This window comes from Aegilops tauschii, chromosome 6 (assembly GCF_002575655.3).
Source record: "Aegilops tauschii subsp. strangulata cultivar AL8/78 chromosome 6, Aet v6.0, whole genome shotgun sequence".
Taxonomy (NCBI): Eukaryota; Viridiplantae; Streptophyta; class Magnoliopsida; order Poales; family Poaceae; genus Aegilops; species Aegilops tauschii.
Genome location: NC_053040.3, coordinates 492,188,828 through 492,260,916, shown reverse-complemented (window position 1 = coordinate 492,260,916; position 72,089 = coordinate 492,188,828). Strand labels below are relative to the sequence as shown.

At 45.5% G+C, this 72,089-nt stretch overlaps 4 protein-coding genes and 2 long non-coding RNA genes across 6 annotated transcripts; 3 read left to right on the top strand and 3 right to left on the bottom strand.

Moving 5' to 3' along the window:
* The first annotated feature begins 5,447 nt into the window (after window positions 1-5,447).
* On the top strand, window positions 5,448-5,945 carry LOC141026254 (uncharacterized). Its single transcript, XM_073502266.1, has one exon. The coding sequence runs from the start codon at window positions 5,448-5,450 to the stop codon at window positions 5,943-5,945; it is 498 nt and encodes a 165-aa protein (XP_073358367.1).
* Window positions 5,946-27,869: 21,924 nt separating this feature from the next.
* Window positions 27,870-29,602, bottom strand: LOC120966016 (uncharacterized). Its single transcript, XR_005758971.2, has 2 exons — window positions 28,333-29,602; window positions 27,870-28,170 (listed from the first exon to the last, which is right to left on the bottom strand). It is a non-coding gene; the product is annotated as an uncharacterized lncRNA (long non-coding RNA).
* Window positions 29,603-33,529: 3,927 nt separating this feature from the next.
* LOC109737809 (uncharacterized) lies at window positions 33,530-34,645 on the bottom strand. The gene has a single exon (XM_020296936.2). It carries the CDS (start codon window positions 34,643-34,645, stop codon window positions 33,530-33,532), a length of 1,116 nt encoding a protein of 371 aa, XP_020152525.2.
* Window positions 34,646-39,045: 4,400 nt separating this feature from the next.
* LOC120966724 (uncharacterized) lies at window positions 39,046-40,293 on the top strand. The gene is made up of 2 exons (XR_005760982.3): window positions 39,046-39,494; window positions 39,749-40,293. It is a non-coding gene; the product is annotated as an uncharacterized lncRNA (long non-coding RNA).
* A 1,579-nt stretch (window positions 40,294-41,872) lies between these two features.
* On the bottom strand, window positions 41,873-42,958 carry LOC109746351 (F-box protein At3g56470-like). The gene has a single exon (XM_020305466.1). It carries the CDS (start codon window positions 42,956-42,958, stop codon window positions 41,873-41,875), a length of 1,086 nt encoding a protein of 361 aa, XP_020161055.1.
* A 3,051-nt stretch (window positions 42,959-46,009) lies between these two features.
* On the top strand, window positions 46,010-50,542 carry LOC109746348 (wall-associated receptor kinase 1). The gene is made up of 4 exons (XM_020305463.4): window positions 46,010-46,399; window positions 46,985-47,729; window positions 47,803-47,988; window positions 49,292-50,542. The coding sequence occupies exons 1-4, from the start codon at window positions 46,085-46,087 to the stop codon at window positions 50,269-50,271; spliced, it is 2,226 nt and encodes a 741-aa protein (XP_020161052.1). The 5' UTR covers window positions 46,010-46,084; the 3' UTR covers window positions 50,272-50,542.
* Window positions 50,543-72,089: the final 21,547 nt, after the last annotated feature.

The window sequence follows — 72,089 nt, the reverse complement described above, 5'->3', positions numbered from 1 at the left end:
ACTCGTTGCAAAAAACACTGATCGGGTGATTTGGCTCATTTAATCACGTTATGACAGGTAGGACCGAGTTGTAAGGTGCTGACTTGGCAATCAAATGTCATACACTCCCTATATCTAAAAATAAAAAGCAATGAAACCCCGTCCCAATCCCCGTGCCTTGCTCCCACCGGCTCCCGTCGCCGCTGCCGGCTCCCATTGCTGCGCCGCCCCCATCGGCTCCCGTCACCGCCGCCGGCTCCCGTCGCCGCGCCGCCCCCACTGGCACTTGTCGCCGCCGCTGGCTCCCGTCGCCGGCCCGCCCCCAGCGGCTCCCGTCGCCGCCGCTGGCTCCCGTCGCCGGCCCGCCCCCACCAGCTCCCGTCGCTGCCGCTGGCTCCCGTCGCCGGCCCGCCCCCACCGGCTCCCGTCGCTGCGCCGCCCCCACCAGCTCCCGTCACCACCGCCGGAAGCCCACCCGCTGCACTCTCTCGATGGCGCAGACTCTGCGAACGCTTCTGCCGTTGCAGCGCCAGAGCGGCCTCCGACTTGAGCTCATCCTCTTCCATGGAGGAGGGCGACGGGAACAGCTTGTCGAGCAGGTGGAGCTCGTCGCCTCCTCCCTCTCCACCCTCTTCGCCGACCACATCAGAGGAGGGTGCCGCTCCTCCGCTTCGGCTCCCGACGCGTGCTCCACATCGCTGCAACACGGGCATGCCAACGCCTCGAAAATGCGCACACCCCGGCCGCCTCCTCATCCTCTACCGCGGCCGTGCCCGTCTCCGACGCCGATGAGGGCGCCGCCGTGCCTACAGGACGGCAGGGCCAGTGCGCCGAGGTTGTCCACACCGAGGGGGCTGATTGCACTTTTTAAAAGATCTAGGGGGTGTGTGTGTCAATGCTTTGCCATGTCAGCTCTTGACAGCTAGGCCCCACTTGTCAGAAAGCGATCAAACGGGCTAAACCACCCGATCAGTGCTTTTTGCAATGACTTAAGTGATTTTGCAGAGTTTTTTTGCAACGGATTAACGAGTTGGTGGTTTTCTGCAAACCTAGCCACAAATGTGGTTGTTTCTTGCAATTGACTCCAATGCCAGCAATGCTGCAACACAGCACCGGCAGACGCACGTGATGCTATATTGCAGCACCGGCGAACGCACGTGATGCTATATTGCAGCACCGGCGGCCATGCTCGGATGCTCCACTACAGCGCACATCACTCGTGAAGCTGTCTGATCTCCATGGATGTTGCTTTTGAAGAAAAATGTCGCCGTCCCTGCAAAAGCAGCATGGTTAATTTTGGGGCGGGCTGTGTGGCAACGGTGTTGGAACAAACCCACCGGCGACATACGCCGAACCGCCCTCCGGCGACAAACGCCGCATGAAGGTAGAAGAAGATGAACAGAATTTTCCAGGTGACGAATGCCCCGGCCGCCGAACGGCCTGTATGTTGGCTTCTATTCAACTCACCTACTCAAACACACATACATGGAGGTACACACGCACACACGCAGCACAACCCCGGAAGAACTCTCACATCGACCGGGCGCATACCACGGTCCCGACGGAGACTACATCTTCCTTAGGCCCCTCCCCCTCAGCTCGGCACATACCGTCACCGTGGCGCGGCAACAGACCGGCGCACTACATTAATACACAGAGGGGGGGTTATATAGGTTGGCTCAGGCTACGCCTCGCGCTCGCCCCCACTCCGCCTGTGCATGCACGCAATTCGCCTGGCACGATCACACCCACATCGCGTCCATTCGTGCATGACGTGAGCTGGCCACCAACGGATCCTGGATGCACGCACGATACACACAACTAATTGACCCACTAATCTCTCCACTCGAAGCTCCATGCACACACACGCACTGCCTAACCAACTGGAGACTAACTCTAAGTCATGATTATTCTAATAAACTCCTCCTAATCTTGACTTGCCTTCTCGCCTCGCCATCACAAGAGACATGGCTCATCGTCGACCATCGCCCGCCTGATGCCGCCGCGCACCCCCACACCCGCTGCGACGTGCCGTGTGCTCGCCGCGCCCGCGCCACACTTCCATGGCCTCCTCGCCATGCCGCCGCAGCCTCCACGCCACGTCGCCGCAACGCGCGCACGTCTATGGGCCGACACACGGCGTGGAGATCCGCACAGCCACGGTGAACGCCGCCACCGCCGGACTCGCCGTGCGTCGCCTTCGCCGCGCTTGCCACGCGCCGCAGCCGCGCCGCCGCGGACTCACCGCGTGCCGCCTCCACGTCCGCCATGACAATCGCAGCGCCGCGCACCTCCGTAGGCCGACACATGGCTTGGAGCTCCGTCGCGTAGCCGCCGACGAACCACGTCAAGACAACCAAGCTCTGATACCAAATGTTGGAACAAACCCACCGGCGACATACGCCGAACCGCCCTCCGGCGACAAACGCCGCACGAAGGTAGAAGAAGATGAACAGAATTTTCCAGGCGACGAACGCCCCGGCCGCCGAACGGCCTGTATGTTGGCTTCTATTCAACTCACCTACTCAAACACACATACATGAAGGTACACACGCACACACGCAGCACAACCCCGGAAGAACTCTCACATCGACCGGACGCATACCACGGTACCGACGGAGACTACATCTTCCTTAGGCCCCTCCCTCTCGGCTCGGCACATACCGTCACCGTGGCGCGGCAACAGACCGGCGCACTACATTAATACACAGGGGGGGGGGGGGTTATATAGGCTGGCTCAGGCTACGCCTCGCGCTCGCCCCCACTCCGCCGGCGCATGCACGCAATCCGCCTGGCACGATCACACCCACATCGCGTCCATTCGTGCATGACGTGAGCTGGCCACCAACGGATCCTGGATGCACGCACGATACACACAACTAATTGACCCACTAATCTCTCCACTCGAAGCTGCATGCACACACACACACACGCACTGCCTAACCAACTGGAGACTAACTCTAAGTCATGATTATTCTAACAGACGGCGGTGGTGGTCAGCGACAGGGAGCTTGCAGCGCGATTGTTGGGAGAGGTAGCAGTCTAGTAGCAGCTGTCAGCTGTGTGTAACGGCAGCGGTGGTCAGAAGAGGTAGCAGTAGCCAAGGAAGAGGAAGGCTTTGAGGAGAAAACATGTGGATGAGAGCCTTCGCATGAAGATAATGCTAGGAGGAGAAAGCAGTGGTTGGGCTCGTAGGGGACGCGTGTCGCTCGCTCGACGGGGCTTACGATTGCGTGGGATCATCCAGTTGTTTATAAACCTTTTTCCATTTATAGTAAAAGATGACCTTAATACCTTATACACTATGAATAAAATAAAATATGCTCAACTAAAAAACAGAAAAATAAAGATGCTATGCTCTACTCTCGATAGACTAGAAATCTGGAGGAAGAACCCATATGCCACCTGGAGCGACTATATAAGATCATGTTGATTTGATTAACCACATAAAATCACAATTGCTTTCGTTTTGCACATGATAGAGATTTTTTTTCAAAACTATCATGTTTTTTGAAGCAAATTTGAAAACTATAGGACAGAATGCAAAAAAATATGGAAAAAAATTCAAAAAGTATGACCCTGTCGGCCTTGCGTGGGCCGAAAAGGTAGTTTTCGGCCACCTGTTGGCCGAAAAGGGGTCGTCGGCCCACAGTTGACCGACGACGGGCTCTTCTGGGCCGAAGACATGTCGTCGGTGGTGGCCTGGCCGAAAATAGTAGCTTCGGCCACCAGGCGACCGAAATGGGCCATTTTTGGCCACGCAGAGGCTGAAGAGCTTTTCGGCCACCCATCGACCGAAAAGATCTGAATAAGCCACCGCGCCCGTCTTCTTCCTCTCGTCTCTGTTCTTCTTTCTCTCCTTTCTCTCTCTCGTTCTTCTCTGTAGCTCGCCACCCCATGCCGATCTCCTCCATTTGCCACCCATTTTCACATCCAAGCCACAGAATCGATAGATCATAGCAATCCCCAACGGCCTATGGTGTTTTTTCTTGCTATGGGATAGTTTTTGATGCGTTTGGGGAGGAGGAGCCATGGTGTGGAGGAGGACGTGGGGTTGGGAAGTAGGTGGTGGTGAGGAGGAGCAGCAACTGTGGAGGAGGAGGTGCGGCTTGGCGGCGGGGGGGGGGGGGGGGGGGGGGGTGACCGGAGTTGAACCTTCGGTCGTCGAGGGGGCGGTGGTGTCGTTGTCCGGTGGTGCAAGTACTCCGCGACGTGGCTGGTGCCGCTGAGTCGAAGAGAGGAGCAAGAAGCTAGGGACACACGCTTCGAAGGTATAACCATGTCGTCACAAATTTTATCTAAATTGTATAGTTTAGTTAGTGTATATATGTCATATTGTGAATTTTAGTGTTAATATATTTGTGGAGGCATTTTAGCGCATAGTTCGTGTAGCGGGTAATATTAGTGTTCGTTGTGATTAATGAGAAGATGACAATGTCTGACAGGTGAAAATGTCTGAATCAGTAAATCTGACTGTTTACTACGGCGCTGGTAATGTTCGATATAATGCGTTGGGGGTTGATCTTAGCGAGTTTAAAGATGGCGTCATGACACTAGCAGACCTGGACAGACTGGACATTAGACAGTTGAAGTACTGTTTGACAACTAGTTTCGGGCTGGATTCTGAAGTATGTTCCATCAGTATTCATGCATTGTGGACCAAGTCCTGTAAAAATGTAAAGTGGAAGTTGATGCCGATAGATAGGAACCAACATTGGTTGTCCCTGTTAAGACATTGCTGAGACCGAAGAATCCACCCATATGCACTTGTGCAACCTGTGCCGAAGGAGGAGAATACCGTACAACTCAACAGGGGGTATGAACCCGGCCAAGGCAGTGAAGTGGCTAACGAGATTGTTTTATCCGGGTCACAACCACAAGATGTGGATGCTAGCCAACCCAAGAAAGAGTCGGACTATGTGCCACACAATGTTTGTGGTCCTGATACTAGGCAGAGTAGCCGGTCGATAATATTTGCTGGTTCTGGTTTTGCTGATGGGGATGAGGAAGGGGATGAAATGCAGAGGGTGATGGAGGAAGTGGACGAGGATGGATTGGCGGAGGAACTGGATTCTGAAAATTCTGAGGATGAAGTGGAGGTACCGATTCCTTCTGCATGGGATCAGGACATATCCACCGGCCTTACGGTCAACGATGGCCATGAGACTCCATGGCAGTATAATCTGAACCAAGTACAGATAGGGGCTATGTTCGATACAAAGAAAAAATTCAAGTATGCGGTGATAAAGTGGGCTATGTCTACGTCGAGGGTTTTCCGGACACACATATCAAGTCCAACAAACTATACCGTGAAATGTGTTGAAACAGGTTGTCCTGGGAAGGTGCACGGGCACGTGCAGAAGTATGACATCCACTGGGTTTTCACCAATGTCGTCCCACATAATTGAGTGAGGAAGAACCTGCTGGTGAAGCATCCGAACCTGACTTCAACTCTCATTGCGCAACTCATGTATACTGAGATAGTAGAGAAGAAAGATATGGAAGCAAAGCACATCCAGACAGTAGTGAAGGTCAGATGGAATTATGTCATTCCTTATGGGAAGGCTTGGAGGGCTAAGCAGAAGGCTGTGGAGGAAAGGTTTGGGACGTTCTTCGACTCATATGATAATGTTGTCCGTCTCCTTGGCATACTGAAGGAGAGGAATCCCGACACTTATGTGAACATACAACACATGAGGTTGCTGAGTATACCAGATTTCAAGGTGTTGAAACGAGTGTTCTTCTCTTTCGCTATTTGCATCAAAGCTTTCCGGCATTGTCCTTCTGTTATGTTTGTGGATGGTACATTCCTGACCGGTCAGTATAGAGGGCAAATCCTGACTGCTATTGGTGTGGACAGGAACAATCAAATCATCCCACTTGCCATGGCATTTGTGGAGGGTGAGAACTTTCCCAGCTGGGTATGGTTCTTCCGGCAAGTGAAAATTGCCATCGTGAAGGACTGACCAAACGTGTGTGTCATTCATGATAGACATGCCGGTATATTGAAGGCCGTGAAGACACTACATAATCCAACAGTTGACGAACCAACACCTTGGAAGGACTTGCAGAGCCTGTGGTGCATGCGCCATCTTGGGGCTAATTTTTTCTCACAGTTCATGAACAAGCGGTTGATGAACTTGTTCAAAAAATTATGCAAGCAGAGCCAGCAGCGCAAATACGGATTTATTTGGTCAAAACTAGATGAGTTTACTAAGAAGCAGGTCCATGCGAGGAAGAAAATCGAAGAAGATCAGGTTAAATTAGCAGCACTCATCGCGGAGCTAGAGGAGCCAGTAGGTCTTTGTGACTTGCCAGCAATTGACCCTCCTAATACTAAGGAGGTAGGGCAATAAATATTTTTTCTGAGTGGATAGAGAAAGAGCCTCTAGTGAATTGGTCTTTGCTGCATGACACCCATGGAGCTAGGTATGGCCACATGACAACCAATCTTGTAGAGGTCTATAACTTTGTGCTGAGAGGGAATAGAGCATTGCCACTCACAGCTATTGTGGAGGCTGTATTCCATGGCACTTTGAGATATTTCAGAGAAAGGCACGAGTTAGCAAAGAAGCATGTTGAAGATAATCACAACACACCTTATTGTAGTCGTGGCATGGAATACATGGCAAAGAAGATAGAGAAAGCAAAAAAGCACACTTTCAGACTCATAGAGAATCAAGAAAGGAGGTATGAGGTTCAGCTTCCTACCGATGGTTTTGGTTCTGGACATGAGGTGAAGACACACAAGGTAAAAATTGGAACGGAATTTTATCCAACGTGTGAGTGTACATGCAACAAACCGAAGTTGTTGCCCCTACCTTGCTCTCATGTGTTGGCTGCCTGTGGCCAGATTGATTTGGATGCTATCTCCTTCGTGTCCCCATCTTATTTAAAAGAGGCAGTTCTCAACACATGGACAGGTGAGATGACAGGGTTTAGAGTCGTCGGAAATTTCAACAAGGTAAACGACGGTGAGAGAGTATACATCCCGCATCCAGACCTTCGGCGAACAAGTAGGGGCAGACGAAAGGCCCGTCGCATCCGAAACGATATGGACCAATCTGAAACTGGTGGAGCAACCCGACAATGTTTGTTATGCGCGGCTTATGGGCATAGGATGAAATATTGTCCCGACCTGAACAAAGATGGTGTTTCTGCATCGACGAGTGCTTCCACATCGACGACTGCAACAACAGGAGCAAGAGGCGGACGTGGTCGTGGCAGTCGAGGCCGAAGGGGCGGACGAGGAAGAAATAAATCACAAGCTATATAATGTGTCGTACTGTGTTTTAATATGTAATATGTGAGGACTATGTTTTAATATGTAATATGTCAGGACTATGTTTTAATTTGTAATATGTCAGGACTATGTTTTAATTCGTAATATGGCAGGACTATTTTTCAATTTGTAATATGTCAGCACTATGTTTTAATTTGTAATATGTCAGGACTATGTTTAATTTGTAATATGGCGTACTATGTTTTAACTTGTAATATGTTTGTACTATGTTTTATTTGCACCTGAGATTTGTTGTTCGAATTGCATATATGTCTTTGTATCCGTTGCTTAATGGTAACATCGATAGAAAGCACCGGGGCGCCCTTATGGAAGCGGGCAAGAACTTAGACGTGTTGGTAACTCGTACCCCAAAGACTAACTGGATGATACACGATTCATGGGTTGATAGGTATGTGTGCATGTAATGGAATCCATATAATGACTTACTATGTTTGACATACTTTTCGTAGCCTCTAACAATCTCTTTATTTTATAGGTTAAGTTGGGCTAGACTTCTACCCTTGGCATGGCTGGTTGAGGGTACATTGGATGAGTGGGTTGATGGTCCGGACTTAAATGAGGCAGGTGAACCATTGCAGTTACACAAGAGGCAAGTGAAACGTTTCTCTTACGACAAGTCACTCCTTACCTGCTTAGTAGATAGATGGAGACCAGAGACACATACGTTTTTTGGCTGCGGTGCCGACTGCTAGGGCCATAGACAACGATCCTCACGGGCCTCTTTTTAGATGGTTGAGCTAGTTTCAGGTAATCTTCACGGCCACTTAAACAAATGTTGTTTTTTTAGTTCTCCGACGTTCATACAATCATTACGTTTCTATGTAGATTGTCTCGTTAGGATATCCCGATGTTCAGTTGTCGGAGGCACAGATTGACGGGTCCCTAGAGGCATATATTCTTTGGCTGTTCGGCAAGACGATGTTTACGGAGAACCACGTGACCACTGTCGATGCACGACTCATCGGTATTGCACGAGAGATAGCTGACGCACGTTGCCCTGGGATATTCTGCTGTGTTAGCGGCTACGTACAGAGGGATGTGCAAAGCTTGCTTGTTGAAGTATAGAAAATCTAGTCTTGTTGGATGCCCATTATTGTTGCAGCTCTGGTCATACAAGAGATTCCCTATTGGACGACCCTATGTCTACGTTGATAAACCTTTTGGTTTGGAGGACTTAGCTGGGGCTTATGTGCCTATTATCGGCGACTTGCCTACTATGGGATCTGTTTGGGCACGGCGAGAGGTACTTTTATATTAAGTAACAATTAATTCCATTATTTCTTGCCATTCAATAGTATTACTAATGCTTAATTGTTGTCATGCACAGAGACAGTTTGCGCATAGCCAGGTTAGGGGATGCTACCCGTCCTTCACGGCGCAGTTTGATAGTTTGCACGAGGATCAAGTTATCTGGGAGCCATACTCGCCTCAGGCTATATCATCGAGGTGCCCAGTTGGGATTTCTGGATTGTGCACTAGAGATCGGCACTGTTGGATGACCAAGGCCAAGTTGGTGTTCGACGTGATGGTTGAGGAGATGGCTCTTCATAGGGTGATGAGACAGTTCTGTCTATATCAAGAGCCTGAGATTCCAGATATTCCACACTTGCCAGAACACGTGCACAAGTAAGTACTAATACTATTTTAGTTTTCAACTCTGCATTCAGAATATACCTAATCATGTATCGTGCATGTAAATCTCAGGGACAGTCGCCTAGGAGGAAACAAGTCCATGGCTTATTGGCTTAAGAGCATTACCCCTTACGTTGACGAATGGACTACCGCGTCGACAAATATCTGGGGTGAGGTTCGGCCCTTTAACTGGGAAATGTTCGGGTTGTATCTGCAGTGTTACCGGCATACACCGAGGATCTACTTGGTTCCATCAGCTGCTCCTGATTAGATCGAAGCCCCTCCCACCAGCGATATGTACCCAACTGCCTCTGTTGTGGGAACCAGACACCATGAGGTACGTGCCTTAGTTCTCATATGTTAAGTCTTTTGTAAACCCGGACAAATTCGCTTGGTTATCTATTCGAGGTGTCTATCATACAACCAGGATATAATTGGTTAACTCTTCGTGTACAGGGTGACTTGACAGTACAAGCGCGAGAGGAGGTTCCCGCCTTAATGCAGCACTTTCAGAGGGGAGAAACTATCCCACCGCGAGAGGGCGTCTCATGGTTGAGGCGTCTTGATGACAAGCAACGCGGGATTTACGCAGCTGTTACGTGTAGACGGTCTTTGAATGTTGCACTTCCCCCTCCAGCACATCGTCCGCCACGTCCCTCTGTACAACATTTAGAACCACAACCCTCTGTGCATCATTCAGAAACCACGGCCCTCTGTGCACCGTGCAGAACCTCATCCTTCACAGCCAGGGAGCTCTTCCCGGCATCAGCCACCTCCTTCACAGCTAGGGAGCGCTTACTGGCATCAGCAGATGGAACTAGGTAACACTACTCACTACATTCTTTTCGACATTGTAGTAATCGTTCCTGCATTCTCAGCAGTCACTGATGCTTAGTGGTGGTACTTCGTTCATGCATTTGTATCAATTTTACATGTTTACTTTACCACACGCGGCAACCGGTCGCAACCGTTCATGCATTCAGTGCAGTCACCAATGCTTAGTGGTGGTGCTTCGTACTTTGAGGGCGACGGCGAGGATGATGACCAAGCTGCAAACATTTATGACTTCTCGCAGACAGTGTTTCACACTCCACCACCACCACCGACGCAGGAGACACAGACCGTGATAGACGAGGTTAACTATGGTCGTGGTTATCGCAAGCCTCATCCACCGCCTCAGTGCTTATCGCCTTCCCGTCCTCGCCCGAGCAAGACCCAGACTCGTCGTCGTCCCCCGCAGTGATATGGTTATCTATCTATGTATGAGTCATTATCTATGTTAGTTTCAGACTATTCACAGCTGTGAGTCAGTATTTATGTATGAGACATGCTTCATGTATGTGTTACTATCGCACTTGCTTCTATCTGATCAGGAGACATATATTGTTTCATGTATGCGAGAGACATATTACTATTAATTCGCATTGTTATTCCAGTTACATTTCCAAAGAGACTACAACCGATAATTAAAATACAAGTACATCTGAATTAAACGGTGCGGCTGAACTTAATAAATACATCTTACATACTACAAAATGAAATTAAGATAGAACATAATGCCCTACAATAATACAGTACAAACTAATAATGCAAGTACATCTGAATGAAACAGTAGAACTGGAATACAACTTACATACTACATGAAGTCATCATCGTCATCCTCCGTTGATGCAGCCCTTTTACCCTTCGACGATGCGGTCCTCTTGCCATCCGTCGATCAGAACTCTTGCCCTTCAAGGATGCAGAACTCTTGCCCTTGGACGATGGAGAACTCTTGCCCTTCGACGATGCAGAACCTGGAAGCGGCGGGATGAAGATATCATCTTCGTCCTCGCTCTCCTCAGTCCATAAAAATGAATTCGTTGCTGCAGTCCTTCTGAAAGTTTCACTCTTCGGCTCCACTACATTCTTCCACCTTTCATGCAACCTAAGAAGTTCTTTACGTACCTCCTCATAGGTCCTTTCAGCCCACCCAGACATACGTTCGTAAGCCAACTCATTCATTATGGTGTCATGATACGTCTCCAACATATCTATAATTTTTTATTGTTCCATCCTATTATATATTCTGTTTTGGGTGTTCAATGGGCTTTATTATACACTTTTATATTATTTTTGGGACTAACCTATTAACCGGAGGTCCATCCCAAATTGTTGTTTTTTGCCTATTTCAGTGTTTCGAAGGAAAGGAATATCAAACGGAGTCCAAACGGAATGAAACCTTCGCGAACGTGATTTCCGGAACAAACGTGATCCAGAGGATTTGGAGTGGACATCAAGAAACGAACGAGGAGGCCACGAGGCAGGCAGGCGCGCCCCCACCCTCGTGGGCCCCTCGTAGCTCTCTTGACCGACCTCTTTCGCCTATATATACTCATATACCCTGGAAACATCAGATACGGAGCCAAAACCCTATTTCCACCGCCGCAACCTTCTGTACCCGTGAGATCCCATCTTGGGGCCTTTTCCGGCGCTCCGCCGGAGGGGGCATCTATCACGGAGGGCTTCTACATCAACACCATAGCCTCTCCGATGATGTGTGAGTAGTTTACCTTAGACCTTCGGGTCCATAGTTATTAGCTAGATGGCTTCTTCTCTCTCTTTGGATCTCAATACAAAGTTCTCCTCCATCTTCTTGGAGATCTATTAGATGTAACTCTTCTTTTGTGGTGTGTTTGTCGAGATCCGATGAATTGTGGGTTTATGATCAAGATTATCTATGAACAACATTTGAATCTTCTCTGAATTCTTTTATGTATGATTGGTTATCTTTGCAAGTCTCTTCGAATTATCAGTTTGGTTTGGCCTACTAGATTGATCTTTCTTGCAATGGGAGATGTGCTTAGCTTTGGGTTCAATCTTATGGTGCTCGATCCCAGTGACAACAGGGGAAACGACACGTATTGTATTGTTGCCATCGAGGATAAAAAGGTGGGGTTTATATGATATTGCATGAGTTTATCCCTCTACATCATGTCATCTTGCTTAAATCGTTACTCCGTTCTTATGAACTTAATACTCTAGATGCAGCTGGATAGCGGTCGATGTGTGGAGTAATAGTAGTAGATGCAGGCAGGAGTCGGTCTATTTGTCACGGACGTGATGCCTATATACATGATCATACCTAGATATTCTCATAACTATGCTCAACTTCTATCAATTGCTCGACAGTAATCGTTTACCCACCGTAATACTTATGCTCTTGAGAGAAGCCACTAGTGAAACCTATGGCCCCTGGGTCTATTTTCCATCATATTAATCTCCCGTCAACAAGCTATTTCTTGCGTCGTTTATTTTTGCTTTCTTTATTTTTAGTCTTTATCATAAAAATACCAAAAATATTATCTTATCTTCTCTATCAGATCTCACTCTCCTAAGTGACCGTGAAGGGATTGACAACCCCTTTATTGCGTTGGTTGCGAGGTTCTTATTTGTTTGTGTAGGTGCGTGGGGACTTGAGCGTGGTCTCCTACTGGATTGATACCTTGGTTCTCAAAAACTGAGTGAAATACTTACGCTACTTTACAGCATCACCCTTTCCTCTTCATTGGAAAACCAACGCAGTGCTCAAGAGGTAGCAAGAAGGGTTTCTGGCGCCGTTGTCGGAGAGTCTACGCACAAGTCAAGACATACCAAGTACCCATCACAAACTCTTATCCCTCGCATTACATTATTCGCCATTTGCCTCTCGTTTTCCTCTCCCCCACTTCACCCTTGCCGGTTTATTCGCCTTCTCTTTCCGTTCGCCTGTTTTTCGCTTGTCTCTTGTTTGCTTGTGTGTTGGATTGCTTGCTTGACACGATGGCTCAACACAATACTAAATTGTGTGACTTTACCAATACCAACAACAATGATTTTCTTAGCACTCCGATTGCTCCTCTTACCGAAGCTGAATCTTGTGAAATTAATGCTGCTTTGTTGAATCTTGTCATGAAAGATCAATTCACTGGCCTTCCTAGTGAAGATGCCGCTACCCTTCTTAATAGCTTTGTTGATTTATGTGATATGCAAAAGAAGAAAGATGTGGACAATGATATTGTTAAATTGAAGCTATTTCCTTTTTCGCTTAGAGATCGCGCTAAGGCTTGGTTTTCGTCTTTGCCTAAAAATAGTATTGATTCTTGGAATAAGTGTAAAGATGCTTTTATCTCTAAGTATTTTCCTCCCGCTAAAATCATCTCTCTTAGAAACGATATTATGAATTTTAAGCAACTTGATCATGAACATGTTGCACAAGCTTGGGAGAAGATGAAATTAATGATACGTAATTGCCCTACTCATGGTTTGAATTTGTGGATGATTATACAAATTTTTTATGCCGGATTGAATTTTGCTTCTAGAAATCTTTTAGATTCGGCCGCGGGAGGCACTTTTATGGAAATCACTTTAGGAGAAGCTACCGAACACCTAGATAAGATTATGGTTAATTATTCTCAATGGCACACTGAAAGATCCACTAGTAAAAAGGTGCATGCAATTGAAGAAATTAATGTTTTGAGTGGAAAGATGGACGAACTTATGAAATTGTTTGCTAATAAGAGTGTTTCTTCTGATCCTAATGATATGCCTTTGTCTACTTTGATTGAGAATAATAATGAATCTATGGATGTGAATTTTGTTGGTAGGAACAATTTTGGTAATAATGCTTATAGAGGAAATTTTAATCCTAGGCCGTATCCTAGTAATTCCTCTAATAATTATGGTAATTCCTACAACAACTCTTATGGAAATTTTAATAAGTTGCCCTCTGATTTTGAGACTAGTGTTAAAGAGTTTATGAATTCACAAAAGAATTGCAATGCTTTGCTTGAAGAAAAATTGCCTAAGATTGATGAATTGGCTATGAACATGGATAGAATTTCTCTTGATGTTGATTCTTTGAACCTTAGATCTATTCCACCTAAGCATGATATCAATGAGTCTCTCAAAGCCATGATAACTTCCATTGATGAGTGTAAAGAAAGAACCGCTAGGATGCGTGCTAAGAAAGATTGCTTTGTGAAAGTGTGTTCTTCTAGTTTTTATGAGAATAAAGATGAAGATCTAAAAGTTATTGATGTGTCTCCTATTAATTCTTTGTTTTGCAATATGAATCTTGATAATGATGGGACTGCAGATGAGTCAACTTTAGTTAGAAGGCGTCCCAAAAATTCGGAGTTTTTAGATCTTGAAGCAAAAATTGGTAAAAGTGCGATTGAAGAGGTCAAAACTTTAGATATCAATGAACCCACTATTTTGGATTTCAAGGAATTTAATTATGATAATTGCTCTTTGATAGATTGTATTTCCTTGTTGCAATCCGTGCTAAATTCTCCTCATGCTTATAGTCAAAATAAAGCTTTTACCAAACATATTGTTGATGTTTCGATGCAATCTTATGAAGAAAAACTTGAGTTGGAAGTTTCTATCCCTAGAAAACTTTATGATGAGTGAGAACCTACTACTAAAATTAGAATTAAAGATCATGAATGCTATGCTTTATGTGATTTGGGTGCTAGTATTTCCACGATTCCAAAAACTTTGTGTGATTTGCTAGGTTTCCGTGAATTTGATGATTGTTCTCTAAACTTGCATCTCGTGGATTCCACTATTAAGAAACCTATGGGAATAATTAATGATGTTCTTATTGTTGCAAATAGGAATTATGTGCCCGTAGATCTCATCGTTATTGATATAGATTGCAATCCTTCATGTCCTATTATTCTTGGTAGGCCTTTCCTTAGAACGATTGGTGCAATTATTGGTATGAAGGAAGGAAATATTAGATTCCAATTTCCGTTAAGGAAAGGCATGGAACAATTTCCTATAAAGAAAATAAAATTACCTTATGAATCAATTATGAGAGCTACTTATGGATTGAATGCTAAAGATGATAATACTTAGATCTATCCTTGTTTTTATGCCTAGCTAAGGGCGTTAAACGATAGCGCTTATTGGGAGGCAACCCAATTTTATTTTAGTTTTTTGCTTTTTGCTTATGTTTAGGAATAAATTTTTGATCTAGCCTCTGGTTAGATTTGTTTTTGTGTTTTAATTAGTGTTTGTGCCAAGTAGAACCAATATGATCTTCTTGGATGATAGTTATTTGATCTTGCTGAAAGAGACAGAAACTTTGCACTCACGAATATAATTGTTTAAAATCACCAGAACGTGATAAATTACCTATTCTTTTTGCAGTAGATCAGTACGCAAAATTTCCAGGTTGTCCTAGTTTTTCAGGATATTTGGAGTTCCAGAAGTTTACGAACAAATCTGATTACTACACACTGTTCTGTTTTTGACAGGTTCTATTTTTCGTGGGTTGTTTGTTTATTTTGATGAATCTATGGCTAGTAAAAGAGTTTATAAACCATAGAGAAGTTGGAATGCAGTGGGTTTAGCAACAATATAAATAAAGAAGTAGTTTAATACAGTACTTTGAAGTGGTATTTTGTTTTATTTCGCTAACGGAGCTCACGAGATTTTCTGTTAAGTTTTGTGTTGTGAAGTTTTCAAGTTTTGGGTGAAGATTTGATGGATTATGGAACAAGGATTGGCAAGAGCCTAAGCTTGGGGATGCCCAAGGCACCCCAAGGTAAAATCCAAGGACAACTAAAAGCCTAATCTTGGGGATGCCCCGGAAGGCATCCCCTCTTTCGTCTTCGTCCATCAGTAACTTTATGTGTTTTGCTTGGAGCGTCTTGTATGATTTGAGTCTTTGCTTTTTAGTTTACCACAATCATCCTCGCTGAGTACACTTTTGAGAGAGACACACATGATTCGGAATTTATTAGAATACTCTATGTGCTTCACTTATATCTTTTGAGCTTCACTTATATCTTTTAGAGCACGGCGGTGGTTTGTTTTATAGAAATTATTGATCTCTCATGCTTCACTTATATTATTTTGAGAGTCCTAAAAAACAGCATGGTAATTTGCTTTAATTGTGAAATTAGTCCTAATATGATAGGTATCCAAGATTAGTAAAATTTTCTTCTAAGTGCGTTGAATACTAAGAGAAGTTTGATGCTTGATAACTGTTTTGAGATATGAAGATGGTGATATTAGAGTCATGCTAGTTGAGTGGTTATGAATTTGAGAAATACTTGTGTTAAAGTTTGAGATTCTCGTAGCATGCACGTATGGTGAACCGTTATGTGATGAAGTCGGAGCATGATTTATTTATTGATTGTCTTCCTTATGAGTGGCGGTCGGGGATGAGCGATGGTCTTTTCCTACCAATCTATCCCCCTAGGAGCATGCGCGTAATACTTTGTTTTGATAACTAATAGATTTTTGCAACAAGTATATGAGTTCTTTATGACTAATGTTGAGTCCATGGATTATACGCACTCTTATCCTTCCACCGTTGCTAGCCTCTCTATACCGCGCACTTTTTGCCGGTATCATACACCCACCATATACCTTCCTCAAAACAGCCACCATACCTACCTATCATGGCATTTCCATAGCCATTCCGAGATATATTTCCATGCAACTTACCACCGTTCCGTTTATTATGACACGCTCCATCATTGTCATATTGCTTTGCATGATCATGTAGTTGACATCGTATTTGTGGCAAAGCCACCGTTCATTATCTTCATACATGTCACTCTTGATTCATTGCATATCCCGGTACACCGCCGGAGGCATTCATATAGAGTCATATTTTGTTCTAAGTATTGAGTTGTAATACTTGAGTTGTAAGTAAATAAAAGTGTGATGATCATCATTATTAGAGCATTGTCCCAAGTGAGGAAAGGATGATGGAGACTATGATTCCCCCACAAGTCGGGATGAGACTCCGGACTAAATGAAAAAAAAGAGGCCATAAAAAAAGAGAAAAGGCCCAATCAAAAAAAAGAGAAAAGAGAGAAGGAAAAATGCTACTATCCTTTTTCCACACTTGTGCTTCAAAGTAGCACCATGATCTTCATGATAAAGAGTCTCCTATGATATCACTTTCATATACTAGTGGGGATTTTTCATTATAGAAATTGGCTTGTATATTCCAATGATGGGCTTCCTCAAATTGCCCTAGGTCTTCGTGAGCAAGCAAGTTGGATGCACACAAACTTAGTTCCCATTATTGAGCTTTCATACACTTATAGCTCTAGTGCATCCGTTGCATGGCAATCCCTACTCACTCACATTGATATCTATTAATGGGCATCTCCATAGCCCGTTGATACGCCTAGTTGATGTGAGATTATCTTCTCCTTTTTGTCTTCTCCACAACCACCATTCTATTCCACCTATAGTGCTATATCCATGGCTCACGCTCATGTATTGCGTGAGGATTGAAAAAGTTTGAGAACACCAAAAGTATGAAACAATTGCTTGGCTTGTCATCGGGGTTGTGCATGATTTAAATATTTTATGTGGTGAAGATAGAGCATAGCCAGACTATATGATTTTGTAGGTATAACTTTCTTTGGCCATGTTATTTTGAGAAGACATGATTGCTTTGTTACTCTGCTTGAAGTATTATTACTTTTATGTCAATATTAAACTTTTATCTTGAATCTTTCGGATCTGAATATTCATACCACAAATAAGAGAATTACATTGAAAATTGTGCTAAGTAGCATTCCACATCAAAAATTCTGTTTTTATCATTTACCTACTCGAGGACGAGCAGGAATTAAGCTTGGGGATGCTTGATACGTCTCTAACGTATCTATAATTTTTTATTGTTCCATGCTATAATATATTCTGTTTTGGATGTTCAATGGGCTTTATTATACACTTTTATATTATTTTTGGGACTACACTACTAGGGAAAAGCCTAGCAGCAGCGCGGGTGTTAGGTACATTAGTAGCGCGGGGACCGGCGCTACTAATAAGGCGCTACAGCTAACACTTAGCAGCAGCGCGTGGGCCCCGCGCTACTGGTATACAAGTGTAGCAGCAGCGTGCTTCATGCAAGCTCGCTACTGCTAATAGCTCTAGCGTGCTTGGGGTGGACGCGCTACTGCTACTGTCACGCTGCTGCTAACTTTCTCGACTCGCTACTGCTAATTTTAGTAGTTTTTGTTTTTTTTCCTGCATATTTGTTTTGTATTTGAACATGCTTTATATAAGAATCTTTAGCAGATACAAATGTCATCATGATACACATACAAATGGCTGCGAGGCCACAAATGTAATCATAGCATATACATACAAATAGTCTCATCATAATCATCATCCAACACAAAGTGGTATCTCGTCATCATCTCGAAAATAGCGATACAAGTCTCGATTATTTGCAACTACATCGTCATCCATCTAAACAATGATATACGCGAGAAGAGCTATCACTTTGAGTGAGTGCGGAACTATGCGGTACATGAGTTCGTATCCCTCTCTCGCATTATTAGCGTGAACGTAAACTAACTACTGCCTGTCGCTCGGAAACCGGAAACCGGTACACCTGGGCCTGACACTCCGGCCACTCGTTGTATATATACTCCTAGCGTAGCACTTCTTCGCCATCGATGATCTATGCACCTGCATCGTCACATGAGCCGATGATATGCAACATATATAGTTGAGCAACAAAAAGAGACAGACTTGGCAAAAATAGAAGCAACATATCATAAGCAACAAAGTTGATCGTACCCAAAATGCCCTAACTAGAGTGATCGTCGCTAGTCGAGGAGGACGGTTTAATTACATTAAAAATAAAAGTTTCGTCGTGCATAACTCAAAGTTTCGTCATACAGAAAGTATGGACTAAACGGACACATTGTCATATATCGACAATCACTCCAACATGTCGTGCCATCCATCCAAGTCAGGGAGATAGTCTCCGAGCCTAGTGAAAGGCTTCAGGTCGAGACGCTGAGAGGCTACCCGTGTTCGGACGTCTTCCCGCGACATTTGTCCTTCTTCATAGAACATCCCTGTTTTTCCGACGACCTCCTTCATGATGATTTGGGCAAGTTCGCGCTGGATGTGATAGAACTCAGCTCGAAGTCGATGATCCTCGATATCTCTTACATTCTTTGCCCATTGCAGAATATGGGCATCGCCGTATTTAGCTGACATGCGAATGTTCTGGTGATCCCGTCTGTACTCCAGCATGTGGTGTAGGACATAGAATCCATCATTAAGAGAATCACTCGGTTGTTGGATGCAGCATAAGTCGGTCTTATGGCCGAAGGTGGGCCTGCCGTCCCTTCTCTCCTTGTCCATGACCTCTCCACCCCGTGCGCCGTAGTGATACATAGCACTGTCGAGAACATCCTTGATGTGGGTGTAATCCTTTTTGTTAATGTTCTTCGACGAGTCCAAGTAAAGAGCGTGGGAGTATCGGGGGTAGAGGATGATGAGGACGGCGCGCCTGCCGCTGCGCAAAATAAGTGCACCTCAAATTAATTAGCCTCCACCATGCAAATGAATGATTGAAATCGAAGGAAGGATAGCTGTGCGGATGACTTACAGGGGATGATAAGGCACGAGAATTGCCTCCTTGTCCTTATTGGCGAGAATGAAATTGACTATGTAGTCCCTCGCGTATTCACGGTGCTTTGTGCAGACTCCCAAGAAGCTCTCGTGCATGAAGTATGGGTCAGCGACACAGATATGAGGTATCTGCTCAACCCCGATGATGCAGTTCATGTGCAAGGCATAAAGGCGGACAAACGTAAAATCCAGCTTCTTCACTTGAAACATGTCGAATATGTAATCGAATCGAAGGAAGAACTTATCCGCGGGGAAGAAGTCGACGTACGACAATTGCCGCGGAACGTTAACCACGTAGAGTGGGTATCCTAGATCTTTCGAGGCGATGAGGCCTTTATCTATCCGCAGCACATCGTCATGAAGTCTCCTTAGATCGCCGTATCTGGCCCCTAGCGCTGCTGCAGGTAGGATTGGTTGACCGGGGATATGCCATTTATCCGCATCGGGGATATCTATACGGTCTTGAACCCAAGACTGCTGAGGCGGCTGGATCATAGAATCAGCTTTCTTGCCTTTCCTCGATCTCTTCCTAGGCTTCTTTGCCGGAAGGTCGTCTATGATATGTTGAGCCTCCGAAGACGGCAATTTAGGCACCGACTCATGACGCTCAAACCCTGAGTAGGCGCCAGTATAGACATACTATTGAGTGCCATCGTCATCCTCATCCTGGTCCATGGCGACGTCATCAGCGACTAATGGAACCTCTTCCTTCGCCGGCTATCACCCAACCCGACACCCGACGCTAATTGGGTAGGTGGGGTGTTGATGTTCATACCTTGTTGAGGCTGCGTGCTCGTGGGTGTGCTCCCGGCCACCTCCAGACGAAGCAGACTCTTTGGCCACAACAGGACCCACCCATTGCAACAATCACCAAGCCACCGCGGGGTCTCGTCGTCATCCCCCCTAGTACTAGAGGAGGCAAATTCTCATGGCCCGGTTTGACACTGGCCACGGAAACCTTGAAGACGTTCGGGGGGATCGGCCGGCTGTGGAACAATGGTTCCTTCGGCTTCATTATCGTCACCTTCCCCGTGTCCGCCTTCTGGTCGCCGATGGTGTACAATATGGTGCACGGGGTTTCATCGGCCTGCAAAGAAAAGTCTGGGATGTGAGACATCCGAAAGGCAACGAAAACAGGAGATTATACACTTATTGAAGGGGCAGGTGTGACAGATACCGTGAGGGCGTCGAGCTCAGCCAAAGACGAAGCACCGCCGAGCACATCCGGTGCGGGAGCCAGTGCGGGAGCAGGTGCAGCTGTAGGTGCTGGTGCAACGCTAGTCGAGCCGCTCCCCAAGAAGTCAGCAAGGGGAAAGTCCGCTGCATTTTTTTCTGGATTTTGCCTGGTCCAATTGAAAACGGTCGGAACCAAGGAAGTGGACATATCTGCAACCATCTGTTTTGCGGCAGCTACCACTGTTGTGACTGTCTGAGATGATTTATTCTCAACCGCAATCTCAACCTTCTTGTCGATGTTTTCTTCGGTTAACCTCCGTCTTTCCTTTCTCTCCTCCTTGGTCTCACTGTAGTACTTCTTCCACGTGGCGCCGTCTCCGACACCGTGTACACGTCCATACGACGGTCGAGTATCCACCGGGAGTCGTTTCAATATGTTCAACGGCCAGTTGAATGGAGTGTCCCACTTGGGCCTCGCCAATGCCTCAGACGGCGAGTCGCTTTCGGCCGCAATCCTGTGCTGCTCTCTCTGCAAAAGGCACAAGGATCGTTTACAAATATGACTAACGTGCAGTCGAATTCATCAAAAACTAAAATTACCAGCAGTCTGATGAACTCCGTCATGACCGCGTTCGTCTCGAAAACCTTCTTCACTGGGTCCCAACTTTGCCGGGCCCTAAGGACGTCATGCTCCTGCGGGACGGTGAACTCCACCAAGGGGTCTGGGATGCCCAGACTCGCTGCTTCCGCGTCCTCCTTGGCCCATTTGGACCTCTTCCCTCCGTAACCACAGCTTCCGAGGTGGTGGCTCCCAATGTTCCTCTGTTGAAGCCCCTTCATGTACTTAGACTTTTTTTTGGCAGCTTCGGCCTCGCAAGCCGCCTTGAATATTTGAAACTGCTCTTCCGTGATTGTCGGATTATCCTTTACAATCTCGGAGTAGGGTTCCTTCTTGTCGATGATCCTTGCTTTCACCCTTGTTTTCCAGGTGGCCAACGCGTCGCTAAACTTGGTCATGGCGTGTTTGTTTATCTTCTTCATTGTCGGGTCCTTATTTGGATCTTTATAATCGTTTTCATTCCGGCCCGGGAACAAGAATATCTGGTGAAACTTCTTTAGGAGGGAGGTCCTTATATTATCTATCTTCTGTAGTTTCTCATCGTTGATGGTGGCGGTTGTCCGTACGATGCAGCCTATTTGATTGTCGTAGCACGCGCGCGCTTCCTGGGGCACTTTTGGCTCAAAATTGCCGTCGTCCACCTCCGTGACCACCAGTCTAGTAGTCCTGAGCTTGTTAGGAAGCCATTGCCTCTTTGCTTTCGGTTCTACACCGGCTCCGCTAGTCTCGGCGCCGGTCTCAGTCTGAGCGCCGGTCTCGATGCCGGTCTCAGTCTCAGCGCCGGTCTCAGTCTCGTCGGCAAGGCTCAAAAATTCGTCTGCCGCCCGGTAGACGTCGTCGCAATCACCAGAACCCTCTCCTTCATCGTTGCTAGCCATGTTTCCTACGATTAAATCTAGTCAATTAATTCTAGACCTAATAAAATGAATAATGACATAAAAAAGGCCTATTGTTTTGCAGGAACGTTGACTCCTTCCCGGTGCGGCAAATCCCGGGCACTCGATATGTCCTAGTTTGTAGCACAAGTCATGCCGAAATTCACGGAAAATTTCGGCATGACCTTTGCTAAAAAGTGGACAAATCGAGAACCTGAATTTTGCCGGAACGGAAATGAATCAACATTCCGTCAAAACATAGGCCACTCGGCTTCATTCCCTGCAAACAAAAAAAGGCCACTTGGGCACAATCGAACCACTTCAATGTCGATTATGATCAATGAGCAAACACAATTGAGGATTTTTCATATATCATGACCACTTCAAATTTGCATCTCCTAGTGTTTGACACTTCAAGAAAATCTACATAAATCTCATGCTCTCTGAAACTCAATTAAAAAACCAAATATAGATGGAGGCAGATGTGGCAAGGGAGGCAGGGGCGTCTCTGTCAAAGCCCTAGGTAAGGACATATAGTTTTTTCCTACGGCGAGGGAGGCAGATGTGGCGAGGGAGGCAGGGGCGTCTCTGTCAAAGCCCTATCTAAATTCTTTTCCTAACTAAATTCTTTTCCTAACTAAATTAACCTAACTAATTTAGAGAGAGAGAGAGAGGAGGGGTTGGGGCTTACAGAGGATGGCTCCGGTGGTGGCGAGGGAGGCAGGGGTCGGGCGTCTCCGGTGACGGCGAGGGAGGCAGTTGTGGCGAGGGAGGATCCGGTGGCGTCGACTGCGGCTCCGGTGGCGTTGATGAGGCCGCGCGGCTCCGGTGGCGTTGGGGGCGGCTCCGGTGGCGTCGACGGCGCGCGGCTCTGGTGGCTCCGGGGGCGTCGACGTCGGCAGGAGACGGCGGCGAAGTGGGGCGATGGCGAATCGGGCAGACGGCGGCGGGGTGGGTCGAGGGATTTGGGGGAGAAGTGGTGGCCGGGAGAAAACGGTTTTTTGGTTAAGTCAAACTTAGCGGTAGCGCTTTTCGCGAAACGCGCTATAGCTAAGTTAGCTATAGCGGTTTTCACAAAACGCGCTACTGCTATGGCTGTGTAATTTCCTTCATATTTCTTATTTCCTTTTATGTTTCTATAGCGGGGGTCTAGGAAACACGCTGCAGCTACGTTAGCTATAGCGCCTCTTACGAACAAACGCTACTGCTACGCCTTTCTCCTTTTTCCGCCTTTTCATTTATATTCCTCTACATTTTATTTTTTCCTTTCTCCTTTTTCTATTTCTTTCTTTTTCATTTACTTTTCCATTTGTTTTTCATTTTATTAATTTCCATTAGCAGTAGCGCTGTCTGCGCGAAACGCGCTGCTACTTAGGTCCGAGCGGTAGCGCGCTTTCTCTCAAGGCCGCCACTGCTATACGTAGCCTATCGTTTTAGCAATGGGAATATTAGTGGTAGCGTTTTTTCCTGTGCACACGCTACTGATACCGTTGTATCTGTAGCGTGGTTTTCGCACGCGCTACTGCTATTTAGTACTAGCGCCCATTTTGGACACGTGCTACTGCTAAATTTCTGTGTATAAGGTTTTCCCTAGTAGTGCTAACCTATTAACCGGAGGCCCAGCCCAAATTGCTATTTTTTTGCCTATTTCAGTGTTTCGAAGGAAAGAAATATCAAATAGAGTCCAAACGGAATGAAACCTTCGCGAACGTGATTTTCGGAACAAACGTGATCCAGAGGACATGGAGTGGACGTCAAGAAACGAACGAGGAGGCCACGAGGCAGGAGGGCGCGCCCCCACCCTCGTGGGCCCCTCGTAGCTCTCCTGACCGACCTCTTTCGCCTATATATACTCATATACCCTGGAAACATCAGATACGGAGCCAAAACCCTATTTTCACCGTCGCAACCTTCTGTACCCGTGAGATCCCATCTTGGGGCCTTTTCCGGCACTCCGCCGGAGGGGGCATCGATCACGGAGGGCTTCTACATCAACACCATAGCCTCTCCGATGATGTGTGAGTAGTTTACCTCAGACCTTCGGGTCCATAGTTATTAGCTAGATGGCTTCTTCTCTCTCTTTGGATCTCAATACAAAGTTCTCCTCGATCTTCTTGGAGATCTAATAGATGTAACTCTTCTTTTACGGTGTGTTTGTCGAGATCCGATGAATTGTGGGTTTATGATCAAGATTATCTATGAACAATATTTGAATCTCCTCTGAATTTTTTTATGTATGATTGGTTATCTTTGCAAGTCTCTTCGAATTATCAGTTTGGTTTGGCCTACTAGATTGATCTTTCTTGCAATGGGAGAAGTGCTTAGCTTTGGGTTCAATCTTGCGGTGCTCGATCCCAGTGACAGCAGGGGAAACGACACATATTGTGTTGTTGGCATCGAGGATAAAAAGGTGGGGTTTATATCATATTGCATGAGTTTATCCCTCTATATCATGTCATCTTGCTTAAAGCGTTATTCCGTTCTTATGAACTTAATACTCTAGATGCATGCTGGATAGCGGTCGATGTGTGGAGTAATAGTAGTAGATGCAGGCACGAGTCGGTCTATTTGTCACGGACGTGATGCCTATATACATGATCATACCTAGATATTCTCATAACTATGCTCAATTTCTATCAATTGCTCGACAGTAATTCGTTTACCTACCGTAATACATATGCTCTTGAGAGAAGCCACTAGTGAAACCTATGGCCCCCGGGTCTATTTTCCATCATATTAATCTCCCGTCAACAAGCTATTTCTTGTGCCGTTTATTTTTGCTTTCTTTACTTTTAGTCTTTATCATAAAAATACCAAAAATATTATCTTATCTTCTCTATCAGATCTCACTCTCCTAAGTGACCGTGAAGGGATTGACAACCCCTTTATCGCGTTGGTTGCGAGGTTCTTATTTGTTTGTGTAGGTGCGTGGGACTTGAGCGTGGTCTCCTACTGGATTGATACCTTGGTTCTCAAAAACTGAGGGAAATACTTACGCTACTTTACTACATCACCCTTTCCTCTTCAAGGGAAAACCAACGCAGTGCTCAAGAGGTAGCATGTCACTACCGGTGAGTTCGCCCATGGAACTATCCTATTGTACATCCTGAAATCGGTAGCTAGACTCAAAAGAGTCCTGCTCATCTTAGGGTGAAAACTACGATCGAAAGGATAATGGGACATCTCGACTACACTACACTGGAATGCTTATCCACCTCCGCCTGAAGGGGGTTTTATAGATAGAGAGGAGAAAATGGCGGGAAAGAATGACTGCGGTATGGCGGGAAAGTGTTGGCGGGAACATATGGCGGGAAGGGGTTGGCGGGAAACGGGTGGCGGGAAAATACATTTCGGCCTAAGGTAAGCGGAAGAGTGGAGCCATGCAACTTTTCGGCCTACACTAGACCAAAAAGGACTTTTCGGCCTACACTCGACCAATAAGTGTATTTCGGCCAAGAGGTGGCCGAAAACACCCTTTTCAGCCAGGCCCGCACCATTTCGGCCAAGGCAAGGCCGAAAAGTCTATTTCGGCCAAGAGGTGGCCGAAAACACCCTTTTCGGCCAACACGTGGCCGACGGGGTGCTAGTTTTGATTTTCCTCCACATCATACTATAGTTTCCGAATTTGCTATAAAATACGTCATAGTTTTGAAAAAAAATCCATGATAGACGGGGTCACCATGGTCATTCAAACTCGTTAAGTAGGCCGGATCATCTGTGTAGATGTAGCTTCTGTGCACCCTGCCACGCCTAGCTATCGGCACGTACAACGTCTTGGCCCATGTTTTCCGTAATAACAAGGCATAGTCACCCAAGTTTGTTACCTCCATCCAATTATGAGCGTACTACCATCAGTTCGCCAAGAAGCTCAGATACCTTGAGAAAAGGCTCGTGGATGTCAAGTGATGGTAAGTTTCTCGCAACAATCAACAATTTGCCATGTAGCTCAATGATATTATTCTGGTATTTGGTATAGTGGATACACATTCGTATCAACAGACGGTGCGGTTTGCCATTGACCATCGGCCGTAGTCTTTGTTCACACCTATCTCCAATTAGATCATGTCCTCAAAGAGGGTGATGCCATACAACTGTCCATTGCAGAATACAAAGTCAACAGGGCCGGGTCACTCCATCAACTTGTGTTACCATTCATCCAATTGTCTGAACGACCAATCTTGCAAAGGGCGGCCCCATATTTGGAAATGACAGCGGCAAAGATGCGGCCACTTGAGTTGGGAGGACAACCTTCAGAATTATGTAGTGCCAGCTGCCTAAGCAGAGAGTCCTCATGTTTTTTTTTTCTCGAATACGCACGAGTGTGCGTACTTTATATTAAAGAAGAAGATGGGGAGAATCCCTCCACATTGAAGTTACATATTCCATATTACATATTTCAATATGATATGGTTCCAACCCCACCCCACCCACATCTATCTCACGCCGTATCTATCCGGGAAGGCCCACTTGTCAACGCGCCCAGGAAGACGCCCACCTCTCCTCGGAGTAACCCTACCATACGCCACATTGTGCCCTCCTCCTGGACTGGAGCTAGGATGCGGTCCGTTGAGGGCGCCGCTCTGTCGAACACGATCGAGTTACGGTGCTTCCATAGCTCCCATAGCACCAGAGTGATAATTGCACACACTCCCTTCCTATGCCGCCCGGTGCCGATCTTGTCCTGGCACCATTCCGTTAGTGCAACGTTACCAGTCGGGGTCCACTCGGGCCTGCCCAGCGCCTGGCAGACGACCATCCAAACTTCCCGCGCAATCACGCAATCCAACATGAGATGCTGCATCGTCTCCACCCCATCGCCACAACATGGGCAAGCGTCTTCATGATCTAAATCCGTGGCGGGCTAGGCGGTCATACGTCCAGCATCTGTCTCGGAGCGCTAGCCAAGTGAAAAAGCGACACCCGAGGGGGCCCCTGGACCGCCAGGTGAACTCTGCTGTCGGCACCACTTCTCGACCCCAGAAGCGAGGCTCATACGCCGAGCGAGTAGAGTATGAGCCATCCTTTCCCCAAGCCCAGGCAATCGAGTCTGGCCGGTCCTCGCTAAGCATGATTTGTTCCGTTCTGGCCCATAGTGCGAGGAATTCATGTAGTTGCTCCGCATTCATCTCAGGGCCAACATCACGTGCCCAGGCACCTGTGAGTAAGGCCTGACGCACGGATCGCTCCCCCCGTGCTTTCGAGGGCACTCTTGCATATATCTGCGGCGCAAGCTCCTGAACCCTCCAACCTTCAAGCCAGCGATCTTCCCAAAATCGCGCCTGCCTCCCATCACCCAACTTTACATGCGTTGCCGCTCTGAATAATTGCATGGCCTCCATAGTCCTCATGTTCATTTGCAATGAGTGGCACCTCAACACTGAAGAAGAGGTTCACCATCGCAAGCTGAAAGTTATTCTCAGGTGTGATGAGACGGCCGCCGTTGCGTGCTCCCACGAACTGCTTGCTGATGGCGGCCTCACTCCGCTGCTGGAGGCACAAGAACTAGCAATCGTTAGGACAGTACAGGATATTTTTCTTGTCATCATTGTTGATGCCGTGCATAATGGGTGGAAGACGATCTATGGTAGAGCGGGTGGTGCCGCGTGCCGTGATGCGATTGCCGCGTGGCTTGCCACCAATTCCATGCTGCGGCGAAGCGGACGGGGTGGAGCAAGCCGGCAACCTTGAGTATATGGTTTCCAAAAATTTCTGCGATTTATGATTTTGAACGGGTTGCCTGACAATATGCATGGGATCTCTTTACACCGAAATGAGTATATGGTTTTTTATATGAAATGATGGCTCACATGTCACAAGGGATACAAATAATCGATACTTCCTCACAAACAACATATCACTCAAATAGTCACTTCATAAATATAATCCAACTGCATAGTTTAGAAGTTTATTAAATCTATGATCGGTAGTCGCATAGATGATTGACATTCACCCTTGTAAAAGAAGAGCTCATGACAATACATTATACTATCAATTTAATGGCCTTCCATCCGCATAGTGGCAGCAACTGCCAGCATCGGCACAATAGCATCTGTGGGTATTCCAGCCAAGGTCGGAACATATCTTCGTGCACCCAACGACCGAACATTTTGTTTCCGTCTTTACACACCCAAGAATAGGTCCAAAGTCCATCGTATCTGCAAGATCAGTCACAACATCCACAAGCAATCAGCATATGGTACACGTTAAATTGCTTGGTCGATCTAGAAGAACAAATCATGCATTGTTAGACTAAATGAAATAAAAGAGATACATATCAATACAAAAATATTAATGAATAAAGAGGGGGAAATATTTACGTGTGCTCCTCGCAGCAGCATGGCAGGACAAGGAAGTGATGGACATAAGAATAATAGCTATCCAACACAGCACCCTGGTGTTATTCATAAGCCCCATCATTTGTAGCTGGCTATTGTTCTGCTCCTGCTTTCTTGTAGCTTCGTCCCTTTTGCTAGTGTTTATATAGTGAGACGAGTCTGTAACAAATTAAAAGGATAGTTGTTAATGCATACAAAAGTATATCATTTGGATATCTTTCTAATAATTGGTTCTTATTCTTTGGTATGTTGGAAGTTCTTTTTTAGGTGACGGTATATTGGAAGTAATTGGTTTATACTAAATTAGGGCTTATATCATAGCTAAATTTAGTCATATGTTATTTATAGCAGGTTATTGACGATTCATAAGTAAAAAATAACTGCGTTATTTACAGCCCAGCTGATGTGACTATGCTTTTCTTTAGAGGTAACCCATATGAGTATGTGAGTCTGGTCCGGCGTGCCCACCTCAGGGCAGCCTTCAACTTGCCGGCCCAGTAGGGATATTTTGTGTTATGTCCCTTTTTTATGAGCCTTGCGTTTTTTTTCTATTTTTCCATTTATATTTCAAAATATTCTAAATACATATACTTTGAACTTTAATACATTAATATTTCAAAAAAAAGGGCAGTGCTACACGTTCGTCGGGTGATAAAACAATTAAATCATCCGCCTCGGCAGCCGTCGGATGCCACCCGGAACAGTCGTCTGATCTACCGTCCGAGCCAACTGAGTACCAAGGTTTTGGTTACCGGTCAAAATTTCGAGATTTCCCATGGTTACCGCGTATTTCCGTGCCCCTCGGTAAATCCATATACCGAGCAAAAAAATACCATTTTTCTGATTTTTTTTGAATTTAAGCACTCATTTATAGTAAAGTACGTAGGATGTAATTAATGCCACGAGAGTTGGTTCTGGTGTGTTGGTAGCAACCTAGTTCTTGTTTTGAGAGGTATCTTTGGTCCAAAAGTTCGTTAATTTACTTATTTGAATTCAAAATTCAACTATAAAATTTGTTTGAAATATTCTCGGTATTTCTCGGTAACTTTGGTAACCACGTTTACCAGTACCCCTCGATAAAAATGCCTCATTCAGTAACCAAAACCTTGCTGAGGACCTTTTGCAACAGCTAGTTTGTTGCGATCCGGGGCTTTGCAACAAGGACGTTGTTGCAAAGGTCCACCGAGACTGCACCGCTGCCCCGCCATGGCCTGAGCGCCTCGGCCATGGAGTGCCGCCACCCACCGGAGTTGCCGAGCCTCCTCCAACCCAGCACCCTGAGCAGCTGCCTCTACTCCAACATGACGGCGACGAGCTCTCAGACCAGGCATGCACTTCGTGGCGATTTATGTAACTGGAGCTACGTTTCTGAAACATGTGTTGTGTTGCAATGCTTGGCCTCATATACTCTAACACCGGGCGATCCTACGACGCTTTCTGCAACTGGGTATATGCTTCTGAAACAAAAGCCCTGTTGCAGAAGAAAAATTCTTTATTGCCAAACCATTTTTTTTCTTTCTAAAACAAAGCCTCTACAACAAAAACCTTCTGGAACTTGTTGCTAAAAGAAACTTCATCATCAAATCACCGAACCAGTTTTTTTTCTGAAACAATAGGCTTGTTGTAGAAAACATGGTTGCATGGGGCTGCTGGCCAGCGTGACCGCTCGATCAAAATCAATTTGACGGCTACACAGACGGCAGACACGTGCATCAGCTGGCTGAAGGATAGCGTTTTCCTTCAAGAAATGTGCACTATGCATTGAAGAAGTGTTAATGCAATTTAAAATTGTTTTTGTGCTACTTTTTTAGAGATGTTCGTATCATTTAAAAAATGTTTGTGGAATTTTAAAAAAATTCACAGGTTTAAAAAAATGTTCATGATATTCTGAAAAAGTGTATATACAATGTAAAAGAGATGTTTTCGTCATTTGCGAAAAACTTTTGAGGCATTGAAAATAATTGTTTATGTATTTAAAAAATATGTTCATGATATTCTGAAAAAAGAATATACAATGTAAAAGAGATGTTTTCGTCATTTGCGAAAAACTTTCGAGGAAATGTTTATGTATTTAAAAAATATGTTCATGACATTTCAAAATATGTAAAAAAATTGTCACGTAATTACAAGTATGTTTCATACCATTTAGAAATAATTTTCTTGATATTTATAAAAACGTTCACATATTCGAAAAATATGTTAGTGAGCTTTTTAGATAATATCAATACAATGTAAAAAGATGTGCACGAATTTTTTTAATCATACCATTAAAAAATTAAAACACGTATTTGAAAAAAAATTTGAGTACTTGAAAATGTTTTCATCATCTGGTCGATAAATGTTCAACATGTTTAAACGAAATGTTCCACGTGTATACTACAAATTTACAAAGTGTATTATAAAAAGTTGACATGTATTTGGAAAAAAAAATAGAACTAAAATTTAAATTTAAAAAATAAAAAAGAAAATGCAAAAAAATGATATAAAAATACGTACAAACAAAGAAGAAGAAAACATGCATGAAAGCTTCTAAAACCAGTCCGAACTGATCCACAGAAGGTTCCGAAAATAGCTCTAAGTTGCTATGGTATGGGCCGGCCTAGTTGCCTCATGCCAGAGGTGACACGGAGCATTGTCTTCGGTGGGCGAGATATAGCCCACGCCGTGCGATGCTCCCTATTCCTCGCCTACTCATTTGTCCATACACCCAGATGCAATATCCGGCATTCACTTGTCAAATATTTTTTTCCCGCGTCCAGGTAAGATAGTGCCTAAACTACTCTTGCTTAGCTAGAAATATGGAGGGGAGTATCCACCTGCTACATCGAGGACAATATGCTATGTAGAGAACTGCCAAATTTGGTTCCATCGCCCATACTTTCGAACGACATAGGTAGAAGCATTAAGCCACGAATCCAAGGTAAGAATGAATGATTTATCAATTTTACTTTATGACAAAATATTCCAACTATTCTACATAATGGCAGTGACTTCTTTTTACAAGGCATATATACTTTGCAGTAGATATTTCTATAATCTATGTGGTCTCACTTATGGTATAGATTGACCTTAGTATTTACAATAATAGACAAAAGAATTAAGGTGGCATGCTAGAGTATTCTTGATTGGCTAGAAATACGGAGAGAGAACACGCACGTGCCACTTGGAGCGTAAGTTGCCATATGAATTCTTGCTGATTTGATCATCAAAATGCCTGGCCATGGCTTTCCTATTGCATAAGATAGAGACGGTCACCATGGTTGTCCAAACTCATCATTTAAGTCGCATTGTCGGCATAGATGTAGCTTTTTTGCACCCCGCCACGCCCATACGTCCGCATGTACACTGCCTTGGACCACCTTTTTCATAAAACAGGGCAAGTTCACTTGCACACCTCATTCCACTTGTGAGCGTACTCTGTCTCTTTGTTCACCCTGGATGAAGCCTCGCAGCCGATGACGTGCCAATTACTTCCACCATCACCAACTTCCCGTTCAGCTCCACGATGTAGGGCAGGTACACGTGCTGATTGCGTTGCTTTCAGATCTGCAACTGGCAGGGTGCAACGGTGAGCACATGCTTGCCGTCTTTGTTCACGAATATTTCGAACTTGACCAAGTGCTCCAAGATGGTAATGTCATAGAGTTGTCCATTGTAGAATATAATGTCTAAGAGGAATTATCAAATAGTATTTCATTAACACCGGGTTGAGTCTGCTTGAAGGGCTAGCGGTGGTGGTTGTTGTTGGCTTGGCCTGACCATTACCCAAGGTTCGGTATGACTGGTCTTGACGAAAGCTTTGTGGTCATTCGAGGGTCTATGTTAGGACGACCGGCCCACACGAGATCGTCTCCCTTATTCAAGGCATTTTCAAAAACCTTCCCTCAATTTATCTCGATGGTGTTTGAGTTAGGTTGTGGTTGGCTGTTTGGTTCAGTGTCTATGTTGAGTTACCCAAGGTTTTCGGCCAAGTTTCCCTTATAAACCTAGCCATTTTTATTTTTATTTTACTTTCTATCCATCTATATGAGTGTGCATTAATACCCTACCCTTTCATGAGGTTCGTGTCGAAAAAGAATACAGTGTCCGCAGCATCCGTTCATTAAAAAGTTTTACCATACACCTGTTGTCCGTGCAACCAATCCCACAAAGCGGATGCCGTGTAGATCGATCATGGAGGCAAGGATGCAACCGCTTGAGGTGGGGGATTGTGTGAAGACAACCTTCCACGTTACGAAGCAACTACAAACGCTGCAAGTGGGTATCACATCCATACGTCGCCGGACTATTATGAACCGAATGCCAAGGCTATTTGTGGCCGCCTTCCAAGCAAAAAAATAACTTTCTAAGAAACCTTAGACACTGCCAAATTAAATTGCAGGTTTCTCAGTAACCATCTGGCGCCCCACTGGATTGTTCACTATCACCGAAAGGGCAGACGATCTTATTCTAGTCCCCTGCAAGGTAGGTGCACGTAAAGTTTCTGACAGGACAGGAGTAGTAAGATGGATGTAAGATTGATCTGATCACAACAGATGGGGATGAGCTTGCTTGTAGTGTTGATGTTGGTGAAGATGCTCAGTCGGCTCACCGTGACCTGGACGTCGTCAAAGTGCTGGCCTGTTCATGAATTAGTTGCTTGGGGATTATATAAATCTATGTAATGTGATATACTGAAGCCATGCCACCAGCTCACCCGACTTCGCCACTTGCCTATCAATTATGAAGCATTTTTTTGGCTGACCACTCGAATGGAACGCCGAGGTTACACTAGTAAGTACACTTGAGATGCTTCATCCGTTCGTGCGATGAACAGTTATATACTACTATAGTGATCATGTTAATTTTGATACTAACTGACCTTGTGAATACAATATTTGTCAGTCCGAATATACAATGAATGCCCAAACAGACTAGCACAAGAAGGAAAACATAATGTTGAAACACATAGCTATAAACAGAGAATCAAGTAATCAGGAATGAATAAGTAATAATTCTAGTATGAGGTAAATGCAGCGACTATTTTAACAAGGCATCAACATCTCATAGATAAATGCAACGTTGTATCCTTAGCAGCTTCTACAATCTAGTATGAGGTAAAATTTAACTGTAACGGTGACCTTAATACCAGTACACCAGACATAGAGTTAAACTCCCACGCTAGGCTACTCTTGGTTGGCTAGATATCAGGAGGGAGTACCCACATGCCAGTTGGAGCACCGGCAGCTACATAAGATCCTGCTGATTTGATCCTCCGTGGGACGTTGTAAATACTTTCGTCTTGCATAGGGTATACACAGCTACCATGGCCATCCAAACTTGTCAAGTACGTCATATCATCTGCATAAATGTGGCCTCTCTCCACCCCGCCACGTCCAACCGCTGGCACGTCAACCGCCTTGGACATTTTCCCCAAAAACAAGGCGCAGTCATCCAAGCTCGTTACCTGCTCCCACTTATGAGTGTACTTTGTCATTGATTCGTCAGCAAGCACGAAAACCTTGAAGAAAGGCTCACACTTGGTGCCATATGATGGATTTATCCTCAACACCAACGCGAGCCTGCCATGCAGCTCAACGATGCCTTTATGACATACAAAAGAAGGTTGGGAACCAATCCGGATATGCAGCTCGACGTCAATGGTGGCCACCGGTCTGCCGTGTTTGTTCAAGCCTATGTTGAATTTGATCAGGTTGTAGGAGCGGGTGAGGCCATAGAGTTTTCCATTGTAGAATATAATGTCCGCAAGCATGGGCCCGCTAAATATTTTTGCCGTCCATCTGTCGGCTCGACAACCAATCTTGCATAGGGCGACGCTTCTTCGGGGGGTGATGGTGGCGAGGATGCACTCACTTGACTTGGGGGATTCCGAGAAGACAATCTTCGCGCCCGTGTAGACCTTCCTCATGTTCTTTGCGTGAAGCGGCACCTCAACACCGGAGAAGAGGTTCACAACCACAAGTTGCATGTCATCCCCAAGCGCGGCGACCCAGCCGCCGTCGTGTGCTCCGACTAGCCGCTTGCCGATGAGCGCCTCGTTTTTGGGCCGGATGTGCAGGACCCCTCCGTCCTCGGGGCAGTACAGGCGCATTGTCTTGCCATCGTCACCGTGCAAGGAGGAGAAGAGCAGCCATGGCAGGGTGGGCGGCACGGCGTGCTTCGATGCGATCGCAGCGGCTCGCCATGACCTAGATACCGCAGCGAAGCGTAGGCGGTGGAGCAAGCCGCCGACCTTGAGGTAGACGACGTGGAGGAGATCATCAGGAAGATCGGTCCACTGCACCAATGTCGCCATCGACGTCATGCTCCGTGTGATGCTAGGTACTGCGCCGCCGCCGCTGGTCATCGATCCACCAAATCGTTGTGGGCCAGTTATTTAAGTTCGCCCTAACGCACCCAAAACGTACATGCTTTAGTTTCCTGGCTGGTGTATTTTTCTTTTCCGGATGATTGTCTGGCTGGAGTCCTACTCGTATAACTACTGAAAGTCTGAAACCGACTTATTTAATATAGGCGTAGCTCTCTTCCATACATATCAAGACTAATTGTATTGTACGTTGACGATCGATCAATTTAAAAGGTCCCTACAGTCATTTTTTCGATATAAAAGGGTGGATTTTATTGACTTAAAATGAAGCATTAAGAAGATACAAACACAAAGAGCACACACCAGGCCTCTGCATAGTTAGGATGCACACACCTAATACCAACGCACTCGCACCAAAAAATACGCCGGTAAGAAGCAAAGTCATACAAGACCAAAGCTATGCCTAAGCGAGTAAAAAAAAAAACCTATGATCAAAACAGCGACCGACAAACTACATCGACGACCATATCCGCCCCAATCATCTCTTGACACCACAAGGACAACGAAAAAGTTCTTCAACAACAAGGCCTTCAACAAGGGAACGATGCTCAAACACCGCCGTCACCGGATCCAACCACCAATGATCAGAATCTAGGTTTTCACCCTGAAGAAGCAAGTCCGAGCATATCCATGCAGTGCCTTCAATAAGGTAACGATGCGAAAACATCGCCATTGCCAGGTAAAACCAACTTGGGTTAGACCTAGGATTTTTATCCCGGAGCTCAAGACCAGGTACTAGAAACACCACCAAATCGTAGTCAATCATGTGTTATCGCCACCACTTTCCACGATCCCAGCAGCTACATGCACCGGACTAGAATACACCATGCCGCTGCGCAACCATACCCTCTGCGTCAAATCGCCGTCTGTAGCTGCCCAACCATCCACCAATGGTGGCATGCCTTCCGAAGGCCGTCGAGCGGATCAGAGCTGCACTCAGCCAACCACCACCGTATCGACAACCACCGAAAGTCCGAAGAACTGTCATCAAGCATCAGATCAGTCCTGATCCGTGCCGGCATCATGCGTGTCTGCAGCGGCATCAAACAGGCCAGATCAGATTGCCCGTGCACACCACAGCCGCCGCAACAATCCATACGCTGAGAGTCTCCTGCCAGGCCGTCAACCGAGCCGCTAGGAGCAGGCCCGCGTCAGGCTGTGGTAGATCCGGGTCGACGCACACAGGACGCCATATGCGTGCCGTCGGGCGGGACGGGACGTACGCAGCCACCGAACACGAGCACGTAGCTAACCTCCATAGTGACGAACCACCGTACACCAGCTCTCATACGCGTGCGGCATCTCCGGGAAGGACGAGCGCGTGGCTGCAGCGCAGCGCCGCCGGGCTCCAAGATCGAGGGTCATGGGAAGAAGGGACTGGGCATGGGTGGAGACGGAAGAGGCCTAGCAGCCGCCGCCGCCGACCAGCAAGCTGGCCGCCGGTGGCGGCGGCGGGGAGGGAACGGTGGAGAGGTCCCTACAGTCATGGCTCATGGCTATATATCAACACAAACGACAGATAACCTCACGGGTGTGCCAAAAAAATATCATTTCCCTATTTCTTTTGGGTTGGACAAACTGTGTATGTAGAGAAAAAGCTCTGAATGCAAAGAGTTAAGAAGCTACAAGGTGCAAAAAAAAACACTAAATGCTCCCAATTAAGCAGCCGAGAAGGTTTGTCACGGAACTGGTGCTTGAAGTTTCATGCTTTAGGTTATCAGTTTCTTATCATGAATGGAGAAATACAACAGCAGACAAATAACCAAGGCCCTTTGCTAGCTTTCCTATAGTCTATACCTCTCTGTACCACCGCTCAGGTTCGCATCGCATGGGTGGAGGAGGCACCATGCTGTCCTCCCACAGCGCCACCGCAACGAACTTGCTGGCGCGCTCACCATGCCGCCACTTGAGTGAGTACACCGTGTGCATCGTTTGCTCCCTCAGATCATACAGCCCCACCTCTCTCCCCGTGTCCAGCAAGATCTGCCCATCCCCCACGGCATCGATCTCTATGGGAACAATCAGCCCCGCCGCTGTCTTCGGGGAAAACTCCGGCCAACGCCAGAGCTCTGTCACATGCTCCCTTGTCCATCCTTCCTCCCATCCCTCGTCACTGCATTTGTTGTCGACCAGCTCCGGCTTGTTGTTCTTGCTCCATATGGTCATGCTCTCTGTGTGGGCACATGGGTGCGCCACGCAGAGCCGCCCGGCAAGCTCCACCACGAGCATCCTGCAGCTGTCATCGACGTGTGGCACCGACAACACCTCGAAAGACTCGGTGTGGATGTCAAGGGCCATGATCATGCCGTGCCAACTGTCGGTGCTCTGGTTGTCCTGATCCGACGGGTCGCCCATCCAGTACATCTTGCCATCGACGTAGACCGGCGGCAATTCAAGCCGCACACGGATCGACAATGGTGATGGCACTATTCTCCTCACGTCTTCCTTGAGCCGCCACAGGTGGCATTTCATTGCCGCGTTGGATCCATGGCTAGCATTGACCATAGTGACCAGGACATGCTCCTCCGTCACCTCGTCATACCCCATGTCGGTCCTACTGCCGGAAGGGAAGTCCAAGATTATCTCTTCGTCAATCACTGGGTTATGCACGCGAACATGTTTGGGGTTTTTGGATGATGTGACGAGGAGTAGGCCATGGCAGGGCTTGCAGCTCACTACCCTCCGCTCTAGCAGCTTCGGTGACGCGTGCAACAAAGACTCCGTCCTCCTGTCCTCTGTGCTAGCGTCTGGGAAGAAGACGCGTAGGGGAGAGCTCCTTCTCATCCTGGCGTAGTGGTTGTGCAGCTTGACAAAGCGGCCAGACTCGATCATGGCGCGCCATGTCCGACAGACTAGCTTGAGCTGCCCTGAGGATGGCCGCTGGCAAACGTTGCAGGGCTACACACAGGGCGCGTGTTGACGCCGACGAGAAGAGGATGTCCTCGTGTGGCCGCCCCGTGGACACCAGGCTCTCCTCGTACACCAGTGCCCTCGTTGTTGCATGGCCATTCTCGCTGGGCCGGGCGACCAGGCACCAGTCGGCGAGGAGCTCCTCAATGGCGCCGGTGGCAGGGGTGTAAGTGCAGAGTTGGTGGACGGGCCCCCGGCCTGAACAAGACGGCGGCCACCGTCGATGAATGCGAGTGGCCTGACCCGGCAAGCCATGAACCGCCTCACGTCCGGCGCCGCCGTGGCCAGGTCAATGCGGCAGCGCAGGTCCCACGCCTCGTTGTCGCGTAGCAGCCAGATGTCGTAGCATTTCTGGTCCACGTCGGAGATGGAGAAGAAGAGGCATGCACGCCCCTCAAGCTCCGTGAGGCTGTAATCTCTGTAGCGGGGCGCGTAGATCACCTCGAATTTCTCATCGGAGAGGGAGAAGGAGATGACATGCTTCTCCTTGAACATCCCCTCCGCCTCAGACATCCAATAAAGATGACCCTGCGCAGACACGCTCGCCTCGTACGAACTCATATACCCAGCCTCCTCCGGTAGCTCGGCGTCGCCCGCCGCCGGCCGCCAACAGAACGCATCGTCGACCACGTAGACGTCGCAATCCGCATTGAGATACTCGTTGTAGCGGCAGATGCGAACCACCTTGAACCTGCCGCTCACCTCGTCGTAGCCAATCCCGAGGTTGTCGTAGCACTTGGGATCCCTGGCCGCATACCCGCCGGGCTGCAGCGGCAACTGCCGGCCCTTCGGTAGCACCGTGGACGGGTTGCAGACGTAGTAGACGGCTCAGTCACCAGCCCTGGCAGGCGGATCCTCCTCCTCCATGACCACGAGGCCCCGGCAGGGACGGGTGCCGGCGTTGCGCATGGGGCGGCGCGGGAAGGCCATGAGCGTTGTACCGCAGGGATATTGATGTAGTTCGCAGATGAATTCGATCTGAATCCGTATAACGAGACCAACAAATCCGCGCGCGCGCATACGTCCGTTGTCATGTGTATGTATGCACGAGACGCTAGCTAGCTCTTTTTCCTCATGTATGTATAAGTTTATTTATATTATTAGTATTAGTTTTCCATCCAAAGGAACCAAAAGAAAAAGGGAAATGTTTCCCTGCGGACCGCCGGCTGAAGCGACGCGCCGGTCGCCTCTGTCGCTAACGCACATACCTTTCTGGCCCACATGCAGGAGCGGGCCGCACAAGGACGTGTCCCACTATACACCACACGGACCTTATCCCCTTTCTTCTCCATCGATTTCTTCTCCACCGGAACATAAATCGCTCTCGTGCTCTTATCCACACACCACGGCAAAAACTCCGTGGATCCCCACCTCTTCCCGTCTCCTTTTAATCCTGACTCATGTGCCGTCTGCTCCTCGCGCAGGACGTCGAGCTAATTTTTGCCAGTGGGAGCGCCGTTCCCTATTTCTCACTGCTTTTTTTGTGTGCAGGGACGCGCGGAGCGGTCACCGCCTGTGCTACGAGCCGGCCACGTGTTGCTGCTACGAGCGGTGACCGACGAGGTGCGGGACGACCAGCGGCGACGCGAGGTGCGGGGGTGCTCCAACCACATGCACGCAAAGCTGGAACCGGCGTTCCGAGGCTACAACCGGCATGTGGCCATGCTACAACCAACGCGCGGCGGCGACGGCCACTGCTGGCGATTTTCTACAACCGCGGTCTCGACAGCTGCAACCGGTGACAAGAAATGCTACAACCGGCCATCCATTTGCTGGAACCGGTATCAGTTTTTGTTGTCGTCGGCCAGCGATTTGCTGGAACCAGATGCGCGCTCATCGTCAACGTGCGCTTATTGCTGGAACCAGTGTATGTTTTTGCTGGAACTAGCTTTTTCTTTTGCTACAATCTTTTTTTGTTTACTACAATAGAACCAATTCGAGTCTCCCTTCAGAGTTATTTTGCTGGAACCAGCGTTTTTTTTGTTGGAACTAGCAATTTTTTTTTGCTACAATCAACCACTGAAGTTTTCTCTCTTGAGGTTAATTTTGCTGGAACCGGTGTTTTTTTGCTGGAACCTTATAATGAATTTGCTTCAAACCGGCCACTGAGGATTTTGTTAGATTTTGCTGGACACCGACTACCGCGGCGAGCCGGAGGTGGGCCGCGGCGAGCCGGAGGCAGGGCTACGCTAGGGATGCTGCAACCATGGCACCCGCGAGCTGGATCTGGTAAATTTTAGAGCTTCATCCTCTTGAATCGCCTCTGGAATCAATGGCGGCCGTTATGCAATTCCGGCGGCCAAGGGGCGGGACCTCGTGGGAGCTCGCGGGGAACGGCCACAACGGCGACAAGGATGGGTGGTGGTGGTGTGCCCGTGGAGAGTGTGTGGATCGTCTTGTTTTTCTGTCGAGCAGTGCGAGGAAGAAGACGACACAGATGGGTCAAATCCAACAGCTACGCATGATTTGATCGGGTGGTTGTGCGTCGACCGGCCCAAATTTGGGCCAGTGCGCCGGCGCCTAGCACTGCCCAAAGAAAAAAACATGACGTTACAAGCATGTATAGAGGGTCCGTCAAAAGTACAAGTCATATGAGTAGGATTTATTCCAGCCAAGCTACCACACGTTTGGTTTACCAATACGAGAAAGAAAGAAACCTTGATTTGTATTATTTGCTGCCAATGGCGGCTCGTCCTGGTCACAAGTCTAGTCATGAATTTACACGAACTTCAGATGCGTTCGCACATTTGCACTAAATTTTTTGGTTTGCTGTAGGAATGCATGTCAACTTGCGTTTAAATTTCACAGTGGAGTTACTCGATCGTTAGGTAGCATGTGCAATGCAAGCCAACCTCTGGTTGGATGATTAGGAGGACAATGGTATTCTCAGTCAACCCGAGTTTAAGTCCTAAACATGACATTGGTGCTCGCATTATTCCTATATTTATTTTAGGCTTTCGGCAATGTTTGTTCAGTGGGAGGAGACGTTCCCGTTGACTATGAGGCGCATCTGGTGACTTCTTAAAATCTCAAGATTTTATGCTGGCTCAGTCTCTCGGAGGTGCTCATAGGGGTACGGTGTGCGTGCGTGCGTTCATAGGGGTGAGTGCATGCTTATGTATGTGAGCGACTTCGATTGTACTGTGTTAGAAAAAAGGTAGTATGTGCATTAATTCTCTCTTATTTTTTTGTTATCTCGATCACTTCAATGGCTAATATATGTAGACCTAAGTTAACGAGACGCTTCTATCCTTGACCTCAACTTGCAACGACCTTGAGGCGGTTGGATGTTTCCGAATAAACGTAAAACTCATTGAACAACACTGTTTTTTTTGTTATTATAAAGAAATAATGTGATGATAGTAATGATTGTTGTCTATTAATAATGATGTAGTACATATTTATATCCCCTCAAGTTTGGACCGGCTTGCTGCTTGCTCATCGCAGTGTTAGAAAATGACACAAAGCTGGATATATATGAGTAGATGTTGTTGGTCGGAAACGTCTTTCATTCCTCGACGCCCTCGGCAACCGTTTGATGGAGAGCATAGCAGCCATCATATCTCCTGTTGCACTTAGCCCTTTGGAACCAGACTTTTGTTGTGCTCCAGTTTGACTACAACAACGGCCTTGTTGCGTTTCTTTGGAAGCCATTTGCAACAAGCACCAAAACGATTCCTCTCATAGAGATTGAGTGCATGTCCCCTGATGATTTGCTTGACAGTGGAACTAATTAATCACCTGTCTACATACGTACTTTCCCATCTACTGGTGGGTGGTTAATTTGTGAACAAGTCAAATAATGATGCCTGAACTCAAATCATACAGTATCTTGAATAATTGGGAAATTTACAACTATTATAGCATGATTGGAGTGGAACTCACTTTACCGTAAAACTAGAAGTTATTTACATCGGATGACTGGCAGTCGACAAGAAATCCGGAGAGAAAAGCCGAACACATTGTCAAAGCACATGCTAGAGACATTAGTTAAGCGGCAGGAGTAAGCCATGAACGAATAGTTCATTATCTTAATTAGTATATCATGACACAATACAGTATCCTAGAAACTGATAGCGAGTATTTTGACCAGGCATATATACCTCAAGATAAAATGTGACAATGTATATTGTATCTAATTGCACACTCTTTATGGTCCAATTTATCGTATAAATTGAACTTTATCAATACCTTGTGAATAAGGAATAAATTAAAGAAAAGATACCCTAGACCACTCTTGGTCAGCTAGAAATCAGGAGGGAGAACCCACATGCCACATGGAACGTGACAACATGTATAAGGTCCTACAAATTTGGTGGCGTGTTCACTGCTTCCGTTTCCCATAGGAAATACACAATCACCATGGCCGTCAAAACTCGTCAAGTACGTCACATCGTCGGCGTAGATGGCACTTCTTTTCACCCCACCGCACCCAGCCGCGGGCACACACAAAGCCTTGGTCCACATTCTCCCAAAAAACAAGGCGCAATCACCCAAGGTTGTTACCTCCTCCCACTTGGGAGTGTTCTCTTTCGTCGATTCGTCAACAAGCACAAAAATATGGAAGAAGAAGTGCTTGCGGTAGGTGTTGTCATAAAAACAATGTTTCGCCACCATAGCCAGCTTGCCGTGCAGCTCAACAATGTTAGTTGCCCACTTGAAAGGTCGGCCACCAATTTGCATATGCAGCTCGACAGTTACCACCGGCCGACTGTCTTTGTTTACACCTATTTTGAATTTGACCAGGTCCTTCAAGTCCGTGAGGGCATAAAGTTTTCCATTGTAGAATACAATGTCGATAAGCCTCGGCCCATTAAATATTTTTGCCGTCCATCTTTTGACCGGACACCCAATCCTGCAGAGGGCGATGCTATCTCGGGTGGTGATGGTGGCGAGGATGCAGCGGCTTGAGGTGGGGGACTCCGAGAATATAACCTTCTTGTACGCGTAGAATGACGTCATGTCCTTTGCGTGGAGAGGCACCTCGGCGCCGGAGAAGAGGTTCACGATCGCAAGATGTTTGTCATCGCCAAGCGCAGCGACCCAGCCGCCGTCGTGCGTTCCCGCAAAGCTCTTGCCGAAGAGCGCCTTGGGCAGCGGGAAGCGTAGGAATCCGTCGTCCTCGGGGCAGTATACCCTCCGCATGTTGCACTTGTCGTCCCGGTCGTTGTCGAAGATGAGCCACGGCAGGGTGGGCAGCGCGGCGTGCCTCGCCATGATCGCGGCGGCTCGCCATGACCTGCATACCGCGGCGAAGCGGACGCGGTGGACCAAGCCTCCGACCTTAACAAAGAGCACATGGAGGAGATCGTTGGGGAGGTCTCTGCCCATTGCACCGACGTCGCCATCGATGGGTAGGTACGTGCTCCGTGTGAAGGTACGGCGCTGCTGCTGGTCATCCACGTACGTAGGGTTCCCTAGCTAGGTTTGATTGACTATCATCAACTGCAGCCGTACGTACGTACTAGGGATAGGTACCATACACGGGCGTACTGCAATATATATAGGCTTTCGTTGCAATGGTGGAGTCGGACACACGAAACTGTTTTTCTGTACGTACGTATATCGTTGCGCCGTCGAGGCGTCATCCGTTCTGGTCGTACGTACCTAGGAGTACCTAGCTAGGCGTGCGCGCGTGGAATCCTCATGAGTTGCGCCAATATCTTGCTGGGTCGCGTCATGCATATGGACGCCAACCTCTCGCCGTGATCGAACCGAAACGCACACACGTCTTCGAACCGAACCGAAAAAACGAACCAAACCGAACCGCAACGCACGCACGTCCTCATAAGTAGCAAACAATATGGCACCCCTCGTTCCAAAAACCTGGTAAGCGGGTGCTTATTGGATAAGCTATTTAGATACTGGATTTTATCTATTTTACGTGTATTATCGGATTGTCTAACGTAGAAAATGGAGAATGACAAGGTTGAGATACAAACTGAGAATGGCAAGAGAAAGAGACTGAAGAAACAGAGCAAGAAATGAAGGAAGAAACTGAACAAAGAGAGACTGGAGAAAGAGGGAAACAGGGAAAAAATGGAGAAAGCAAGAGCAAAGATCGAAGAACGAGACAAATGATTGAAGAAAAAGACATTGATAATAAAATAAATAATGATTGATGAAAGAAAAAATTGAAGAGCTGGTTAGTGAATGCCGAGATTCACAAACTGAACTAAATTAGGGATGAGCTAACTGAAAAAAAAGAAACAGCCTGAACTGAAGAAAAAAACAGTGACTAGCGAACAAATAAAGACTACAGATATGAATATCATCTGATGTCTCAAACCTAAAAACTGATTTCAAATCAAAATAAACTACAGTAACAAATGTTACAGGCTATAAAGGTGCAAACTAACTGAAATTTCCTGAAGGAAAGAAATAGGGAAGAACTATGAGTGAAGATCACGAGATCACTAGCAGTCTGAGCAAAGCAGAGGTCCAACTGTGCATCGCCAAAATCAAGTATATGTGTTTACAAAACGAAACTTGAACTGAAAACTCTCTAAAACAAGTAACTGAAAGAAAAAATGAAACTGAGCTGAAATGCAACTGAGAACAGACAGCTAGCTGGACAAACTAAAAATGACAGGCTATTCATGTAGCTCACTAGCTCTCATCGCTTAAGAAGTACAGGGACATCAGGCCTATCATTTGACAGAAGTTGCTCACCCAGGTTTCATCATATAATTGCTCGCACATTTGGTGTAGGATCCATGCACATTTTTTTTATTTCTTTTCTGAGGAGGTCATTGTAGGATAGCTGGGTTGTAGTTTACTCAGAAGCTCCATTTATCGTTTTCTCAATATGCTTTCGGTTGCTTCGTACAACAACATGGTGGTGGTGTCCATTTTGTTGTGTTAGTTAACTAGCGCTGTGGTTGTGATTTCTACAAGGACAAAGCGACTTTTCGTGCGCCCTACTAAGTTCATTGATGAGAGTCAAGCAGGGTGTAGATATGTCTAGTTAAGTGTTTACTAGTTCTAGCAGTTTAGAAGTTTTGTTGAGGTATAACTTCAACTTGTTATATATATCACCCCTGTTTAAGAATTCATCCAATTAATCAGTTAAATTACCAATTAATCCCTACTCGTAGGGTCAGCGAATAGCCAATAGATTGATAAATCAGCCAATTAATTGACTAAATTGCTGATTAACTTGCCGATTAGCCTATTAATCCCATACTCGCCATTCAACCGAGTAGCTACCAGTTAACGGTTTCCTCAACAATGTATCGCCTTAGGAGGGGAATACAAACAAAATGCGCTGAAATTGTGATATTAATGTGGCATGACCCTGACTGAAAAATGTCAAGCGTAGGAAAGTAGAATACAGAGCAATGGGCCACTCGAACAAACACATCATTCTAGGCAGTAAGGGGCATTGCCTCGTATTCATTCGTTGTCAGCACGTTTTTTTGTGTGTTATCACCCCAAGAGCTCAATCCTCTCTTTTTTTTATAGCCATCTTGGTTGGCATGCTTGTCCTAGTACTTTCATGTGTTTTGCTCGTTCTTTCTTTTCGGCAACACCTTTGGTTGGGAACTATGTAATAAATGATGTAAAAATAAGTTAGCTTCGATGCATCGTATGATGCAGAGACTGTGGGTAGTAAAAGCTTCCAGTACATATATATATAACTAAACATCAGCAACTTATGTTAACTCCATTGTATGAACACCAAATCATGGGGGACAAACCAAACGTTGTATGAACACCATATCACGGAGGACAGACCCAAGTTTTTTTTCCCACATTCAGTCTTTGGGGCCACGGAGCAAATGCTATCATGCTCACCTCCTCCATAACCTATATGCTACCATCATCACCACATGGTAGCTTAATATCAGAATCCAAAAGGGCGAAGAGGCCTCTATTATGATCATGGCCCGCCTGTTAGAAAACAGAAAGAAGGCCGTGCAACCTTTCTTATCTTATTGGAGCAAGTCATGGTCTAATCATTGCTGCTTGACTAGTTAGCACTTAGTAGAAATGTGTGGAGCAAGTTAGCAGATAAAAAACAATTCTCCTCAATCAATCGTGTGTTCCTCGATCAGATGGTGGCGGACAGAACCAAATCATACGAAGATGCATTTCTAAAGCAGAGAATCAGAGCCCTTTTAGAAAGAGAAGGCGGCAATTTCATTGCAATGGTACGTGTTCCAGCTTTCCTTTTAGGAAAGGTGTCACATTTCTTTCTTGACCAGTTAAGTGCATTCTTTTGTTGCTTGTGGAACTGCCACTTCAAATAAACAAGCGTCTTATAGTGAAAAGAGAGGAGAAGATGAAGATTAGTACTAGTACTAGCAGAGAATGACGCCGAGGGTATAGTAGAACCGTCGGGGCTACCAATATATAAGTCTAGACGACTCACTAAGCCTGGACGGAGCTTAATTAGCTTTGCGTCCGTATCATAGACCAAGTTAGCTTACAAGAGAGCGTGAAACATACACCAGCATGACCACGCCCTCGCAATTCCATTCCCAGCCGCTCCCAGTAATCCTACTTCTCTTTCTCTTCCTTTCAGCGGCGACTCACTTGCTCCTGGAGGCTGCTGCTGCTGAACAAGATCAGCAGCAGCGGATCACACGTGTGGGTTGCGCCGACAAGTGCGGCAACATAAGCATCCCGTACCCATTTGGCATGGAGCCAGGCTGCTTCCGTGAGGGCTTCCAGGTCACCTGCAATGACTCCTCGAATCCCCATCGCGCCTACCTTGCCAACAACGGAGTATACCAGCGGATCGTCGAGTATTATGACAGAATTGTCGAGGTAGGCTTTTTCTCTTCTTGAAGATAAAGAAAAATTGAGGTAGATGATAGATAGAGCATGCCAGTGCCTGCCTGTATAGTTTGTTGGCTCTAAGGTTGAAGCTACACACACACGCGATCACCTGGAACACCACACGGAAAATAACTCATTAGATTTTTGTGTCGAGTAACAGCTTACGGATTTTCTTTCTCTCCTCTCTTATCAATCCTTGGGAGCCAAGCTCACGGTTACATGCATAACTAACCCACTTACCGAAGCTCGGTCTGATCGTGCCATCCCACGATCTGAGTCTGGCAAGTGACCAAAACAACGAGCAAGAAAAGATGGCTCGACCGTGAACTGGCACGTCTCATGCTACTTGCAAACAGACCTCAAAGATAAACATGCATGCATGACTCTACTGAAGCACTATGACCCAACAAACACAACACCATGTGCATGACAAGACTAAACAAACCATGGACTATACCTCCAACAAGATTAGAAGTACTCTAACATGGTGTATGTGGTAATTAATTAATTAATCAGCTTTATGTAATTACTTAATGCTGTATTTAGTATTGGACCCTGAATTAATTAGTGCAGGAAGGGTGGTACCATCAGGATTGGCATAAAGAAGGCAATAACACGCCCTTGGAGCTCATCGATATATCAGTTGCAAAGGCTGAGGCGCGCGCATACGGCGCGGTCTCATCTGTGTGCAACCCAAATGAAAGCGACTACTACTCCAAGTGTCAACAGGTGTGGTTGGGCCCGTTTCTCCTGTCGGTGACGCGCAACGTCCTCATGGGCGTCGGCTGGAGAATCGAGCCTATGGTCACCAGCAACCTGTGGTCACCGTTGAGAGGAGGCGACTCGTCGAATGAATTCACTCTCACCTGCATTTCCGACCTGATGGGCCTGCCGCAATTCCTCAAGTTCGCAGCCAACGGGTCGTGCACGGGGCGGGGCTGTTGCGAGGCCGAATTGCCGGAAGCATTTCCCGTCCCCGAGTTTGGCCTGTGGTTCCGTTCTGGAAGAAACAACACCATGTTTGAGACCACTCCCTGCTCCTACGCTATGGTGGTGGAGAAGTCATGGTACAACTTCACCACGCCGGACCTGTACGGCTATGCTGTGCTGCCCAAGAGATTTCCAAGGGGCATCCCATTTGTCCTCGATTTCTTCATAACGAACGGATCATGTCCGCTGAAAGGCCAGCAGCCACCTCCAGACTACGCCTGCGTCAGCGGCAACAGCTACTGTGAGAATGCGACTAGTGGCAAGGGCTATGTCTGCAAGTGTTTGAAGTTTTACGATGGCAATCCTTACATCCCTGATGGATGCCAAGGTGGAGCAGTGTTAACTAAAGTTTTCTTTTAACTCCGACATACAAACTGTCTTTTAATTTTACCCTTTTACAGACATCGACGAGTGCAAGCTCCGAGAGCTAAATCCTGAGCTCCGTGACTCGTATCCATGCTCTAGTGACGGGATATGCAAAAACACGTTGGAAGGCTATGACTGTCCATGCAAGCCAGGAATGAAAGGCGACGGCATGAAAGGAACCTGCATGGATAAATTCCCACTACCAGCAAAGGTGATTGTGGGTAAGCACAAATTAAGCTACTGCACACCCAATTAATTAGTTTTATTTACTTAATCTACTACAGCCATGCATCTACGTACTAGTATTACATGATCCCAATCTACCTCAAAAAAATATTATTTTTGTTTTGTTTTCTCTTTTTATTACGTACATAATTCATCATACACAATTAATGTAATATAATCAACACGTGTTTTTCATAATGGGTAGTAATACTAATGTCATGCGTACAACACTAGTCTAAGTTACTACCTTTGTAGTGCAAAGTGTCATAGACTAGTCACAGTGGGAGTAACTTCAGCAGTAACATCGAGCCCAATTCAACAAATTTGCTTATATGGCAATGAATTAATGAAGAGAGAGGTAGTTTGAGTAACTTAGCTAGTTACTGTAACATCACATGTTCCAATGTAATATGAGTCTATAACCTAATAAATGAACCTTTGCATGACACCACACTTATGTTACTAACCATTATGAAGGTAGTAACATAGTCTAGGGATGATCCTAAAAAAAAACATAGTCTAGAGATATGTGTATGTTACTAGTGTATGTTACTTTCTGTAGCTAGTCATAGTAGACTTTATTTATTAGCTTGTAGGCTCATTTTCTTTTGGGAAGCACAATGTGATGGTAACATAATATGTTTGATTTTTCCATACCATTTATTTCCTTATTTAATAGTATCTCATGTCACTAATATGCTTAGTTGACATTACATGAGTATGCATGTTACCATCTATGTTACTCCTATGTGACTAGTGTTAGATATATTCTCGAGTATAACAAACAGATCTGGGTAGGTACTGTCTGGTGGTAGTAGTGGTGTTTGGGGTTTGAGGTGGACGTGCAGGAGACTATTAAAAATGCTAATGATAGATGTTTACTGCTTTTGCTTTTATCAGTAGAAAACAAATATTTATGGTTACCAATAGTTGGACCCCATGTTACCAATCGTTACTCCTTTGTAGAGAATATTCCAGTCAAAATATTAAGTGTGTGTTACGTGTAGGCAAGCATTGTTCAAGTCAGCCTAGTTTCCCACGCTGGCGACTCTAAAGAAGACACATATGTTCATACGTGGCAGTAATGACGAATTGATATTAATCACCAACTCAAAAATGAATTGATATTAATCAGCATATAGGCTGATTTGCACGCGGGTGTTCTGTATAGATCACTATAGTGAAAAAACTCAGAATAAATTATTAAAATAATTGCTTTCTTTATGTATTTTGTTTTGTAAACAGATTAGTTATTGGAAAGTTAGTGATATGAAATCATTTTTTCTTTCGTCCCTCTAGGTGGAATAGGGGGTATTTCTTTAATGGCAATCCTATCATTCCTTATTCTTCTTCGCAAAGAGAAAAGGAAAACGAGAGAATTTTATAAGAAGAATGGTGGGCATGTACTAGAGAAGGCAAAATTCATAAAACTTTTCGAAAAGGAGAAGCTCAAGCCAATTTTGAAGAGTAGCAATTTTATTGGAAAAGGTGGATTTGGAAAAGTTTATATGGGCCTTCTTAATAATGAACAAGTCGCACTGAAGGAGCCAATTAGTGGAACTATCCTAGAGAATGAACAATTTGCAAATGAAGTCATCATTCAGTCTCAAGTCATTCACAAGAATATCGTTAGGCTCATAGGTTGTTGCCTAGAAGTCGATGCCCCGATTCTCGTCTATGAGTTTCTCCCCAATGGTAGCCTGGACGACATCCTTCATGGTGATGGCAAGGAACCTCTCAACTTAGGCCTGCGCTTAAGTATTGCTGCAGAATCATCAGATGGCTTGGTTTATCTGCACACAAAAACCAATACCAAGATCCTACATGGTGACGTGAAACCAGCAAATATACTTTTGGATGATAAGTTCATGCCAAAGATCTCAGATTTTGGCATATCAAGATTGATTGCGAGAGACAAACAGCACACGGGATCTATCATTGGTGACATGAGCTATATGGATCCGGTGTATCTACAAACAGGCCTACTAACCGAAAAAAGTGATGTCTACAGTTTTGGAGTTGTTATCTTGGAGCTTATTAGTGGGATGAAAGCTACACATTCTGACGGTGGTAGCTTAGTGACCAATTTCCTTGAAGCATACAAAAAGGAGAAGAAAGCAACTCAGTTATTTGACAAGAATATCGCAGTAACCGAGGATTTGGAGGTTCTTGATAGTTTGGCAGGGATCGCTGTTGAATGTCTTAGCCTTGATGTGGATCAAAGACCATCGATGACAAACATAGCAAAGCGCCTTCTCAATTTGACTGAATGCCGTTAGTCGCAACCTGTTTGTGTATTCTAGTTTAAACAACCTGTATGTATATATGTTCCGTCAAATAAGATATGTAACTATGGATGGGCCATCAATAAGCCTGAAGCCACCATCTCCGTTTCTAAAAAATACTATGGATGGGCCAACACTTATGTTTATATTGCCGTTGTGAACAAAATCTTCCACATAGAAGTTCGGGAGGTCTCCCTTGGTTCCAAGAAATTATGTTATTTAACTCATTTAGTAACCTTGTATTTTAAGTCGCAAATGTTTGTATTACTTCATTAAAATCCCTTGTCACTGATACGAGGTTCCACTCTTATTCCTGAATCCTGAAGAACGACCATTTTTATTATAAAGCACATACATCTACATTATGGCTAGTAATAATATTAATATAATACCGAAAAAGGCTTTCGCCCCGCTTTATAAGCAACGATCCAGTTACAACAAACCTCATACAACTCCACACCAACACACACATGGCAAGATACAAGAATGTTGAGAACAACTACACCACCCCACACAACTCCAAGCTATCTACAATATGGAAGAGAGAGCCCCGCTTGAAGTTGCCGGAGGCTTCAACCGTGAACAAATCACAGCGTAGAATCGGAGCTGTGCATGACGAACTGTGAATAAAATTTCCTTTCGCGGCAAAATCCAAAAGTTGTCTATGATGCAAGGGTAAACCAACATAAAAATTGCGAAGTAAAATTTTCAAAACTCCCTTTACGGAGCAAATATGATAGGGTTCCATTAGCCTATACCAAGCATCTTTAAGATTTTCCCCTTGTTTTTGTTTGAAGTAGAGTACTTCAAAATCTGGTGACAAAGGGGGAGTAATGGCGTTCACCATAATGTCAAGAAGGCAATGAGAAAACAATGAAAAGAGAGAGGCAAATAAAAAAGGCAAATGGTTGTGAAGTGGGGAAGAGAAAAATGAGAGGCAAATGGCAAATAAAGTAAATGCAAGGATAAAGGTTGATAGTGTAGGTACTTGGTAATGTTGATGATGTCTCCCCGGAACGGGGCAAGAAATTCTTCCTGCTACTTGTAGACTACATTGAATTTTTATCCCCGAAGATGAGAGGATGATGCATCACAGTAGAGTAAGTATTTCCCTCATTTAAGAAACCAAAGTTATCAGTCCAGTAGGAGAACAAAGCAACACCACGTAAACAGCACCTGCACACACAATGCAAACCTTCGCACCCAACGCAAACGAGAGGTTATCAATCTCTCGGCGGTGAAGTAATGAGATTAAAAGGTATATTATAGATTGATAGACTAATAGATAAATAAAAGATAAAATAATGCAGCGGCGCCAGAGATTGGCAAGTTGATGGGAGATGATAGATCTTACAGTAAAAGTAGATCCAGAGGCCGCATGATGCACGAGTGGCATCTCTCTCAAGAAAATAGCATGCGGTGGGTAAAGAAATTACTGTTGAGCAATTGATAGAAAAGCAAATAATTATGACGCTATCTAAGGCAATGACCATGATATAGGCATCATATCGACATCAAGTAGACCGACTCCTGCCTGCATGTACTACTATTACTTCACACATCAACCGCTATCTAGCATGCATCTAGTGTATTAAGTTCATAAGAACGAAGTAATGCATTAAGAACGATGACATGATGTAGTCAAGACAAAAGCATATAGGAATTCATCCCAACTTATTATCCTTAATGGCAACAATACATGCGTATCAATTCCCCTTCGTCACTAGGACTGAACACCGCAAGATCAAACCCATTACCGAGCACCTCTTCCCATTGCAAGAAGATCTAATCTAGTTGGCCAAACCAATCAAAACTTCGGAGAAGAAATACAAGGCTATACTAAATCATGCATAAAAGAGATCAGCAAAGAACTTCAAATAAAACAAGGATAGATCTGATCATAAACTCGTAATTCATCGGATCTCAACAAACACACCGCACAAAGTCATTACATCGGATGGATCTCCATGAAGATCATGGACACCATTGTATTGAGATACGGAGAGAGAGAGGGGGAGAGAGAGAGAGAGAGAGAGAGAGAGAGAGAGAGAGAGAGAGAGAGAGAGCTAGCTACTACCTACGGACCCTTAGGTCTGTGGAAAACTACTCACGCATCATTGAAGAGGCGGCAAGGATGACGTAGAGCCCCTCCGTGATGAGTTCCCCCTCCGGCGGAGTACCAGAGAAGGCCTCCAGATGAGATATAGCGAGAACAGAGACTTGCGGCGGCGGAAAATGTATTTCGTGGACTCCTTGTAGGGTTTTGAAATATTTAAGAATTTATAGAGACGAAAGTAATTTCGTGATTCAAAGCTGATGCGAGACAAGAGCGCGGGAGGCGAGAGCTGGAGCTCCTCCTTCACGCGAGGTCTACAGTCTACCTACACACAGAGACCAGCTAGGTCTGCTCACGATAGGAAGTCGTCGTCGTCGTCGTCCTTTTCTACCGCGTGGTGTGACGAACGTGTAATGTGCTGGCCGGTCTGCCGCGATGCACTGCAACGCATGTGGAGTACGTACTTGAGCCAAGCATTCATGATCGATGCATGCAACCAACGGCAACCCAGCTACGCCTGCAGCCTGCACGGCTCGCTTCACTCGTGCATTGATGATGCGTGCATTGGTTCTGTCCAAGCAGGGAGCTATGGTGGGAGTGGGACGGAGTGCTGTAATAAATCAGTCAAGTCCCCTGCCTGCACCAACAGCTTCCATTCAATTCAAACGTGTGGGCTGGCCGGTGCCAGTCACCTCCTCCCCAGTACCCACTCACACTTTCGATCGCCTCCCTCTGCTCTAGACCGCCCCGACGTCTTGCTCGCCTCCTTTCTCCACACACATAGCTACTACCTGCTGGCCCCAAGCAGATCCATCCGTTCCCCTCTCTAATTCCACTCACCAGATCTGCACCCCCTTCGTCTACATTGGTGATCGATGGCGTCGAGCACCGGGGAGGCAGCTCCCAGTCCTAGCTCTCCCGCTGTGGCAAATGCTGCTCCTCCGCCGGCGACCACCATGGAGGTCAGGATGGGTGCCCGGCTGCTGGCAACGGCGGCGTGCTCGGTCACTTTCAAGAAGCTGGAATCCCTTCTTGACAGGCAAGCAGCCACCCAGGGCAACGGCACCGTCGGAGACACGGCAATGCTGCCAGCTTCTCCTCCCAGCGACGAAGAAGCATTTCTTCGAGAGTCGCTCGTGTATGCGGTCACCGCCGGACCAAATGGACAAAATGCACTGCATGCTGCTGAGGCAAAGGTACTCATGCTCACTTCATTTTCAACCATAAATGTTCGTTTCACCTGTCGACACATTTTTGTGAGATATTTACAATTTAGCATAAATTTGGATTAGAATAGTTAGTGTTTTGTTCTATTCAAAATATTTTATTAGTGGGACTTGCATAAAGAATAACAACCAAGGTCGGACATATCTTGGTTTTTTTTTTGAGACAAACTCGCAAAGCTTTATTATTGACCCGTCACGCTTACGGGGACGAAAGAAAGTTCTCCCGGGTGGCCTAACCAAACATGGCGACCGGTCCCGAGAGTTAAAGCATGCTTTGCTAGTTTGTGTGCCTCGACATTCGAGGTTCTAAACTCATGTCTAATTAAACAGGAAATAAAACTACTAGAAATGCTCCTTGATCTCCTGCATCACTGCACCATAAGCCGAAGATGTTCCTCACTGGATCGCTTCAACCACTGAATTGCAATATGAGGCGACTTGAATTTTTTGGATATATAGATCGTCAGCAAGGGCTAGAGATTCTCTAATAGCAAGGCTTTCCAGGATCTCCGGCTGGTGAAGGTTTCTGAACACAACAGCGGATGCACCCAAAAACAGTCCGGCGGCATCTCTACAAATCGCTCCCACGGCACCAAAACCTCCTGTCCTAGGCACTGCTGCATCCACATTAAGCTTGGAGTACCCCTCCCGTGGTGGTAACCAGGTCGTTGGCTTCGGTTGTGCTTCGGCCCGTCCTCTGCTGGGAGCTTTGAAGATAAGTTGCAGGTCACACAGGTAGCTTTTGATAAAAGCTTGAGTGGAGAAAGGAGTTTGGAAGATTCCTTCATGTATCAACTTCCGGCGAGCGTGTCAAATTGCCCAAAGCGTAACAAGTAACGTGGTGAACTCTTCCGACGGTAGAGATTCACTCATGGCGAACAACCAGCCCTTGGCACTGTCGTCCATGTTCATGCACATGTGTTCCACCAGATCTGCACTTGACAGGGCCCAAACACTCTTCGACATGGTGCAATCTAGCATGGAATGACGCCAGTTGTCTGCTGCACCGCATATAGCACATTCACTCGTTGTAGACATGTTCCGATGCTGCAAGATATCACTCGTTGGGAGAGAGTGTTGTGCGAATCGCCAGACAAAGACCTTCAGTTTCGATGGCAATTGCATGCCCCAGATAGATGACCACTACCCCCGGAACATATCTTGGTGCACCCAACAACCGAACAGGCCTTTTCCATCTTTACGCACCCAAGAATAGGTCCAATCGTCCAAAGTCCGTAGTATCTGTGCAAGATCAGTCACAACATCCACAACCAATCAGCATGGTACACGTTAAAGTACTTGGTGGATCGAGAAGAACGGATTATATATTGTTGGACTAGATAAAATATAAGAGATAAATATCAATACCAAAATATTAATGCATGAACAGGGGAAAATGTTTACGTGTGCTCCTCCCAGCAGCATGGCAGGACAAGAAAGTGATGGACATGAGAATAATAGCTATCCAGCACAACACCCCGGTGTTCTTCATAAGCGCCATCATTTGTAGCTGGCTATTGTTCTGCTCCTGCTTTCTTGCAGCTTCATCCCTTTTACTATTGTTTATATAGTGGGACGAGTGTGTAACAAATTAAAATGAAAGTTGTTAATGCATACAAAAGTATATCATTTGGATATCTTTTCAATAATTGGTTCTTAATATTTGGTATATTGGAAGTAATTGGTTTACTAAATTATCATAGCTAAGTTTAGTTATATGTTATTTATAGCATGTTATAGACGATTCATAGGTAAAAAAAACTGCACTATTTTGGGCCGAGCTGATGTGACTATGCTGTTCTTTAGGGGTAGCCCGTGTGAGAATATGAGGCTGGTTATATCTTTGTGGCACTATGCTATTCTTTAGGTATATCTTTTTAGTTATATGTTTTTGCGCTACTTTTCAAGAAAATGTCCGTACCATTAGAAAAATATTTCTGGCATTTAAAAAAAATTACTTGTTTCAAAAATATTTCGTAATATTTTTATGAAGTGTACATACAAACTAAAAAAGATGTTGGCGTAATTTAAGAAAAAATTTGGGGGCATTTAAAATAACTTTGGTATTTAATAAAACGTGCATGCATTTTAAAAATATGTTCATGACATTTAAAAAAATTATAAAATATAAAAATGTGCATGCAATTAGAAAATGTTTCTAAAATTTTAATAATAATTTTCTTGACATTAATAAATATTTTCACACATTTCATAAATATGTTCATGATATTTTCAGAAAATATTTAGACAATGTAAAAAGATGTTCATGCAATTAAGAAATGTTTCGTACGAGTCAAAAAATTAAACACGTATTAATGTTTAACATCTATTCAATTTTTTAAGACATGTATTTGAAAATATGTACATCATCTGGTCCGTAAATGTTCAACGTGTTTCAGAAATAGGTTCCGCGTGTATACGGCAATCTACAATGTGTATTATAAAAAGTTGACATGATTTTGAAAAATAAATAAAAAATTAAAATTAAAATTAAAATTGTAAAACCAAAAAAAGGGAACGACAAGAAAAGCTGAAGGAAACCAATGAAAAAACATATAGAAGCAAAGAAGAAGAAAACATGCAAGAAATCTTCTAAAAACGATCCGAACTGATCCATAGAAGCTTCCCAAAACCGCCGCAAGTTTCTACGGTATTAGGCTGGCCCGGTTGCCTCGCGCCACAGCCGAGACGGAGTATCGTCTTGCCGCAGGCGAGATATAGCCCCCGCAGTGCGACACTCCCCTATTCCTCGCCTACTCAATTGTCCATCCATCTGCATGCAATATCAGACGTTCGCCTGTCAATTTTGTTTCTGACGTCCAGGCAAGATATAAAAGATATTGCTTATGGTACTCTTGGTTGGCCACAAATCTGGAGGGGAGTATCCACCTGCTACCGCGAGGGCAATATGCTACATAGTGAACTGCCGAATTTGGTTCCATCGTCCACGCTTTCGAACCACATAGCTTGAAACATTAAGCCACGAATCCAATGCAAGAATGAATGAATTACAATTTTACTTTAAGACAAAATATTCCAACGATTCTACACATTGGCAGTGTCTATTCTAGGTTTCATCATATGCTTGCTCGCACATTCATTGTAAGATCCATGCATATTTTTATTTATTTTCTGAGGAGTTCAAAGTTTAGAGATAGCTGGGTTGTAGCTTACTCAGAAGCTCCATTTATTGTTTTTCAAAATGCTTGCGGTTGAGCCTCGAAACTGGCACTTCTCATTTCCCCTCCTCCCTCCCTCGCTTCCGCAGGAGACGAGGGGAACCCCACCCGCCGGTCGCGCCCCGCCTCCCCTTCTGCCCCCCCCCCCCCCCCCCGCGTCCGCGCCGCCGACGGCACCTCCTCGTCTCCCCGCGCATGGAGCTTCGTGAGGGCCAAGATCGGTGGCCGAGACTCCACGCTTGGGTGTGGCGCGACGGCGCGGAGGATCTCCGCCCGGCGACGGCGACCTGCGGGCTCTGTGGCGTGGCGGGCTGCTTTGGAGGGGGCGCGCCTCCTGGAGCTATGACGTGGTGCTAGAGACTAAGATCTGGCAGTTGGTTCAAGGTGGTGGCGCGGGCCGGTTGCCGATGTAGCTCCGGTGGCAATGGTGGCCGGTGGAGGTAGGCCGGCGACCTTGTGGGTGGCTGCGGGGTGCTGGCATCCGACAGTGGAGGGGGCATTGCGGCTCTCTGCGGGTGCGTGGATGAGGTTTGCAGGCTCGATGGCGGCCCGTGGTTGGTTAAGGTGGGGGCTAGCGCGGGCGTGGAGACGTGGAGATGGTCGTGGCTGGTGCATCCTAGGCTGCCTGATGTTCGGAGCTGCCGGTGTCGGGCGGCTCCCTGTCCTGATCTGGAAGATCGGACAGGGCACTAGCTGCTGCCGCTCTATCAAGGTGTTGCTGGCAGGTAGCCGACGACGTGGCCCCGGATGCGGGGGTGCGATCCCCTGCCTAGTCCGGGCTCTCCCCAGTCCTGCGGCCTGGTGCGTAGTCGCGGGGCAGCTGTGGCGGCGGTGCTGCCCGGCTATGGCCCCCCGCCGGGCGGCTGTGTGGTGGGACCTTGTCGGTTGGCGGGGAGGTGCTTGCCTCCCGGCCTATTGGTGGTGTCTGCGTGTTGTGGCGTCAGGGAGTTGTTCGGAGAGGGATGCCGAGGCGGCGGCCTCGGGTGTTGGGCTACTTGATGGGCTCTCCGGCGGGTCGCCGGGTAGCAGTGGTGGTTGCGTTTCTCGGTCACGCGGACGGCGAGGAATGCGGCATAGGGAGGGTCTGGCGTTTTCTCCGTTGCGGCTAAGGAGGTTCCCAGTTCTGGTTCTGGAGATCCTGGCTACACCACGGTGACCGGCTTGACGCATGTTTGGCTTGTGGATGCAACTGCGCGAAAGCTCTGTGCTTCGGCCTGACGACACCCGTGGATGCCGCTCTCCTCTTGAGGATGCCGTCGCAGTTGCATCCCCTGTCAGTGTTCCAGGTGAAAACGTTGTTCCGTTTCATTGGACGCGGTGATGGCAACACGTGGCGTCGTTCCTCCTCTTGAGGGCGTTGCCGATGGGACCCATGAGTTAGTGTTCGTCGCCGTGTCCCGACTGATGTTTGTTGTCCATTATTTTCTAAGTTATGCGTTCTTTGAGGGCTTCCTCTCCACCATTCTATCGTTCGGCTGTGTACTCGTGGTTGGTGCTTTATATATAAAGCGGGGCGTAAAGCCTTTTTTTGCAAAACGGGGCGTAAAGCCTTTTTAGGTAATGCTTTCGGTTGCTGCATACTATAGCATGGAGGTGGGGGTCGATTTTTTTTTGTGTCAATTAGCAAGCGCTGTGGTTATGATTTCTACAAGGACAAAGCGACTTTTAGTGCGCCCTACTAAGTTCATTGATGAGAGTCAAGCAGGGTGTAGATTTGTTCAGTCAAGTGTTTACTAGTTCCAGCAGTTTAGAAGTTTTGTTGACGATTAACTTCAACTTGTTATATATATCACATATGGGGGGAACACAAACAAAACACGCTGAAATTGCGATATTAATGTGGCATAACCCTGACTGAAATATGTCAAGCATAGCAGAGTAGAATACAGAGCAATGGGCCACTCAAACTAACATATCGTTCTAGGCAGTAAGGGGTGTTGCCTCGTATTCATTCCTTGGCAGCACGTTTTGGTGTGTGTGTTATCACCCCAAGAGCTCATCTTCTCTTCCTTTTTTTATACTCGTCTTGGTTGTCATGCTCGTCCTAGTACTTTAATTTCATGTGTTTTTTATTCTTCTTTCCTTTGGGCAACATCTTTGTTTGGCAACTATGTAATAAATGATGTAAATAAGCTAGGTTGTATGCATCTTATGATGCAGAGACTGTGGGTAGTAAAAGCTTCCAGTATATATGAAAAACGAAACATCAGCAACTTATGTTGACTGCATTGTACGAACACCAAATCATGGAGGACAGGCCCAACATTGTATGAACACCGTATCATGGAGGACAGGCCCCATACGTTTTTTCCCATTCATCTTTGGGGCCTAGGAGCAAACGACATCATGCTCGCCTCCTAAATAACCTATATGCATGCCACCATCATTACCACATGGTTTCTTAATATCAAATTCCAAAAGGGTGAAGAGGCCTCTATTATGATCATGACTCACCTCTTAGAAAAGAAAACGATCTTATCTTATTGGAGCGAGTCACGGTGCAATCATCGTTGCTTGACTAGTTAGCACTTAGCAGAACTGTGTGTAGCAAGTTGGCAGTAAAAAAAAATTATCCTCAATCTCGATCACGTGTGTTCCTCGATCAAATGGTGGCGGACAGAATGAAATCGTACGAAGATGCATTTCTAAAGCAGAGAATCGGAGCCCTTTTAGAAAAGCCAACAATTTCCTTGCAGTGGTACGTGTTCCAGCATTTTCTTTTAGGAAAGGTGTCACCTTTCTTGATTAGTTAAGTGCATTCTTTTGAAACTTGGGGAACTGCCACTTCAAATAAACAAGCGTCTTATAGTAAAAAGAGAGAGAAGATGAACATTAGTACTATTACTAGGAAAGAATAACGATGAGGGTGTAGTAGAACCATCGACGCTACCAATATATAAGTTCAGATGACTGAGTAAGACCGATTGGAGCTTAAGGAAATAGTATTTTATCTTTGTTTTGATTTATTACCAACGATTTGAGCAAGTTGGCCTCGGCTTCTTTGGCTTGAAATTTAGCCGTATATTCATCTATGAGATTTGTGTTAATGAACCCAATATCATATATTTCTGCTTCTCTGCACTCGACGATCCTCAATCTGCATAATATAGTGAGGATAATTATAAATACATGCAATGAAAGAGCTGAGCTATATATAGAGACTTAATGACAGAAGTAGTACTTACAGACAGTAGCAAGTGACCGTTAATTTATCGAGGGCCTTTTGATTGAAAAACTGGAAGAGCTCCTCAAATGGAATAGACAACAGATCAATTCCAACGAGGTTGTGCTCCTTTTTAACTCTCAGCGTCAAAGTATTCGTCCCCCCAGACTCTCTGCAGGTTTCCATGTACCAATCATGGAATCTTCGCATCATCGTTGTTAGAGATCTTTCATCTTTGACGAGAGGCTTCCCGTAATGGTATTTGTGTTCGTTCACCTCCAAGAAATCATAATGTACATCGTCGGGCAGGTAATCTCCAAGATTGGTATTGGGCAAAATCTCGGAATGATTAGCGACGATATCACTAGACACCTTGAGCGGGGGGCATGATTTGTTCGCTTGTTCGCCGAGTTGGGCAATTTTTTTCCCAGCTCGTCATTCTGCTAACCTTCGATCACTGATAGTACTTCCCGACCGCTCCGCTTTGATATATACCTTTTCAGTAATGCGCTCATAATTGTTTTTCGGCGGAGACGGTGGTGGTTTCTTCAGGGCATCGGTAGTGCGCTTTGCTTTCATTGGATCGATCTTCTCCTCCGGAGGTGGATGTTTCTTTGCTTTCACCGCTTGAAAGAAGTTCCTCACTTCGGTTTTCACGATCTTCGCGTTTTCCTCCATGGTCCTCTCATATGGTAACTTCTCTAGAGGCTTGAGAGATGGACCGAATCTGTATTGCCTCCCGCCTCTGGCTGTACTGCTAGAAGCCGGAGCAGACGGAGCGGCTGCGGCTATCTTCTTTGCTTGCTTACGAGGCGGAGGAGAAGACTACGGGGCGCCAGAGCAGCCGGAGCGGCGGCGGGTCTCTTCCGCCCTTGCTGACGAGGCGGAGAAGGAGGAGGCTGGTTGCTCGGGCGCGCCGGCACAGGCGGAGAAGGAGGCGAAGTGCCGCTACGCACCGGAGAAGGAGGCTGAGTGCCCTGATCACTAGCCGGAGGAGGAGGCGGAGGAGGAGGCGGAGTGCCCTGACTCGCCGGAGGAGGAGGAGGAGGCGGAGGCGTCCAGTTCGGAAGGTTGACAAGCTCCTTCCGTCATAGGCATGGAGTCTTCAGAGAAGAACCCAGCCGAGTCTCCCCTTCACTGGCAGGGTGGTCAAGCTCGAGGTCCTGAAATCCCTCCGTTATTTCGTCCATCTTCACCCTAGCATATCCTTCTGGAATCAGACGGCAGTGAAAAGTTGCGCCGGGTTCAGGAGTTCGAACAGAGCCGACGGCCGCCTTGACTTTGAAGTTCTGCCATTGCGTCATAAGGTGGCAATGTTGAGACTCCGTGATAGCATCCACAGGGTAGCTAGCAGGAGCTGTCAAGACATGCTCCAGCTGAAGCAGCTCGGTGGAAGCCACGCTGCTTCTCCGCTGAGATGGCGGGGTAGTTTCGGCAGGTCGCTTGCTGCGAACTGCGTCTCGTTCCTCTAGCACTTGTACCCTTTCGTGCAGCTTCTGCAGTTGGGTCTGCTCAACTTTCTTCCTCCTCTCCTGGCATTTGTAACCGCCTGCGTCCGGAAACCCAGCCTTCCACGGAACGGAGCCTGGCGTGCGTCGTGTCCGTCCAGGGTGCTCAGGATTCCCGAGTGCCATTGTGAGCTCGTCGTTCTCTCTGTCTGGAACGAACATCCCTTGCTGCGCTGCGGCGATATAGTCCTGAAGCTTCGTGACGGGTATTCGCAGTTGCTCCTTCGTCCAAACGCACTTCCCTGATACATGGTCCAAGGTTCCGCCAACCCCGAAGCACCAAGTCCGGCAACGGTCTGGCCAGCTCAATATCTCTGGTTCGACCCCTTTATCAAGCAGGTCATTCTCAGCCTTGGCCCACAACGGTCGGGCTTTGAGGTAGCCAGCTGACCCCGTGCGATGGTGATGCTCCTTGATACGTCTCCGTCGTATCTACTTTTCCAAACACTTTTGCCCTTGTTTTGGACTCTAACTTGCATGATTTGAATGGAACTAACCCGGACTGATGCTGTTTTCAGCAGAATTGCCATGGTGTTATGTTTGTGCAGAAACAAAAGTTCTTGGAATGACCTGAAACTTCACGGAGATTATTTTTGGGAATAATAAAAAATACTGGCGAAAGAATCAAGGCTAGGGGGCCCACACCCTGTCCACGAGGGTGGGAGGTGTGCCTGCCCCCTGGGCGCGCCCCCTTCCTCGTGGGCCCCCTGGTGCTCCAGCGACCTCAGCTCCAACTCTATATATTCACGTTCGGGGAGAAAAAAATCAGAGAGAAGGATTCATCGCGTTTCATGATACGAAGCCGCCGCCAAGCCCTAAACTCTCTCAGGAAGGCTGATCTGGAGTCCGCACGGGGCTCCGGAGTGGGGAATCCGTCGCCGTCATCATCATCAACCATCCTCCATCACCAATTTCATGATGCTCACCGCCGTGCGTGAGTAATTCCATCGTAGGCTTGCTGGACGGTGATGGGTTGGATGAGATTTATCATGTAATCGAGTTAGTTTTGTTAGGGTTTGATCGCTAGTATCCATTATGTTATGAGATTGTTGTTGCTATGACTATGCTTAATGCTTGTCACCAGGGCCGGAGTGCCATGATTTCAGATCTGAACCTATTATGTTTTCATGGATATATGTGAGTTCTTGATCTTATCTTGCAAGTCTATAGTCACCTACTATGTGTTATGATCCGGCAACCCCGAAGTGACAATAATTGGGACCACTCCCGGTGATGACCGTAGTTTGAGGAGTTCATGTATTCACTATGTGTTAATGGTTTGGTCCGGTACTCTATTAAAAGGAGGCCTTAATATCCCTTAGTTTCCAATAGGACCCCACTGCCACGGGAGGGTAGGACAAAAGATGTCATGCAAGTTCTTTTCCATAAGCACGTATGAATATATTCAGAATACATGCCTACATTACATTAATGAATTGGAGCTAGTTCTGTATCACCCTATGTTATAACTGTTGCGTGAATAATCGCATCCGGCATAATTCTCCATCACTGATCCAATGCCTACGAGGTTTTCACATATTGTTCTTTGCTTATTTACTTTTCCGTTGCTACTGTTACAATCACTACAAAACCCAAAAATATTACTTTTGCTATCGTTACCATTACCACTGTTACCGTTACTATCATACTACTCTGCTACTAAATACTTTGCTGTAGATATTAAGTTATCCTAGTGTGGTTGAATTGACAACTCAACTGCTAATACTTGAGAATATTCTTTGGCTCCCCTTGTGTCGAATCAATAAATTTTGGTTGAATACTCTACGCTCGAAAACTGTTGCGATCCCCTATACTTGTGGGTTATCAAGACTATTTTCTGGCGCCGTTGCCGGGGAGCATAGCTCTATTCTTTGAGTCACTTGGGATTTATATCCGCTGGTCACTATGAGGAACTTGAAAGACGAGAAAACTAAAATTTATCCCTCAACTATCAGGGGAGGTAAGGAACTGCCATCTAGCTCTGCACTTGATTCTCCTTCTGTTTTGAGTAAACTTGCGACACCTAAACCTGCTTCTGCCATTAATTCTGATATGTCGCATGCTATTGATGATGCCACTTCTGCTATGCATGATACTTATGATGAAACTACTTCTATGCTTGATACTACTCTGCCACTAGGTGAATTTCTTGATGAACAACTTGCTAGGGCTAGAGAGATTGAAATTATTGAAACTAATAATATTGATGAAAGTGATGATGAAGATTCTCCTCCTAGATATGAACTGCCTGTTGTGTCTGAGGGCTATGTTATGGATGAAGAAACTGCTAGGGACTTTCTTGCTTGCAATGATAGAAGTGATAAGAAATTATTAGCTAAGCTGAAACAAAAATCTCTGAATGCTAGAATGAAATATGATCCTGCTTATGCTACTTCACCTATCTTTGTTACTGATAAGGATTATGAATTCTCTATTGATCCTGATATAATTACTTTGGTTGAATCTGATCCTTTTTATGGCTATGAATCTGAAACTGTTGTGGCACATCTTACTAAATTAAATGATATAGCCACCCTGTTCGCTAATGATGAGAAAATATCTACTATTATATCCTTAAAATCTTGCCGTTCTCATTAAAGGGTGATGCTAAAATATGGTTTAATTCTCTTGATCCTGGTTGTGTGCATAGTCCCCATGATATGATTTATTACTTCTCTGCTAAATATTTCCCTGCTCATAAGAAACAAGTTGCTTTAAGGGAAATATTTAATTTTATGCAAATTGAAGAAGAGAGTCTCCCACAAGCTTGGGGGAGGCTTCTCCAATTACTTAATGCTTTGCGTGATCATCCTCTTAAGAAAAATGAAATACTTGATATATTTTATAATGGACTAACCGATGCTTCCAGAGACCACTTGGATAGTTGTGCTGGTTGTGTTTTCAGGGAAAGAACTGCTGATCAAGCTGAAATTCTATTGAATAATATGTTGACAAATGAAAATAATTGGACACTTCCTGAACCAACTCCTAAGCCAACTCCGAAGAAAAGGGGTGTTCTATTTCTCAGTCCTGAAGATATGCAAGAGGCAAAGAAATCTATGAAAGAAAAAGGTATTAAAGTTGAAGATGTTAAGAATTTACCTCCTGTTGAAGAAATACATGGTCTTGATAACCCGACACAGGTAGTAAAGGTAAACTCTCTCTATAGATATGATAAAGCTGAAATCCCTCCTACTAAGTTTGCTAGCCAATGTTTAGATGAGTTTGATAATTTTATGGTTAAGCAAGAAGACTTCAATGCTTATGTTGGTAGACAATTAAAACACATTGCTTATATGATTGAACACTTGAGTGATTATATGTCTAGAGTTAAAGGTGAACTTAAACTCATTAGTAAACATGCTTCTATGGTTACCACTCAAGTAGAACAAGTACTTAAAACTCAGAATGATTTGCTCAATGAATTGAATAGTAAGAATATTGACTTTGCTGTTAGAGTTGCAACTAGAGGGGGTAAAGTGACTCAGGAACCTTTGTATCCTGAAGGCCACCCTAAGAGAATTGAGTAGGATTCCCAGAGAAATAATTTAGATGCACCTAGTCCTTCTAAAAAGAAGAAAAAAATGATAGGACTTTGCATGCTTCTAGTGAACCTGTTGTAGACACACCTGAGAATTCCAATGATATTTCTATTTTTGATGCTGAAACACAAACTGGTAATCAACATGAACCTAGTGATAATGTTAACGATGATGTTCATGTTGATGCTCAACCTAACAATGACAATGATGTAGAAATTGAACCTGCTGTTGATCTTGATAACCCATAATCAAAGAATCAACGTTATGATAAGATAGACTTTGTTGCTAGGAAGCACGGTAAAGAAAGAGAGCCATGGGTTCAGAAACCCATGCCTTTTCCTCCTAAACCATCCAAGAAAAAAGGATGATGAGGATTTTGAGCGTTTTGCTGAAATGATTAGACCTATCTTCTTGTGTATGCGTTTGACTGATATGCTCAAAATGAATCCTTATGCTAAGTATATGAAAGAAATTGTTACTAATAAAAGAAAGATACCGGAAGCTGAAATTTCCACCATGCTTGCTAATTATAATTTCAAGGGTGGAATACCAAAGAAACTAGGAGATCCTGGAGTACCCACTATACCATGCTCCATTAAAAGAAACTACGTTAAAACTGCTTTATGTGATCTTGGAGCTGGTGTTAGTGTTATGCCTCTCTTTTTATATCGTAGACTTGATCTGAATAAGTTGACACCTACTGAAATATCTTTGCAAATGGCCGATAAATCAACTGCTATACCTGTCGGTATTTGTGAGGATGTGCCTGTTGTGGTTGCAAACGTGACTATTTTAACGTACTTTGTTATTCTTGATATTCCCGAGGACGATAGTACGTCTATTATGCTTGCTAGACCCTTTTTGAATACTGCAGGGGCTCTTATTAATTGCAACAAAGGCAATGTCACTTTTCATGTTAATGGTAATGAGCATACGGTACACTTTTCGAGGAAACAACCTCAAGTTCATAGTATCAACTCTATTGGAAAAATTCCATCGATTATTATTGGAGGTTTCGAATTTCCTCTTCCTACTGTCAAAAAGAGATATGATATTCTGATTGTTGGGGATGTGCATATCCCCGTTAAGGTAACATAGTATTATTCGAAATTTCTCCGGTTCCATGTTATTCGGAATGAGTTTGTTAACAAGACCTGATCAACCTTGTAAGTGGATTCCTTTTGATGAGCATGAGATCGATGAAGTTAGAAAGCACAACCTTCTGTACCCTCCTTTTACTTTCTGTTATTTAGTTGAAATAAAGTAAAATTAGTATTTTCTGCCTGTTTTTTGAATTATTCATGCAATAAAAAATACCCCAAAAATATAAGTTCTCCAAATGCTCTGAAATTGAAATATGATTTTTTCTGGGTATTTGAGAATATCTGGCACTGAGAAGACAGCAGGGGGAGCAAGCACCTGGCCACGAGGGTCCAGGGCGCGCCCACCCCCCTGGGCGCGCCCCTGCCTCGTGGGCCCATGGTGGCTCCCCTCCACTTATTCCTGCACCCACACACTTCTTCCTCCCAAAAAAATCACCAACCAGCTCAAGCACGAGTTCTTGCTCATCTTGCTGCCATTTTCCATCTCCTTGCTCAAAGCTCCACTCACAAAACTGCTTTGGGGGATTGTTCCTTGGTGTGTGGTTCCTCCAATGGTCTAATTAGTTTTTGTTCCAGTGCTTTATTCATTGCAAATTTTTGCTGCTTAGGTGACCCTATTCTTAAGCTTGCATGTCAATTTTATATGGCCCCAAGTAGTTCTAATGCACGATGTAGTCTGTAGGCACTTGTAGGAGTAGTTGCTATCAATTTTGTTGAGTTTAGTTCACTTTTATTTTGAGTTACTAAAAATTTCAGAAATTTTTCAGAGGAAGAAATATGTTTAGGAAAATGTACCAAGGTGGTCCTTTAAGGAAGCAAGGACCCAGGCCCGCAATACGCGATGCGGACGATGAACCACCGAGGGAAGCTCAAGTGCGGGCTTGTGGATGGCCTTCAGAAGACTTTATGGATCGAGCAGGAATTAAGGAAGAATTTAACGCATATGTGCGTAACGCTGATCTTGTGAGCTTCGAGGCAGATAAGTGCCGTCAGTACCACTATCTCACTGATTCCTTTGTGAGAAGGTTTGAATTTTCATCTTCACGCAATTCCCAAACTGTCCTGTTTGATCTTTATGAAAATCTTATACTATGGATTTAGAGGATTTTAATACTGCCTGCAAACTTCCACAATGGGGTAGCACTAGCGAGCCTCGCAAATCTGAGTTTAGAGATTTTCTTGCTAGTATAACTGTGGGGGAATCTAGAGATATAACACAAGCTACCATAGGGAGCATTCATTTTCCTGCTATACATTATTTTGCTCTCTTCATAGGTAGGTGCATCAATGGTAAGGATGAAGCATGTCACATGTGTGTCCCTGACCTCAGTGTTCTCAGGAGTGCTGTGTTGGGAGATAAACATTATAATTTGGGAGCCATTGTTGCACGTAGGTTGCATAATAATAGAATTAATGGAGATTTCTTTGGCGGAGTTTATGCCTCCTTCTTATCTAGATTTTAATGCCATGGTTCACCATCAGTTTGTTGAGAGGAATGAACCGCCTCTCCAATACCGACTAATCTTTGAAAGGCGTCACGCCGTCAATATTGTCCTCCCTCCCCCTACTCTCTTTGACTTTCAGGCAAAGGGGAGATATGTCATAACCAGGGAGGAGGCAAATGAGTACGAGAGGAGGACGAGAGGAGGACGAGGGAAGATCGCCTCCAAGCTACAGCCCACGATGCAATAGCCGCTGCATCTCAGTACGACCCCAGTTACAACTTCGGGTATCTGCCGGGCCAGCCGTGGCCATAGACCAACTTAGGCCAAAAGCCTAAGCTTGGGGAGTACGTATTTCTCACCGACGTTACATTTATGTTCACACACTCATTCTAGTTATCGGTGCTCATACTTTTTCACTCTAATATCCATGCTAGTTCATTTTCCTTTTTATGTTTTCTTCTTGTGTGTTTGATATTAAGAAAAACAAAAAAAATTAAATTAGTTGTAACTTTTAGCTAGTTTACTTTCTTGCTTGTAGTAGTAAGAATTAAAAGAAAACCAAAAAGATTTCCCGTTCTTCTTTTGCTTGTTGCGAGCTTTCCCGTGTAAATAGTTTTATTTCATTTCTTTTCTTTGGGGGTCGATAGGAGAAGACCATGATGAAATTGTCAAAGTGGCTCTTATATGCATTATTGTTGATGTAACCAAGAGCCCATATTGCCTTGTCTTCTCTTGTTTATTGAAAGCTTGCAGATTCCAGCTTAGTCCAATGCACGTGCGCTATTATTATTATTCACATCGTTCGGTCGTGCAAGTGAAAGGCAATAATGACGATATATGATGAACTGATTGAGATGAGAGAAGCTGGTATGAACTCGACCTCTCTTGTTTTTGTAAATATGATTAGTTCATCGTTCCTGATTCAGCCTATTATGAATAAACATGTTTGCAATGACAATTAGCGATTATAGTTGCTTATGCCATGCTTAATTAGCTAGGAGTTTATAATGGTTTACCTTGCGTGCCAACATGCTATTAAAATGGTTGTGATGTGGTATGATAGAGTGGTATCCTCCTTTGAATGATTCAAGTGACTTGACTTGGCACATGTTCACGCATGTAGTTGAAACAAAATCAACATAGCCTTCACGATATTTATGTTCATGGTGGATTATATCCTACTCATGCTTGCACTCAATGTTTATTAATTTTAATGCATGTTCATGACTGTTGTCGCTCTCTAGTTGGTCGCTTCCCAGTCCTTTGCTAGCCTTCACTTGTACTAAGTGGGAATACTGCTTGTGCATCCAATCCCTTAAACTCCAAAGTTATTCCATATGAGTCCACTATACCTTCCTATATGCGGTATCTACCTGCCGTTCCAAGTAAATTTGCATGTGCCAAACTCTAAACCTTCAAATGAAATTCTGTTTTGTATGCTCGAATAGCCGATGTATCAACTAGGGCTGTCTATATCTTCCATGCTAGGCGGTTATTCTCAAGAGGAGTGGACTCCGCTCCTCATTCACAAGAAAATGGCTGGTCACCGGGATGCCTAGTCCCATGCTTTATGCAAATCAAATAAAAATAATTGCAAACAAAACTCCCTCAGGATTGTTGTTAGTTGGAGGCACCCGTTGTTTCGGACAAGCCATGGATTGATGTTTGTTGGTGGAGGGGGAGTATAAACTTTACCATTCTATTTGGGAACCGCCTATAATGTGTGTCGCATGGAAGATATTGCCGTCTCTCGGTTGTTATGTTGACAATGAAAGCATACCACTCAAAATATTATTTATCTCTATTTCAAAACCGAGCTCTGGCACCTCTACAAATCCCTGCTTCCCTCTGCGAAGGGCCTATCTATTTACTTTTATGTTGAGTCGTCACCCTCTTATTAAAAAGCACCAGCTGGAGAGCACCGCTGTCATTTGCATTCATTACTATTAATTTGTATTGGGTATGACTATGACTGGATCTCTTTTACCGTGAATTACAATGTTTAGTCATTCCATGATCTTTAAAGGTGCTCTGCATTTATGTTTTGCGGTCTCAGAAAGGGCTAGCGAGATACCATCTTGTTATATCATATCATGATTGTTTTGAGAAAGTGTTGTCATCCGAGATTTATTATTATTGCTCGCTAGTTGATTATGCCATTGATATGAGTAAACATGAGACCTAAGTGTTACTGTGAATATGGTTAGTCATAATCTATGCTAAAAACATGAATGCTGGCTTTACATATTTACAACAACAAGAGCAAACCGAGTTTGTAAAAGTTTTTCTTTATCACTTTCAGTTTATCAACTGAATTGCTTGAGGAAAAGCAAAAGGTTTAAGCTTGGGGGAGTTGATACGTCTCCGTCGTATCTACTTTTCCAAACACTTTTGCCCTTGTTTTGGACTCTAACTTGCATGATTTGAATGGAACTAACCCGGACTGACGCTGTTTTCAGCAGAATTGCCATGGTGTTATCTTTTTGCAGAAACAAAAGTTCTCTGAATGAACAGAAAATTCACGGAGATTATTTTTGGAAATAATAAAAAATACTGGCGAAAGAATGAAGGCTAGGGGGCCCACACCATGTCCACGAGTGTGGGGGGCGCGCCTGCCCCTGGGCGCGCCCCTGCCTCGTGGGCCCCCTGGTGCCCCACCGACCTCAACTCCAACTCTATATATTCACATTCGGGGAGAAAAAAATCAGAGAGAAGGATTCATCGCGTTTTACGATACGGAGCCGCCGCCAAACCCTAAACTCTCTCGGGAAGGCAGATCTGGAGTCCGTTCGGGGCTCCGGAGAGGGGAATCCGTCGCCGTCGTCATCATCAACCATCCTCCTTCACCAATTTCATGATGCTCACCGCTGTGCATGAGTAATTCCATCGTAGGCTTGCTGGACGGTGATGGGTTGGATGAGATTCATCATGTAACCGAGTTAGTTTTGTTACGGTTTGATCCCTAGTATCCATTATGTTCTGAGATTGATGTTGCTATGACTTTGCTATGCTTAATGCTTATCAGTAGGGCCCGAGTGCCATGATTTCAGATCTGAACCTATTATGTTTTCATGAATATATGTAAGTTCTTGATCCTATCTTCCAAGTCTATAGTCACCTACTATGTGTTATGATCCGGCAACCCCGAAGTGACAATAATCGAGACCACTCCCGGTGATGACCGTAGTTTGAGGAGTTCATGTATTCACTATGTGTTAATGGTTTGGTCCGGTACTCTATTAAAAGGAGGCCCTAATATCCCTTAGTTTCTAATAGGACCCCACTGCCACGGGAGGGTAGGACAAAAGATGCCATGCAAGTTCTTTTCCATAAGCATGTATGACTATATTCGGAATACATGCCTACATTACATTGATGAATTGGAGCTAGTTCTGTGTCACCCTATGTTATAACTGTTGCATGAATAATCGCATCCGGCATAATTCTCCATCACCGATCCAATGCCTACGAGCTCTTCACATATTGTTCTTCGCTTATTTACTTTTCCGTTGCTACTGTTACAATCACTACAAAACCCAAAAATATTACTTTTGCTATCGTTACCTTTGCCACTGTTACCGTTACTATCATACTACTTTGCTGCTAAATACTTTGCTGCAGATATTAATTTATCCAGGTGTGGTTGAATTGACAACTCAACTGCTAATACTTGAGAATATTCTTTGGCTCCCCTTGTGTCAAATCAATAAATTTGGGTTGAATACTCTACCCTCGAAAACTGTTGCGATCCCCTATACTTGTGGGTTATCACTCCTTCTTCGCAGCAGTTATCTTGTTTCTCACTGAGATCTTCTTACTCTTGTCTGATGTCTTGTGGGCCACAATTGCGTCCCAGTGATCTCTGATCTTATCATACCGGCCGGTGAATTCTGGTGTTATTTCTTTGTCGACAAACGATGTTTTCAGCTCATTCTTCCACCTCCTGAATAGGTCTGCCATCTTCTTAAGAGCATCAGACTTGATCAATTGCTCTTTAACTGGCTTCTCCGGATCCTCCTCTGGCGGTAGGGTGAAATTTGCTTTCAGCGTGGTCCAAAGATCATCTTTCTGCATATCGTTGACATAAGACACCTCAGGGTCTTCCTTCTTAGGCTTAAACCATTGGTGGATGCTGATCGCTTGTCCCTAACAAGAACCCCGCACTGAGCAGAAAATGCTTCCTTGGTCTGAATGGGTTCAATCGGTTGGCCATCGCGCGCGATTGCTGTGATCTCAAACCTTTCATCCGAGCGCAACTTTTTCTTCGGGCCTCGTTTCTTTACCGAAGTTGTGCTCGATCCGGAGGGCTAGAAAAAAGAAGAAAAACGAGAGTTAATATGTGTACATACCAAAAAAATGAATGCATCAATTAGCTAGTCAGCACAGGCTTAATTAATATATATACCTGGCCGGACTCTGTTCGGGCACCGGAGCCGTCATCACGGTCTCCTTCTTGCACCGGCATTCGGTCACCGGAGCCATCATAATCAGGTGTTTCCTCCTCCATTGTTCGATCACCGTAGCCTGCTTCTTCACCCTGTCCTTCCAGACCATCGGTTTCGTTGAGATACGACATGACATCACCTCCGG

What these genes read in the sequence shown, in the direction of transcription:
- LOC109746348 (XM_020305463.4), top strand. Translation starts at nt 46,085, where the DNA reads ATGACCACGCCCTCGCAATTCCATTCCCAGCCGCTCCCAGTAATCCTA. An exon ending in ATTATGACAGAATTGTCGAG is followed by an intron (nt 46,400 to 46,984) that starts GTAGGCTTTTTC and finishes TAATTAGTGCAG; the next exon opens with GAAGGGTGGTACCATCAGGA. An exon ending in CATCCCTGATGGATGCCAAG is followed by an intron (nt 47,730 to 47,802) that starts GTGGAGCAGTGT and finishes ACCCTTTTACAG; the next exon opens with ACATCGACGAGTGCAAGCTC.
- LOC141026254 (XM_073502266.1), top strand. Translation starts at nt 5,448, where the DNA reads ATGTATACTGAGATAGTAGAGAAGAAAGATATGGAAGCAAAGCACATC.
- LOC109737809 (XM_020296936.2), bottom strand. Translation starts at nt 34,645, where the DNA reads ATGGCGACATTGGTGCAGTGGACCGATCTTCCTGATGATCTCCTCCAC.
- LOC109746351 (XM_020305466.1), bottom strand. Translation starts at nt 42,958, where the DNA reads ATGGGCAGAGACCTCCCCAACGATCTCCTCCATGTGCTCTTTGTTAAG.